Below are 67,860 nucleotides of genomic sequence, written 5' to 3' on the forward strand. Positions count from 1 at the left end.
TGTCTGGAGCTTACTGAAATTCTTCACAGCCTTTTTCCAGGAGACCAGAAAAGGCCCTTGCCTTGTGCTGCATGTGTAAGTCCCTCATTGTGAAGAGCACCTGGCTTCTGGCTTGAGTCATGCTCCATGTGTCCTTACTCCTTAGGTGGGTGTGTTGGTTGGGTAGGTCCCGGAGCCATAGTGACTCAAAGTAGTGTCTCCTTCATGGCTTCTAGGTGAAAAGCAAACAGCCCTTCTTGGTGTGAAGACTTTGAGTCTCCAAGGCTAGAATGCCTCAGAGCAACAGCAGCCCAGGGAAGGGGTGCCTTGTCACTGTACCCCTTTTATCACTGGGTGTGTCTATGTTACGATGGCCTGGACTTTCTCAGCTGTTAGGGGAGTCAAAGCAGCTGCCAGCTTTCCATGCTTTGGTTGAAGGGTTTCTAGGGTTATTCTGAACATCTGTATTCTTGGTTTTGCTGGTTAATCAATGGACACAAACACTGCAGTCTGGGGCAGCATTTATCAGGCTGGCTCAGCTGGTATTGAACAGCCTTTAAGTCTATCTGATAACACTCTCCAAAATCTCCAACCCTGCATCATTTGTGGTTAAAGGCTTTTCTTTCCTTCTCACCCAATGGCCTTGCCTAACCAAGTTAGTTTTAATGCCAGTAAGGTGCCAGATCCCACAAGGTGGCTCTACACAAAGCCTTTTTGCTTCTGTATGAATGACAAGCTTGCATTGTCTATCTCTGGTCATGCAAGAGCTTCGATTAGATACAGAACTTTTTTTCTAGGGTCTCCACTATAGCTCTGCTGGGATGTTGACCCTTCTCATGGCTTCTGCCAGTGGGGAAGTCTTGGCGGGGGGTGGGGGAAGCCAAACAAAACCCACTTGTATTTGATAAAACCAAGCCCAAATCAGCTGCTTCCCAAAGGAGCATGTTTTCACATTGTGTTACTTGATAGCTTAACCATAATTCCCAGAGACAGATCACTAGACATTCTTCTTGAGGAAGCATAACCTCTTTCTCTGAAAATCCCAAGCTGAAGAGGTGTGTGGAGATCTCAGGAAGAATAGACCTGTGCCCTTCTTGTTTTGCCCATGCGGCTGTGTTAGAACAGGCTAAGTGACTTGTAATGTTCTTGGTGAGCAGTTTGTTATGAAAATATTTTCAAATTGGCAAAATTATACTCTGGAACCATCTCTAAATGCTGCCCTGAAAAAGCTTGTATACTGAGACATCCTCCTTGCTGCCGTGTTCTGAGTCAGATTCTCTGGAGCTGACAGCTGCAGGGGAGATGATTTGCAACTAGCAATGCAATTTTTCTATATCTGCTGATGTTTACCTTTAAAATTATATATAAATATATATAAAACAGTGTCTCTGATTTTTTTCTTTAATTTTTGTTCTTCTGTGTGGTGTAAAATGGAGGTCATTGCAAAACAAAATGTAATTTTGTTATCTTTGATTCAGTGGGATTTCTTTATTTAAAAATAAAGGACTTGTTGAAGTCAGTGCTACATGTAGTGACTGTGTGCAATGTTATTGGGTGGTGAAGTCCAGCTATCATTCTTGACAGGCAAAGCAATGATGTCTTACTCGCTTCCTCTGTGATGGGGAGGGAATCATCTGATGTGGGAATAAGGTAATATTGATTAAAATGCAGCTGTATGTATCTGAGTATGTTCCCTTAATTATGAGATTTGGATTAGCTAAAGGAAGAACAAGATGAATCCTTTTAGCCCCAACCCTTACATGTGAATTGGTATTAGATGTTTCTTCTGTTCACTAGAATCATAGAATTGTCTAGGGTGGAAGGGATCTTTAAGATCATCTAGTCCAACTGTCAACCTAACTGATTAAAAAAAAAAAAACCAGCCCCAGCTCCCTCAGCCTCTCCTCATAAGACTTATTCTCCAGACCCCTCACCAGCTTCATTGCCCTTCTCTGGACCTGCTCCAGCACCTCTATCTTATTTTAGACAGCACTAGTGCTGTCTAAAACAAGACTGTCTTGGGGAAGGGCTATCCTTACACCCCTCTGGTATTTTTACACCAAGGCAGGAGTTGGCTTGCTGCTAACTCACTTCCAGGCAGGACAACTTCTGTCAGTAACTCCTATTTCATGAGCTCTGGGCTTGCCTCTATGTTTTGGTCCGCGCATTGGCTATTCTCATGGTAAATGCAAGGGCTGTAATTGTTCTAGGAACTGTGGATGAACCCCTCCTTTGGGGCAGAAACGTCAAGCTTGCACTCCTTCCATACTTCTGGGGTGGAGAGGACAAAAGGGGTGGAAGTGTTGGGGGTGACTTCTCCACCTTTCACGTGTTGCAGCCCATCTCTTAAAGACGGGCTCTGCTGCCCACTGAAAGCTGAAGTGAGTGTCAAGGAGACAAATGGAAAAACTGCACAGGGGCTATATGTAACACAGATGGTGTGCCAGCCCCTGCCACCACTGTCTCTGGAGCTGCCTTTTGCCTCTGTGTTCCAAAGAGCAGAACAAGGACAGAGCTCTACAGAAAACCTTGAGGGAGAAGTTAGTCTTAGCGATTCCTGCTCTGTCTATATATACCTGAGCATCCAACAATTGCCCTGGCTCTTATGGCTGCTGGGGTTGGGCTTGGTGGCTAAGCATGGGGTGTCTAACGGGCTCTTGAGTAAAGGAGCATGTGGCTTTCTTGGCAGTTGACAGAAGCTGGCAGCTCGGCCTTCCCTGAGGCCTGACTTGGGAAGGTAGCTGGGAGGTGATTTTATCTTCTCCCCTGTCTCCTTTGCAGCATGTGACACAAGCACTAGTGGTGCTCAAGCCTTTCCTAATTTTTGTCTTCTGGTCAAGAGAGGTCCTTGATGTCGCTCTGGTGGAGAATGGAAATAGCATCAGCTTAAAAATCTGAATGTCTGCCCTGAAAATACTGAAAGAGGGGTATCTTTGCCAGTAGTTGTGGGCACGTTGTGACAGTCCTGTATCAGCCCCCAGGTTCTCCTAGGATCACTAGGTTGCTGCTCTGAGGAATCCTCCAGAGCCAGACCTGCAGCTGTGCCAGGACCAAGAGCAGAAGCAGGGTGCATGGCTTAGCTGTGGCCCATCTTGTAGTATACAAAAGGACTCTCCTCTGGGATGATAGCTTCCCTGGAGCGCATGGCAAAGATTTTGGCTCATGCGTTTCTGCAGAAATCATCTTCTGTTATTTTTCCCTACTTGACAGTGAGTGGATTTCCCAATCTTTCAGCTGCTGGCACAAGAAACACCCAACAGCATCTCTGGCCAGGACACTGACATCTTTGAGCCCAGGGCATAGAAAACCCCTGCCAAAAGTACTACTCAACTGACACTAAGAGCTCACTGGTGTGTGTTTCTTTTTTACCTACAGACTGAGACAGATGTGGAGGGTAACTGGGACTGGTGATCCATTGGGGCAGCTGGGCTGGGCCAGGACCATCGCTGCTCTACCCCTGTAATGAGAATTGCTCTGTGGGAGGCAGCGTTTTGGGCTCCATCTCTAGTTTATTGGCCATTGCGATTTAGCTGTTAGATCTACTACAAACTCCTTCCTGGGTTGGTCAGAGTCACTCCGGGGGGAAGCTGAGGGCAGCCTGGGTCACTCTGCCTGCTCTGTTTGCTGTGCTGTTCTCTGTCTCCCCATCCAAGCAAGCTACTGACTGACAATTTCTCCCAGCAGTGGTGAGCAGCCACAGGGACCTCCCGAGAGCTGTGACAGTCCCAATCCTAGAGGCAGCAATGTGGTGCTCCCATCTGCGTATGGGGGGTTTTCTGTCTTTTTCTGTTTTGGCGAGTGAGCTGCAATTGATCTGTCTCCCAAGGAAGCTGTGCTGTTGTGTTAGCACTGGCCTGATGGTGGTAGGGTTGTCACACGCGGTTTCCTTGGGACGGTTCCAGATGCTTCCCGGCCCCATGGAGGGCACTGCACAGTAAGGAACCAAACGCAGCAGAAAAGTAGGTGCCTTTCGCTCTCCCTCTGGCACAAGGCTGGCACAGCCTCAGGCCGGGACTCTCCATGCGTGGACCAGCCAGTGCTGCTGAGCCTGGAGAAAACCGATTTAACCCCAGTCGCCTCTGCCCAGACAGGCCCCATCCTCCCTGCGGCTTCGGAGCCGGCGTCCTGTTTGGTTTGAGCCTGAGCCAGTGCCCTGATGAATGCAACTCTTGTCAGCACCCTCCACCTCAGCTGGCTTCGGGTTGGGGTCTGGTCTTCTGGCTGATGAAAGGTGCCCGTGTGTTGCTGCAGAGCTGAGAGGGAGTGAGGGGGGACAGGACACGCTGCAGGACCAGGTTGACAGAGAAGGTGGTAACCTGGGCAGAGACCAGCAACTTGCTCCTCTCCAAGCCCTACCGCTGGCCAAGGGAGGAGAAGATGGTCTAGAAACGAGTATCCGATCAGCTCCTTGGAGGAGATGGCTGGTTGGTGAACCAGAAGAGACTGCCTTGTCTGGGACACAGCTGCTTCTGCCCCTCACCTCCCCACCCCGGTCCTGCTGACTCCGCATTAGCAAGGGCTAATTGGTATTAGCATCAGGCACAGCTCTGTTTGCTGTGGTAGCTTTTGGTGGGGCTTCTCTGACTGAGCTCCCTCTCACAGTGCAGTTCTAGGAAAAACAGCTGTGCTGAGGCTTTTGAAGGATTTAGGAGGGTATGTTCTGCTTGTCTTTCACTGTGCTGTGGTTAAAATCCATCTCCTAGTCTCCGTTGCTGCTGCAGCCTCTGTTCCTGCTCCCTGCCTGCCTGGCTGAGCAGGAATTAGGCAGAGCCAGCTCCACCTGGGCCTCTGGTTGGGTTCTTGTTTGCCTCTTTTGGGCTGTTTTATCTTTCCTGGTTAAAGCAGATGACTGAGAATCGGCACTCCTTGCCCGGCCAGGGAAAACTCGTTCTGGGGTGCAGGGAGGATGGGAGGTGGCCAGTTCCTTAGCCCCTGTGTCAAAGGACAGTCAATGATGGGGGGGACAGCGCTGACACTCCTGGTCTCCTTAGAACCAGCAACACACCTAACCCCTGTGCCCCAAAATCTGCACCCCTGTTCCTTGCCACACGCCACAAGGGACCCCGGAGCTCTGTTGTTGAACACTTTATTTCTCCCTCGCTGTAGCCCTCCCTTCCCGGAGCAGACGCTTTCCTTGTCTTCCCGCTGCAGCTCCAGGGCATGCTGCGGGAGAGGGCTGGTGACCCGCTTTCTCTGCTGGCTCCCAAGGGAAGGATGTTCTGCCCAGGAGGGACAGGGCTGCCAGGCAGCCCGCTGCCAGGTTTGGGGAGGGAAGGGACAGGCGTGGAGCAATGCGCCCAGAGCGCCTCATCGTGAGCAGTCATTCAACCAATGCTACGGTAAGGAGGTGGTTGGGGTTAGAGGGCCACCTCTGATCCTATTATACAGCGGAGGGGGAGCAGACCCCGGTTTAGAGAGCTGTGTCTTCAGCCTCGATGCGGGGCCCAAAGAGCTTCTCTGCAGTTGCTTTCCCGTCGTACTTGGGCAGGTTGCCACCAAAGTCTGCTGGCAAGATGTCAGCGTCGATCTCCTGGTAGAAGGACTCCAGCTCCTCCCCGTGCACAAAGACCTGGCGGGAAACAGGGGAGACCCTCAGCAGAGGACCTGGGCAACTTTTCCTGGTTGTTCTGTTTCACCCAGGGATGTGCCTCTGCCTCCAGTCCCTTTCCCACACTCACCCTCTCCAGCAGTTTGCTTTTCAGGAATGGTTTGACCACGTTGTAGGTGGTGGTGAAGTACCAAGGCTGATGGATGAAGTGGACGGCCTTGAATCGCGCTGGGAAGGAGTCCTAGGATCCCAAACCCAGACACAGATGGTTACACACAGAGCTGGGCAGGCAGCAATGGACACCCCAGCACTGCCATGGCTCCCCACCCAATCTCCCTTTCTCTCTTTGATGACCCTTTTTTATTCTAACCCAGAGGATCAGCCATTCCAGCCCCGGGAGCACAAGGGAAGCTGAAGAGCCTCCCAGGTGGTTCATTGCTCCCACTCCATGAGAAGGACCACATCTCTGCTGTCCTCCTTCCCTGGAGAGAGCCAAGTGTCTTTGGCCTCTGGTCCAAGGGCAGAAATCCTGGAGTGCCTGTGAGTCTCCATCTAGCCTTAACCAGGCTGGGCTGAAAGAGTGGTGAAGAAAGGCCTTCAGGCCATGCTGTAGGATGCTGCAAGGAGTGGTAGATACTGCTGCTGGTTGGCCTTTTGAGAGGGCAGGGATCTAGGGCTGGAAAAATAGGATCCGTCTTGTGGGATTTAGCCAATTAGCTGGCAAGGGAAGGAGTGTGTGGTGGAGAACAGCCTTTCCATGATGCTTTCTCGTGGTGCCACTGTAGTGGCAATCCCAAACCCTGTTAGCCCTGCCTTCACCCTTCCCTAATCTCTCTGATCCCCCACGACCCACTCTGCCTCTGCTGGACACAGACAGACTTTTCCACCTCACCTGCAGCATGTCCACCATCTTCTTGAGCTCAGAGGGTTTGATCCCTGATGCCTGCTGCATGGTGAAGCCCTTGAAGTTCTCAATGATGCAGAACCCGTTGATCTGGGTCTCTTCGTTTTCCAGCAGCTTCTCCAAGATAACGCAATAGGCACGAAGGATCTGATGGAGAGGAGAGACAACAGGTCTGGTATTAGACCCCAGGAGGTTCCCAGGAAGGGCCCCATGGAGAGTTAGCCAGGATGTGTGTAAGGGATGCTGCGCTCAGACGTGCTGAGCGGGACAAGCCCGAGAGTGGGACCACTCTGCTCCAGGGAACACGGCTGGGCTGGGCTGACCTCATCGAAGGTGATCTCCTCGTAATCCCAGTTCTCGATGTTGAAGAGCATCACCACCCGGCCATACTTGTCTCTGCTGGCCAGGATGCCGGGGTAGCCAGCTTCAATGGTGCTGCGCACGGCCTCGGGGGTCAGGTTGTCGAAGAGCTCGGGGTACTGCTGGCGGAAGTTCACGTAGCCTGGAGAGAAGCACACTCGGTGTTATTCTCCCTGTGCCAGGGGCTTCCCACGCCTGCCTTCTCTCCAACACCTCAGTGAGCAGATAAAGTCATTTTCCTGCTCGTTTTCCTTCTTCCCTTCCTCCCCATTTGGGTGATATCCCCCAGCTCCCCTCCCTTGGCACCCTGCGGGCACAAAATAAGGAATCTCATCCTGGGAAAGTGCGGGCGAACAAAACAGCTGTCTGGGAGCCAGCGCTGATAATTGCAACTCATTATCCCCCAAGCTGACACAAAGAAGAGTGGAGCCGGAGCCAGGCAGGTCCCTGCCGGCAGCCACCCCCTGGGCTGCCCTCACGCTCCCCCTCCATCCCTACAGGTCACCCCCAATGCGGGGAGGGGGTGCCACAAGCCCCCCAACCTTCTCCTAGCCCTCGAGGTGTCACAGGGGTGCTGAGCCCACCAGGTAGTGTGCACAGAAGCATCAGGGTGGGTGCAGGACCAGGTCCTTACAAGGATACATGGGGGTGTGTATAGGGCACGGAGGTCTGGAGGGGATGCAGCCCAAACCAGCTGGGTTTGCCGGTCAGCCTGCCACCGCCAAACACATTTTTTTTTCCATTTTGTCTGGTAAATCAGCAAAGAATGGGACTGTCCTGGCATTGCAGGATGCCTGCAACCATCCTCATTTATTTTCTTCCCCATCCCAACTCTGTCCCCTGGATCCGAGGCCTCCAGCCCTGCCTTTTTCTATTTACCCTCTCTCCTCATCCCCTTTCCGTGCCAGGGTCCTGCTCGGCCGGCACCACCCAAACCAGGAGGCTGGGAGGAACCAGCGCAGGACAGGGAGCTGCTGGTGGATGTGTACCCCTGCCCACCCTGCATCACACCCCGGGCCCCCTCCCCACCTTTCAGCAGGTCGTAGGCCCTATGGACGTCGAACTTGCGGGCGCGGATGAAGCGGAGGAAGAAGGCGTCGTCCTTCCCCTGCACCTTCTCGGCCACCGCCTTGCACACCTCCTCGCCGCCCGCCCGCTCCTGCACCAGCTCCCGCAACGCCTTCACTGCCACCTCCCTCTGCTCCTCCGTCTCGTTCAGCTCATCCTTCGCCTGGTGGGGAACAGAGAGGGGACCCGGCTCAGCGATGACCACCACCCCCCCAGCCCCGCGCACCCCAAAGCACTCCAGGGGTCATTTAGGCACCCAAAAGCTGGAGAGGTGCAGTGATGCCCCTTGGAGGGGGCAGGGAGGGCAGGGTCACCCAGGTGCCCTACTTGGAGACCCTTTGGGGTAAGTGTATCCCACCCCCCAAGGCAAGAGCCCAGCGAGGGTCTCCTCTGGTCTCCCAGAAGGAGCAGGAGCCCCGGTCTCTGCCTGCCCCCCACTTCCCATGGCCACCCTCACCTTCTGCATGGTGTGGGGGGGGATCTTCTCGCACCTCCCGAAGACGGGGCCGTGGTCCTTGGTGGTGAGGCGCTCCAGCTTGGTGCGCAGGGCCTGCTCCTCCTCCGAGACGATGCGGAAGGTGCCCGTCTGGGGGTGAGGAGAGGATGTGGGGTCTCCCCAGCCAGCCCCCCAACTCTCTGCCCCACTGCGGGTCCCACAGGCTGTGGGGGGCTATGAGGAAGGGCAGGGCCTCCATGCAGGCACCCGAGGGGGTGCAATGGGGTGGGGAAGGGCTGAGTGCCACCCAGGCTCCCCACCATGGGCTGAGAGCAGCTGGGGGGAGTGAGGGGTGCATGGAGTGTGCCCCATCCCGGCGCTGCAGGGAGGGGGTACTCAGAGCCCAGGGGACGGGATGGCACGGGGGCAGTACTCACAACCGCAGACATGTTGTCCTCTGTCCTCCGTCAGCCACAATACACTGGGAGAGGGAAGAAGGAATCAGTGAGGATCCCAATGGCCTCTGCGCCCCCCCCTCCATGCCCCATCCCATGCCCCTCTTGCTCAGGCAGCGGCACCCCAACCCTCCTTTACTCCATCAGATATTCCCTGCATCCCTGCCTGCCTGCCAGAGGCTGAGAAGCTGAGAAACACCAGGAATGTTTGCAAAAGCAGCTTGAAAATGTGGGTATTGATCATCTGACACCTTTGTCCTTTTTTTCCCGGTCTGCTTTTCCATTGGGGGTTGGGGGCATCTCATGAGGACCCCAACCCCATGAGCTCACCCAGTGCTATTTCATCTCAGACCACCTTCATGCAGGCAGAGGTGAGATCCCAGCTTCAACCAGGTGTGCAGCAGCTCATGCTTTTACTGCCTTTTATTTCTACTACCCTGTTAACCTCAAGGTGTTTCCCAAACCCTCCAGCCGTGAGCCCATCACCGGCTGCGCGGTTGGACTGTGAGCCTCTCGGCATCTTTCTGACACCATCTGGGTGAAACACCTTGCTCCCCTCCACGAGGAGGAGAAAGTCTGCCTTCATCCTCCTTCCAGTGCCCGACCCTGCCCCTGCCCAGCCATAGCACCAGCTCTGAGCCCAGGCTGTGTGAGGGACATTTGCCTCCAGCTCAACCACTTCCCAGGGGCATCCTTTTCCCCATCAGCTCTTGGGAAGGGATAGGCATCTCCTTTTCCCAGATACTAAATTAATCCCAGCCTCGGCAGTGCCAGGTTAAGGTAGGGCTGGATGACATCTTATGATGCAGTTATTTTGAGTGGAAAAATTCTCGGATACTCACCAGGGAGAGGAAAAGGTGAACCGTCCGCAGAGGGTCAGTGAACAGGACCGAGAGGGATGCACGGATGGCGAGGCCGGAGTGGAGCAGCAAGAAAGCCGGACGAAAGCTTTGTAGAGTCACCGGGTTGGGATTAGACCGTCACAAGGCATCAACTCACTGCAGCTTTGTAATTAAGTCAGCACAACCCAGGCAAGAAACCCCATTAAAACATTACAAAAGGCAGCTGAGGAGAGGGAAGGAGGGAGCCGGGGCTCCACCGGCCAGCCAGAGTGTGCGTGGAGGGGCGGGCTGGGATGCCGGACCCGATTAACAAAGTATAAAAGCTTCTCGTTGTGTAACTCGCTCATTAGCACAGAGCAGGGGCAGAGGCAGGCGGTGGGCAGCCTGCCATCCCAGCCTGCTCCCCCAGGGTGAGTGGGCCAGGTCTCTTCCCTGGCTTCTGCCCCGAAAAGCCTAGCAAGGTCCTGTTGTGAATTTGGACACATGGGCAGGGTCTGGCTGTGGGGACAGGTCCGTGGCAGAGGATGCTCCTGGGACTGGTCCCACCTGGGACTCTCCAACTCCTCCCCAATGAGGCCACCCAAACCAGCATTCATACAGGGCACTTTTCAGCCTCTAAAATACAAATACAGAAAAAAAAAAAAAAAAAAAAAAAGGGCAGGTATTTTTTTTTTACAAGTGATGGTTGCCTCCTTGGAGCTTTGGGAACTGGAACCTAGTCCATCCCCGGGGTGATGCTGCGGATCCACCAGGGACGGAAGCCCTGGGATGCCGCAGGGACAGTGCTGAGCCCACATGTAGGTGCAGCAGGATGGCAAAATGAGGGGTTTTGGGACATCCACATCTCAGCACGCTGAAGCCGCATGGAACGGGGGAGCCCCTGCAGCCTTAACTGGTTTTGGAGCCAGGGTTGCAGGAGCTGGGTGAGGATGTAGCGAGGATGGGGCTGTGCACGGCTTCTTCCCCAAGCGCAGGAGAGGAGCTCGTCCAGGCTCTTACCACGATGGGGATTTTGGGGAGGTGGCAGGACCTGGCTAAGCACGAGAGCTGGACTGAAGGGGCTTACACAAGGCATGTTTTGTAATGCCACCGGGATTTACGGATTTCATTTCCACGGGGCTGCCCTGCAAATAGAGCCGAGACCCTGCTGTGAGGGAGGGAGGAGGAGGAAGGCACGAGACTCCAGATGAAGGGCAGGGGGGAGTAGGGAGGGAAAACCCAGACCTGTGCCAAGACCCTGAGCGATGCCACCGTGGCCAGGGACACTGGGCACTGCTCTCCACTGGAGACCTCCCTTCCCATGCCAGCCCTGGCACAAGGCTCTGCTCCCTCCTAGAGCTCATTGGACCTTTGTCTGCAGCCCTGAGAGTAAGATGGTGTGTGACAGGGGGACACCATCAGCCTGGGGGCTCCCGAACAGACCTGATGGCCCTGCGCTGGGGTGGCAGAAAGGACCTGCACTCCCCTGGCCAGCTGGGCATCCTGGCCATCATGTTCATCGCAGATGAAATTGTTTTGCAGACTCACGCACAACCCCTGGCATCATCGAGTGGGTGCATTGTCCCAGGAAAAGGGGTGTTGGGAAGGGTGGTAGCCTCAAAAGGGACCCACCCCAAGAGGGACCCACCCTAAGGCTGTTGTGGCTGGAACCCTTAGGGATCTCTCGTCCAGATCCTGTTATCCCCCTCCTCACGGGCCCTGGCCCCATGTGAACCTGCTCCCCCTTGCTTGGCAGTGCTGGCCCCCACTTCCCATGAGCACGGGGCTTGCAAAAGCTCCCACGCTGTGCTGGCACCGGATCCCTCGGCTAAATCCCGCTGCTTAAAGGCGGGCTAAACCTCCTCGTGCGCCCAAGGCCACCCCTCGTGCCCGTGGGAATTAAGGGGTTTACTCGAAGGTATCCGCACCCCACGTGGGTGGCACTCACAGGGGTTGGGCACTGCTGCTGTGGGGTGGCCCTGAATGGGCCACTTTGTGTGCCAGTCCCCCCCTGGCTGCCTGCCCCACGTGCCTGCACCCCATGCTGCCCGTACTATACATCGCCCTGCACCCCATGCTGTCCTGCACCCCCCTTGCTGGCACCCCACACTGCCTGTACTCCACACTGGCCTGCACCCAACACCGTCCTGCACCCCACACTGCACATCAAATGCGTGCACCCCACACCGTCCTGCACCCCACGCGTGTGCTCCCCACACTGCCCTGCACCCCGTGTGTGAGCATGCCACTCTGCCCTGCATCCCACGTGTGCATTCCATATGTGTGCACCCCACACTGTTCTGCACCCCACGTGTGTGCACCCCACATTACCCTGCATCCCACGCCGCCCTGCACCCCACACTGCCCAGCACCCCACTCTCCCGGCACCCCACGGGTCTCGAACCGGCGTCTACCGGCCGGGCTGTGCAGGCGACAGCAGCCGCTGGCGGGGAAGGGAAGCGAGCGTGGGAGGGGGCGGGAGCTGTTGCCCGGGTGACGGGCGGCCACTTCCGGGCGGGAATTTCGGGGCGGCGGAGCGGAGACCGGGCCCGGCTGGGCGTCATCCCGGCCCCATGGCTCAGAGCATCCTGGCGCTGGCGGCCGAGGAGGGCCCCGAGCGGCTCCGGGAGGCCCTGCAGAGCCTGGGGGAGAGCGAGGTGCGCGGGGGTCCCGCGGGCTGGGCTCCGGGAGCGGGGGAGGCGCCGCCGGGCCCTGTCAGGCGGGGCGAGGCGGCTTCTCCTGGGGTGAAGTGCAGCTCACAGCGTCCCCTTCTCCTTGCAGCTGGGCGATATGGTGACGAGGCAGGCCCTGAAGGGAAGGGAGACGGCAGCTTTGCTGAGGGGGATCTTCAAAGGTAGGTGGTCAGTGGGCTGCTCTCTGGGGGGGGCGGTGGGGAGAGGGGGCTGTGGCCCCAGCCCCGACAGTCGCCGATGGGGCGGTAGCTTACAGGCTGGCTGCATGGCCAGCAGCACAAGGAAATTCTCACTTTTGGTAAAAACGAGCCAGTCAGGGTTGTCACAAGGAAACATGACGTCCGAAAATAGATATGGGAAAGCGGGAAACTGGACTAATGTATTTTTAATGAACCTGCTGTCAGTGGGCTTTACTTTGGGGAGGCCTTAGGTACCTTGGAGTAGAACTGAGCTGGCCAGTTTGACTTCATTGCCAAGCTGATTCTTCTCAACATTTTGACGCTTCCTGATCTCTGGCAGCAGGTTGAGTGAAACACAGGTTTTGATAACAGGGTTGAGTGCTTCAGCTGCTTTATCCAAGAGATTCTCATTTCCTGGGCTCTGTTTTTTTTTTCATCTGTTTTGTCAGATAGGTAAAATAGAGAGTTTCAGTCAGGTGACAGTTTAGCCATGCTGATTTCCTGTTGTTTAGCAACGTGTTACTTGTGTAACTTCTTTTCCATTCTTTCTTTTCTTTATTTCCTCATTATAAGGCTCCCCCTGTTCTCAGCAAAGCGGTGTTCTCAGGAGGCTTCAGGTTTACAAGCACTGCATCCCACTAGTGGAGTCGGGGGACCTGCATTTGGGCAAGGCGTCTGAAATCATAGGACTGCTGATGCTGGAGGTAGACACTCCTTTGGGCTGGCTTTCCTGGGGACTGCTGGGTATCGTTTCATATGTCAATTGAGATACTTCACTTGGTCACTGAGGAAGATGAGTTGTGTTCTTTCCATGGATCTGCCCTGGACTGTGGTGCTGTTGGAATTTGCTCTGTGTGTAAATGTTATTATCTTTATATATTTAGACCTAGACTTGAAACTCCAAACCTGCTTTAGAGATTTACTGCTCTGTTCAATAAAGGACAGTACAAAATAGATATCTTGGGTCTGAATTCCCCTTTTAGGGGAATATTTCACTGTAAGAAATGTTGTCCTTTGCTGTGTTTTGGTGACGGTTTGGACGTACACGTGGAGTTCTCCTGTGCACTGCCTCAGGTTCTTTCATGTTGTATCTCCTCCCAGGCTCGCCAGCTGCCAGGCCATGCGTTGGCTGAGCTTGCTACCCTGTTTGTTGATGTTATTAAAGGCGGCAGCCTGTCTAATGGGAAATCCTTGGAGTTGTTTTCCACTGTTCTCACTGCACTGGCTGGTTCGAAGGAGAGCCTGGCTTATGGGCAAGGTAACCCCTCTCAGTTCCTTCACTCCACACTGGTCTCCCTTCCTCGGGAGTCAGCTCCTAAAAGACTCTTGCTTTTTCAGGTGAACTGAATGGGGAAGAGTTTAAGAAACAGCTGATAAATACCCTCTGCTCCAGCAAGTACGTACATCTCCGCCAGCTCTTAGTTACGTGGCAAAACAGTGTGCTTCGTGTTGTGCCTTGAAAAAAGACATCACGATGAGCTGGACGTCACCGTCTGTGTTCTGTTCCACCATCTTTGAATCTGTGCCCTCTGTGGCAGTGTCTTCTCTGGCTGGGAAGGCAAGGGAACACCTTGTTCCCAGATCTTGTAATAGTGTTACATGAACTGGTCTTGGGAAGTGCTTTTTTTTATTCCTTTCTTGGTATTTGTTATTGTGGGGACTGGGGCAGTTCAGAACCATTATAAGTCTGGCTGGTCAGGGTGGTGGTGATGAATTCTGGGTGGAAATCTGTCTTCTAATCTTAATATCAGAATGTAAGAGGGAAATGGTGACATTGAATAACTGTGTACAAGGAGGGAAGGGATAAGCAATAATTCTGCTTGCTCTCAATTTTCTGACATATTTTTGTTTTACCAGGTGGGATCCTCGGAGTGTAATACATCTTGCCAACATGTTCAGGTAATTCTTTTTCCCTTCAATATCAACACTTTCTTGTGCTGTGGTCATTATTCACCTCCTGTTTCACATGTAGTCTGGGGCAATTATGAATAGAAGGTCTGAGTGTACCAGGCACAGCCCCAAGGACGGCTGAGTCGATGAACATCCACATTGGATCCATTTGAATAAAAACAGAGCTGGGCAGGCATGTCCCAAAGACTTGGCATGGCGTCATGGTTTTTATTCCATGTGTGAGGATTTAACAATACATTAATGAACAAGCATAATGTGGAGAAGATCTAAGCAGGGGAGGCTGAAGAGTATATTGGGACAATGGAAAGGTGTTGAAGGATCTGTGGCAACTGCTTCTGGTGAGGACTTTGGGAGCACTCACTGCCTGTCTGTACATTAGGACCCTTTATCTAGTTATGGGCTGAATCTGAAGGAAATCAGTGAAAATGATTAGGCTGCATCTTTGATTCAACAGGGATACTCCACTGTCGGGAGAGGAGCTGCAGTTTGTGGTGGAAAAGGTTCTTAGGATGTTCTCCAAATTAGACCTGCAGGAAATTCCCCCTCTGGTCTATCAGCTGCTGCTGCTTTCTGCAAAGGTAAAAGCTCACGGGAGCTGGCCTCCCCCTAAGTATATACTGTGAGAAAAAAAAAAAGATGTACAGACTGAGCTTCAGGCTGGATTTTGGCAGGGATTCTGATTATTCCCAGACTGCTGTAGGGAGCAGGACACAGCAGGATATCAGTAGGGTTTTTTTTCCATCTAACTTCCTGTAGCCTGAAGAAGCTGACTGCTCTGAGAAAGATATAATCTTGATCTTCCTTGTGGGGAAAGAAGGAAACGTTTGGGAAATAAGGGATGAGCACAGACCTAGCAGACAGCAGAGAGGAGTGGTTTTTTTCAGTGTTTTTAAGTGTGGTTTTGCTCACTCTCCGTGGTCTGCACGCTATAATAATAGTTCATGCAGTATGCCTCTTCTGGGTTGTAGTCTGATTTGTACTGGAAATGTCTCATCTCTTGTGCTCTTCCTGCAAGGCTGGAAGAGGCTGCCAGTGACATCTCTGCCCTTTCACAGGGGAATTTGGCTCTTTTGCTTGCTTCATTTGTGACTTGAGTCAATGCCAAAATGATCCAGTCAAAGACAAATTATATATGTGTCATAGGAGGTCATTTGGGTCCACTGGCCGAAATGTATTGTTAGAATTAAGGTTAGGAGTTTGAAAGCCTTCCCAATTGATTATAACAGAAAGGATCCTTTCTAATTAAAGAAAAAAAAACCAGACAACAACAACAACAGAACATCTGGGAGCTTCAGCTTCTTCCAGCTTTTCCATAAGTGCAATCAAAAGAAATATGCAAACTAAACCTGAGTTGCTTCATCTGGAAATGAGCTGCACAGGAGCCCTCCCCCACCTCAGTGATTTATGAAGGGAAATGAAGGATGCCATGACATTTGTAATAGAGTATAGTTCTCTGGGATACTGCAGGCCCTGCAGTGGCTTAATGTGATGTCCTGCCTTGCAGGGCAGTAAGAAGACTGTTTTAGATGGAATCATCAGTTTTTTCAATCAGTTGGATAAGAGACAAAAGGAAGAACAGAAGGTTCCACAGTAAGTTCTTTCTCTGTCATTCCCCTTATTTACTACCTGGGTATTTGCAGTCACCCTGGTCATGCCCAGGGCTCCTTGAATTTGAATTGTTAAACCTTCTGCAAGTACATCCTCCTTGATCCATGAGAAATGATTTATGGCTTTGGATGGCTTGTTTTTTCTGATGAAACTTACAGATCAGTGGACCTTGAGGTAGCCACAATGCCCCTAGACCAACTCCGCCATGTGGAAGGCACCGTTATTCTCCATATTGTTTCTGTTATCAACCTGGATCAGGACCTTGGCGAGGAACTAATCAGACATCTAAAGGTACGACAAAGATAGAGCAGGCACTGTTCTTGAAGATGTTGAAGCAGGGTTTTAAAAACTTAATTGGTTACCTGTAGAAGGGATTTAATAATTTTTATGATCACAGTCATGTTCACTTTAAGAAGTGCGATGGTATGTTTGAAGAGACGTGCCTGATGGCTTCCCTGAACTTGTGGGATGCTGCAGTTGAAGATAACAAGCTTTCTGACTGTTGCTTGCTGTTTTCTAGACTGAGCAACAGAAGGATCCTGCTAGAGCCCTGTGTCCTTTCAGTGTGGCTCTTTTGCTGTCGGTTGCAGTAAAACACAGACTTCAAGAGCAGGTACGTGTGTGATAAGCTTGCAGAGAACTTCCACGGCGATGTACACTATACTCTTTGTAAAGGAAAGGAAACGTGGCTAGGTCATAGTCCCATCAGAATTAGGCTTAAAATGGTTTCAGGATGCTCATGGGGAGGCAGTTAGGTCATTGGTACGCTGTAGTTTACTGAACACTATAAAAGACGCCAGAGCAATATCAGAATTTTCCAGAGTTGCGATTCCTGTGGGTTGGTACTGTAGCATGAGAAGAAAAGCAATGTCTTCTTTTTCTAATGTTTTGGCTCTGTGGTGGCCACCTGTAGAGCATCTGGCAGCAAGTTACCCTCCTTGAGGGACTTAATGAGGTTGGTGTATTTGTCCTGAGAAAGAAGTGAGTTAAGATTTTTGGCAGGCTGTATTGGAACTTGTGCTCTGGCTGGTGCTCTTACTGGAACAAACCCAAGACTATAGAGGTCCCATTTCAAAGATCATTTCCTCACACTCAATGATTTTATATTCCAGATATTTGATTTCTTGAAAACATCAATCACAAGAAGCTGCAAGGACCTGCAGTTCCTTCAGGCCTCCAAGTTCCTGCAGGATTTGTTTCCTCAAAAATATGATGTAAGCGCTGTAATTCTGGAAGTGGTGAAAAATAGGTGAGTTCTTGCCATGTGCTGCAGAACACTCAGTGGGCTTTGGGAGGGGGAGAGTTTCAGCCTCGCTAGAATGCTCACCCCAGAGCATTCATTCAGAGCGAAATGCTGTTGACCAGGTGCTGGCAGGGAACAGTGTTAAAATCCAGAATTTTTTTCCCAGTTTTATATTGGTGAATTAAAAAAGTGAACAAATGCAGCTGTATAAATTTGCCCCCTCTACTTCAAATCTCGGCATCTGGTGGTACGAAGGACTAAACTGATCAGGACCCTGTCTGTTTCTTGCTGGTAAAGCATCTGATGGTGTGAGTCATGCTGCTGGCTGTAGTTGGTGTTCTGATCAAGGGATGAGCGATAGATCCACGCTTTTCTTCCCCCACACAGTTAGTCCTTCAAACATGCTGTGGAATAGCTCTCTGATCTGTCACCAGTTGTCCTTTAGATTGATGTGAGGGATTCCTCTTCTGTCTTCCTCTCTGACTTGAAGATCTCGGGATCTGTAGGATATTTGTGCATCCTGACTGTAGCCTACTGTCACCTTCAGATCGGATCTGACTGTACATCATTCTCCATAGTGAGAAAACCTTTGGGCTGGAAAGGAAGTCTGATGGTTGGAGAATCAGGACTGCAAGACGTGTTTGCTGAGCATTTCAGCATAAAGACAGTCATGGGGCTGCGAGAGATGTCATCTTCTCTGGAGTGGTGAAACATCTGTCACTGCTGTTTTGGACTCTAGGATGACTGCAGAAGATTTTACTTTAGACGGCTCTAATCTAAACTTTTCCTGTGACTAAGTTGTTTCTTCCCTGGTCTGTTTAATGTTTTTCTCAGTGCGTTTGGCTGGGACCATGTTACTCAGGGCCTGGTGGATCTTGGCTTCAGCCTGATGGAATCATATGAACCCAGAAAGCCCTTTGGAGGAAGAGCTGCTGATACCAGTTACGGTCTTTCCAAAATGCCAGCCCAGCAGGCTTGCAGACTGGGAGCAAGTATCCTGCTGGAAACATTTAAGGTAGTTGCATGTTTTGGAGAGGGTTTTTATGGGGGGAGAACTCTGTTCTTATTCTCTCTTGGTAAATGATGTCAAAGCCTTGTCTGCTGTATCCATCATGAGTGTTTTACAAACAATACTAGATTTAGTCTCCTGTTTGCCCCTGTTCAGCCAGAAGAGGCCATCCTCATAAAGGCCTAATCTGTTCCAGCTACCATCATACTTGTGTAATCCCTATTACAGTTTCCAAGAAACTGCAGAGAAGGTAGAGAAATTCAAAGGTACAAAGAAAATCTGTCAGAGGTGGGATTGAAACCAGCATCTTCACTGAAGTGGTAAATTTGCATCCCACAGATGATTTGACCTGTTAAGTTTGAGGGTGCTGTGTTTGCCTCTGATGTGCTGGTTCTCATTGGCCTGGGATGAAATCTGAATCGATCTGTGTGAATTTAGCTGAAAGGGGACTTCTGGTAACCAGCCCCAGCTTACCTGTCAGATCTGGATTTGCTTTGCAGTGCACAATGCCTGTGCTGTGAAGTACAGGAATATCTTAAATTTATGTAGGTATTGATTTTTATTTATTGTTCTTTCTCGTTTCAGGTTCATGAGCCCATCAGAAGTGATATTCTTGAGCAGGTCCTGAACAGAGTCCTCACAAAAGCAGCGTCTCCTGTCAGCCACTTCATAGGTAACAGGAAAGAGAGAGAAATGTGTCCTGCTCTGTGGATACTCAGAACAGCTTCTTGGAACAAGTTATAGAATCATAGAACAGTTTGGGTTGGAAGGGACCTTTAAAGGTTATCTAGTCCACCCCCTCTGCAATGAGAAGGGACATCTTCAACTAGATCAGGTAGCTCAGAGCCTCATCCAACCCGACTTTGAATGTTTCCTGGGATGAACAACCCCAACTCTCTCAGCCTGTCCTCATAGGAGAGGGGTTACCTCCCTGTGATCATTTTTTTGGCCCTCCTTTGGACCTGCTGTAACAGGTTCATGTCTTTCCTGTGCTGGGAGCTCCAGAGCTGGATGCAGAGTCCAGGTGGGGTCTCACCAGAGTGGAGCAGAGGGGCAGAATCACCTCCCTCGACCTGCTGGCCACGCTGCTTTTGATGCAGCCCAGGATGCTGTTGCCTTTTGGAAGTTCCTGCTGAAGTGACCTGAAGCCAAGAAAATCAGTTGTTCCTTCCCCTCATACTGAGGTGTCAGCTGCACCGGATTACCTTGTGTTCATCCCAGGTCAAAAATGTGCTTGCAGGCAGTTGCCATGGAACAGCTGACGCACAGAAAGTTGGTATCAGTCAGTAACTAGTCCTTGGGCAGGTGCTTGGGAGTCGCTGGGGCTGCCCAGATACCTTTGCTGCTGCCTCTTCTCTTGTACCTCAGTGCCCTCTGGTGGGATGAAGCCCTTCAGCCGAGTTGTCAGCGTTTTACATGTTGTGCCTGCAGCAGAGCTCAGATTTTCGATGCTCATCCTATCACAGCCTCTCTGTGTTATGGAAGGGCTTTGATTATTCTGTAATTGTTAGCTCTATAGACATCTTTTGCTCAGACTTTCCCGGCCCCTTGGCAGCAGCTGCTCTTTTTGTCCTTTTTTTTTCTTTTTTTTTTTTTTCAGACTTGCTGTCCAATATTGTTGTGTCTGCTCCTCTTGTGCTTCAGACTTCATCCTCCAAAGTCACAGAGACCTTTGACAATTTGTCCTTTCTGCCCATCGACACTGTGCAAGGGCTCCTCCGGGCAGTACAGGTAGAGCTTTGCATTTCCTCATGAGTATCCTTGCTACTTTAGTTCCAGTGACAGCTTTAGGGCACAATTATATGCACGATCTAATAACCCTTCTCGTGAAATAAGCCTTCGTACTCTGCTGTGGGTTGTTCAGTGTAGCATGCAACTGCTCTTCAAGCATGGATTTGCATGTCCCTTCTAGCAAAAAGCATATGGTGTGATCTGGCGTAGTACTGAAACTGCTCTTTGCTGACCTTTCATCTGGAAGATGCCCAGATGCTGCACAGTGAAGAAAACTAAGTATACAGTGTTTAGCTGAACAGCTGTAGCTGTCAGGTTGATTTTTCTCCTTCCAAGCTCCATGACAGCATTTCTCTTTGCCTGGCCCTGGCGTTAAACTTTTACCTGCTTCATCCAATCTGGGGATAACAGTTCTTTTCCCAAACCTTTGCACTGTGTCCTCACTAACCTGCTAAGGTGTCTCACTGCTACAGCTCTCTGGGTTTAAATTTATATTGGTGTAAAATGTTTTGGTTCTCCTACTGTACTGATGACAGTATTGGAAATGCAGGGCCAGATGGGCCCGAGGAAGATGAGCTCATATGCCTCAAGGGCTTGGCATGCCCTAGTGCTTTTCTCTCCAAAGTATATGTTCCTTTCCAGCCTCTGCTCAAAGTCAGCATGTCGGTGAGGGACTCCCTGATACTTGTTCTCCAGAAAGCTATCTTTTCCAGGTAAGCTGGGAAGGGGATTTTTTTTTAAAGATTTCTACAATTCATTTATGTTTTTGGAGCAGAAGTAGTTTTTGTTGGTTTTGGCTACATGTATTCTTACTATGTTCTTCCCATAACTAGGTGGTGACACCTCCTACCCTTTTAGCCTAGGACTGTAATACTGGCACAGCTCTACCCACTGTCCCCAGATTAATGGGTTTTGGAAATTCGGAAAGCTGTTGGGAACTCCAAATAAGCAGGCAAAATTAAAATCAATTCCAACGTGTCTACGCAGCTGAGTACATCCAGATGCTAGGGAGAGTCTGGAAGGAACCACTGATCAGAATGCTGAGCTGCCGCCTTTCCTCTGATCCCTTGCAAGGTGGCAGAGAAGCAGGCTTGTTGTCTTGGTAATGCTTTGAGCAAACCATCCCGCTGTCTTCATAGTTCTGTGATTGTAGACTGGATTTTATTGGGCAATGGCTGCCTGGTTATGAGTACAGAATTCATAATTTAGGATTATTATTCAAGGTAAGGGACTCGATCTTGAGTAGGACACGGGGTTCTGGTCAGCAAAGCGAAACACTAGCTTTTTGTGAGGAATTTTCCAAGTCTGAGAGAAGCTCTGTGAGACTCTCCCATTCCGGTTTTCGGGGGACATTTAATGCTTGGGTTTTGGCCTGGGGCTCTCCCTCAGTGTGAGCATTGCGAGGACAGAAAGGAAATTGAATGTTTTGAGGGTTTAGAGCAAAATAGTTCCCAGAAAACTGCCAAGCTCTTCACTGTTTGGGACTGTGCTGATTTTTTGGGAAGTACAATTCCACTGGGCCCAGTCACTCTGGATTTGTGGACCTTTTTCATTGCTGAGTTGATCTTGTATTTACATCTGAGCTTCTTGCTTCCATTTTTCCTTATGCCTCTATTTTCTCCCCCTGACTCACAGGCAGCTCGATGCTCGTAAAGCTGCGGTTGCTGGCTTTTTGCTTCTGTTAAGAAATTTTAAGGTTCTGGGCAGCTTGTCCTCTTCTCAGTGCAGCCAGGCCATTGGTGCCACTCAGGTAAGTGCTGTTCTGCAGTCCCGGATGTGGACATATGAGACAGTCTCATGTCTAATATGCACTATTTGAAACAACTCAAGAGCAGAGTATTTCCCCAAAATGGAAATAAAACTTCAGTAAGGATTAGTCCTAGAAGGAAACCTTTGGGAAGTGCAAAGAGAAGCTGGCCTAGAGATGTTGCTTCTCAGTCATTCTCTCTTACAGCCCCAGTATTTTGGGGAGCATTCCATTGCTCCATGATGATGATAAAGAGCCTGGCAGCACACTGAGGACTATTTCAGAGATTGTTTAGGGGCCAGGACCCCTATCACCTTGCTTCTGCGTTGAGATATTTGAGAACTGTAACCAGTATAACGTGACTAATATTCCCTCTCAGGTCCAGGCAGATGTTCATGCCTGCTATAACTCTGCAGCTAATGAGGCCTTCTGCCTTGAAATCCTGGGCAGCCTGAGGCGATGCTTGAGCCAGCAAGCGGATGTTCGACTCATGTTATATGAGGTAAACGTGATTTCTTCAATCTTGTTTTAAGCAATCTTCTGTAGTCTGGTTCTACTGTAGGCCCAGGTAAATAGTGATCACATTATTGTAGAAAACAACCTATCATCTCAACTATGTTCTTCGTGGCACACGTGTACCAAGTACTACTTTTTTTTTTTTTTCCAAACCTGCTACTTCTGATTTTGGACCACTATAAGCCCAAAGACACAGTGATTTATCTTCCTCGTCTCATGCATTGCTTAAGAGCAAAAATGTGTCAGTCTTTCTTCTTGTGATGTGGCCTAGGAAAGGGGAAACATGTTTGATGCCCAGTGAGGAGTAGTGTTATAACAGGCATTGGATAGAGGCAGAGTTGCTGGGAGTTAACGATGGGCTCCAAAGAAAACCCTGACTGGAGAGTATGGGGAAACTTCCTCAGAGACTGCATCAGGGATCTATCTTTTCTCCTCTTCCTTTTGCAAGTTTCAATAAAGGCTTGTCTATCCCTTAGATTTCTTGTGACAAATGGCCTAATACAAAGAGCCATTTTTGGGTGCATATCTTAGCTCCTGAGGTAACTGTGGGGTACCACCTTGAGAAAAAAACCTGTTCAGGTCAGAGAGATTTTGTTTCCTTCCTGACTTGGTTGGACTGACCTTTGGTGAGCTGCAAGTTTTGGGTGTGTTCATCACTGTTGTTATAAGACTTGCGTTTGCTTCATCCATCCACTGAGTTTTTCTCAGTCTGAAGGATTTTTTGCCTCCTACAGTTTCCACACTGGCTTGTTTTGCCTTTGAAGCAGAATTTCACAGTTTGAAGTTGGATCTAGTGCTAGTGTTAAATAGCAGTGAAAGTCACTCTGGGCTTGATGCCACTGCTGCTAGGGAGATACAGCTTGTGAGAGGGCCCCTGTGAAGAAATTCATACTCTTTCTGATTCATACCTTATTTCTGTGATGCCTTTGCTTTGCCAGGTATGGGGTTTTACACTGAGCACATTGTTACTTCCTCATGGTTCCTTGTGGTGCCAAAGGGTCATTGCTGTCGTATGACACCAACTTGTTATGCACCTGGTTCATTTTCTTTGCTGTGTAAGCCAACTTGTCTGTCTTTCCTTCCTGTCTTCAGGGGTTTTATGATGTCCTTCGCAGGAACTCCCAGCTGGCCAGCTCTATAATGGAAACGCTCTTGTCCCAGGTAAAGTTCTGCTCTGTGGCATGGCTGCAGAGATTCTAAGAATTCCGCACTGCAACCAGTATAGCAAGCAATTCAGGTTAAATATTGGGAAAATACTTCTCCCTTACGCTGGAAACGTTTAAGTGCTGTAGCACTTCTCTGAGGAGTTGTTCAAATCCCTGCTATGTTGAGAGAGCAGACTAGGTAAACGTCTGGAGACTGGTTCATATCCTGTCACAGGCTGGAATAGAAGGGATCTCTTGGAGCCCTTTCCAACCCTTCAGTTCTGAGACGCTGAGAGAAGTGTGAGCCCAGGGAAGTGCTTTGTGCACTCCCTGTTCCCTAGCAGTGCACAACAGTTACCCTCCTGTACTTCCCCAAGGATGTGTGCTGACACAGTAATTATTATTGCTGTCCTCCCATTGGGAGAATACCCAAGTCCATGTAGGATCTGGAAGGATTAACTCATCCCCCAACAGTGTTGCTCATGGCAACAAGGCAATCACATTTCCTCAATCCATTGGACAGGCTGTGCTTTCTTTGAGACAAGTAATTTTCTTCCCTTTAATCATCCATGGAGTTCATGCTGACTAATTCCAGCTTTCCCATGACAGTATAGGGTCTGAGAAAGGATTGTGGGTAGCAGAGGGCACTTAATGGGAACTTAGTGTAAATGTATAAAATTTTATAGCATCAGTACACGTATATATATGTGTATGTATGTATATACATATATATAACTTTCCCTATTCGTCTCTGATCCTATATGAGTACTTGAGCACGTTTCCTTCCTGTGGTGTGCCAAACAGCCGGGAGCTGGTGCAAGGATGCTTTCTCGTGGATTTGTTTTAGTGCCAAGTGTAGCCTCCATAAGCGTCTGCACCCTTGGGCCAGGAAGTTGGGTGCCGTAACAGGGCCCAGCGGTCACCATGAGTGACGGGCAGCAGGAAGAGTTACTTCTGCTGGCTGTTTGAAGGACAGGTAGCACCGCAGGGGAAGTGCAAGTGACGTTGCATGTTGGGGCAACACAACAGCAAGTGGTCAGATGAACTTTTTCTAGGGCAGCAACGTGTCCTGGCTGAGAAGTACATAAGCAACTCAAGAGGGGATTTTAATTACTAATAGAACAGATGACATGGCTCACGTACATGTACAATCCCATTATTATAGTGCCAGTTTTCACTCTGTAGAATGGAGTACAAAGATTATTGTATTCTGTTTTCAAACAACCTAAGAGGCTCAGTTACCAAGTAACTGGTTATTTTTATTTCGTGTTTTCTGTGACAGATAAAGCAGTATTACTTGCCCCAGCCCGACCTCCTGCCTCCACTGAAACTTGAGGGATGTATTATGGCTCAAGGAGATCAAATCTTTCTGCAAGAACCACTGGTAAGAGCCATACTGGCTGGCCACAGCTGCAAGCTCTTCTGTTCCATAGCATTTTAGTTGTGCTGCTACATGAGCTGAATACCTTGTGTTTCTTCAGCCTCTTCTAGCCTGGAGCACTCCTTTTAATGACAATAGAGCTGGGCATCTCACCCCTTCCTCAGGCTCTCTATTAGAGCTCCGTTAGCAAAGTGGTTTGGGGAACTCGTGTGAAAAATGCTCTCAGAACAGCATAGTTCTGTAATTCTCTATTGAGCTCACTCTGGGTTTTTTCCTCCAACTTAATTCTGCATAAAATAGTCGTTCAGTGTGTGTGTAGCAGGGGGAGAAAACTTCCCTTTGGTTCTGCTCCTTTGATATTGTTGGAGATGAGATCTGGCCTGTGTCCATTTCTGCCAGTGACCTCCGGCGAGAAGGCTGAGTGTGACTGTGTGGCTGCTTCCTTCAGGCCCATCTGCTCTGCTGTATCCAACACTGTCTCGCCTGGTATAAGAGCACTGTGCATCTATGCCAAGGAGCTGAAGATGATGAGGAGGAGGAGGAGGATGTGGGATTCGAGCAAAGCTTTGAAGAAATGCTAGAATCTGTCACAAGACGAATGATCAAGAGCGAGTTGGAAGACTTTGAACTGGTAAATCAGATTTTCAGTTTGACTCAGTCGAAGAAGATGCTGAGTTCTCATCAGGTTTTGAAGAGATTTTTCACTTGTTTCCTTTACCTCTTAGGATAAATCAGCAGATTTTTCTCTGTCTTCTGGTGTCGGTGTAAAGAATAACATCTATGCCATTCAGGTGATGGGAATTTGTGAGGTCCTGATTGAGTACAACTTCAACATCGGGAATTTCAGGTAAAACATCAAATTTTACCCTGCAGCACTAGCTGTGCTATACTGTGCCTAGCTCTTTGGAGTACAGCCTCATTGCGAGCACAGAACCTCGGAGAATGTCTTCCTTTTGAACGTTGTGTGTTGTGGGAGATGGGATGTGACATCTTGTAGAAGAGCAGGCCAAGGAGGAATGGGTGAGGTATATGCTGTTAGGGAGGCAGGGAGATGTCATATGTCATGGTTTTATCATTTAGAAAGTGTCATTATGTCATTTGGCAACTGAAGCTTCCAATTGGAAACTGTAAGACTAGATTTTCTTTACTAATGCCTTCTACTATTTTATTGCAGTAAGAGCAAGTTTGAGGATGTCCTGGGCCTGTTTATGTGTTACAACAAACTCTCTGAAATCCTGAAGGAGAAAGCTGGAAAGAACAAATCTACCTCGGGCAACAAAACTGCACGGAGCTTCCTCTCCATGGGTTTTGTGTCTACTCTACTCACAGCTCTGTTCAGGTGAGAAGCTGTCACACCTGGAGTAGTTTTAAGGCCTGTTCACAAGCTGCTTTCGTGGTGTCTGCATGCTGACTGTCTTGTGCACTGTGTACACACTACAGGCATTATTATTTCTGTACAAAGCATGTGTGGTAACAGCATTTGTTGTGTGGAGGGCATCATAGTCCAGGCAGGAACCACAGCTGTGCAACTCCTGGTACTGACCAACCAGCTTCCCTGGAGCTTGCTTATGACTTGTAAGACCTCGGAGAGTCTTTGCCTCTCCAGTCCTGGGCCATCCCCCAAACAACAAACTCCAGTGTTTGAGCTCCCATCCTCTATGGAACAGAGCCAGACATCGATTCAAACCATGTTCTGTTACTTGGAAAGACTGGTGGAACTCTATCCTCCGAGTGTTCACTACAAGCTACAAAAACAAAGGGTCTTTTCCACCCTGAATTCAGCTAGTGGTTTTATTTGTAAATGCATATTTAGATTTTGAATCTCGTAGGCCATCGCTGTACTTTTTCAGTGCAATCCTCAGTTCTCTGACAGCGCTCTTGGTTCTTCAGGGACAATGCCCAAAGCCATGAGGAGAGCCTGGCGGTCCTGCGCTCCAGCACAGAGTTCCTGCGCTATGCTGTCAGCGTAGCTCTGCAGAAGGTGCAGCAGCTGGAGGAGACGGGACAAACTGATGGGCCAGATGGACAAAATCCTGAGAAAATGTTTCAGAACCTCTGCAAAATCACGCGGTGAGTCACTGTGACACATGAAGACATCAGCCCCAAAAAGCAGCAATGCATTTTGGGGATTTTTGATTCTCAGGTAGGTTTTTGAAAGAATAATGCAGTCTATAACTGTTTCAAACAGTTATTATTACTGGGTTGAGATCATTGCATTTCTTTGCTCCTGAGAAATCAAGTGGAGGCACTACAGTTTCTGTGCCAGAGTGAGTGATACAGCTCTAATAACAGTAATTGGCCTGGAAGAACCAAACGCCATCAAACTCTCATTTTCAGCCTCTTTCTGACTTTTGGTTCATCGCTCATTGTCACAGAGGAGGTAGGATGGTTACAGGCAGGAGTCTTGAGGCTTCTGGGATGCAAGAAAGTTAAAATTCACTTCTTGCTACAGTATAAAACAGATGTAAGAGGGACACAAGCTTTAGAAAACATTTGTTTAGGACCTTTGCAAGATGCTTGAAGACATTCATGCATCTAATCCTTTGGAAATCCAAGAATGTTAAGCATCTGAATGTCTTTTGGGATCTAGGTCATATCTGCATGGGGTCTTTTCAGATCCCAGTCAGCAGAGAGCACAAAATGCAAATTACCTCTGCCATGAATAATGCCCGTTTTGTGTCTGGCCCCAAATAATGGAGGCTATTTTTGCTGCAGTCATTAGGACTACATGTGAGCTACATGTTTTGCGTGATTGGACATTGAAATAGAATAAGATCATCTGTGCAGGCGACAGAACTAATGAGAACAAATAGAGGGAACAAAAAAAGGGAAGAAGTGGGCTTAGGGGAGCAGGAAAAAGATGTTTGCCTACAAATAAAAAAGTCTCCTTTGGGCCAAACAATTTTGCTTTCTTCAAAGCTTTTCACTTTGCTTCGCCTGCTTTTACCTTTCAGATTTTATTTATATAGAGCCCTATAGAGATACTCGACATTTCACAGATTCAAACTGCCAAGAGAAAAGCTCTTTTTGTCACTGACAAATTTGACACCAGTGGTCAATGTTTGGGTAGCAGAAGGAAAGCCAGGTGGAAGAAATGAGTGTGTAAAGATGGACTTGAAATGGGATTGGAAGGTCCCTTGGCACCTGGAAAGAATTAAATTATTCAGCTGTGCAAGAAGAATACAGTAGCTGTTTTGCTGACATTGAAACAAAATCTTCTTAAAAATGGACCTCTTCTCCCTCCGCTTTCCTGTAGGAAAAATACTTTCCAATTTAGTTATATTAAAAATAAGATCCTAAGAGCAGAATCTCTGATTAGCCCTGCTCTCGTTCTTGGGCTGTGCAGCCAGTTTCACTGCAGCACGTGATGTTAACTTGTCTCCCATCCCCTAGGGTTTTGCTTTGGAGGTACACTTCAATTCCCACTGTTGTGGAAGAGTCGGGAAAGAAGAAGGGAAAAAGCATTTCACTTCTGTGCTTGGAAGGTTTGCTGCGGATCTTCAACACGGTGCAGCATCTGTACACAGCCAGGATCCCCCAGTTTCTACAAGCCCTGGGTAGGCAGACGGTACAATTCTGCTCTGTTTTCCAGCCTTTGTGGTCCAGTGTGGGCAGTTGGGGACCCAGTGCCCTTTATCCATAAGTAGAGAGAGGGGTTTGGTCCTTGTCTTGGTAACAAGGTGGGCTTAGTAGCACTGATTTTCATGCCAGAGGCAAGTCCCAGAGATGACTTTACCTGCTTTTATAGAGCTCTCAGTCTGTCAGCAGAGGATAGTTGGGGTCTGATACAGCATTCATCTGGTTGAAGTTTGCCTTTAACATATTTTCGGGCTCACCACAGTGTTGCAGTCTGTATTGCTCCTCTAGCTGTGAGCCAGTTGCAGTCTTTCCTGGTTTTGGAAATAAATCCTGTATTCTGCTCTTGGCATTTAGCTTTTTTCTGCACCTCTCTGTCTCTGCCAGATATTACTGATGGTGACGCAGAAGAAACGGATATTAATGTCACGGAGAAAGCTGCCTTCCAGATCCGACAGTTTCAGGTAAGTACCACTGTGTGCTGCAAGTGTTCCAAAGCACTGGTAATTCTGGCAGAAAACGCCGCTTGCTCCCTGTTGCTTGACCACAGGATTGAGTATGTGATAGCAATGGTGATACTGATTCACCGGCAGTTCAGAAGTTTCTGATCCCTAAGGGAAGTTGCTTCAGGGTGCTGTGCAGAGCTGAATTGAAGTGCATGTGTATTTACAGAGCTATAGGGTCCTTCAGTGCAGCATAAACGTACCTGAGTATTGTAAAAGTCACACTGAATCATATGCAGGCCTCTATGTGAGCACTCATAACAAAAAATAGCACTCACTCTTCTAAAGAGTCCTCTTTTTATATTCTTTGTCATTCTCCTTGTTGCTGATTCCTTTATCTGCTGCAGCTTCTGGTTATTTGCTTCTTAATATGGCTCTGCAACAAGCATCCACACTCAGGGACTCTGTCTTTCCTTCCCATGAGCAGAGGTCCCTGGTGAACCAGTTCAGCAGTGCTGAAGATGACTTCAACTCCAAGGAAACGCAGTCACTCATCGTAGTTCTCTCCACTTTGTCCAAACTCTTGGATCCAGCCTCTCAGCAGGTACTTCACAACCTTCCTGGCGTGGCAGAGATGGGTGTCGTAGCCATAGGTGTGGGAAGATGATTATCAGGGTTGACATCTGAGGGTTCTGACACGTGTGCGTGTTCTGCCTTCTCCTGCAGACCGCACCATGTCAAAGTGACAGTTTTGTTACACTGTCAAGCATTTTCCTGTCTCACACCTGCAAGGACAGTTAAGAACAAGTTGTCTTCCCACCCCAGTCCTGTGCGTTCTGATGCTGCCTTTGGGCCCCTGGAGTCTGACTGACTTGTTTGCCTGAGCAGGGACTCCCAACAGAGCCTGATTGTGGCATGGCTTCCATGTGGGAATAGAGCCAAAAAAGGCCAGCAGACTTGTGACTAGTCCAAACTGGCTGAGTGTCTAATTCCTTCCATGCAAGGAGGCATTTTCTAAAGTGCCCCAATTTTGCAAGCTAGGGACTGCAATAAAAGTGTGCCAGAAGTCTGGAGTCATCGTTTACCTTAAATTAAATGGAGCTGTTACTCTGTCCAAGGGAATGTGTAACCATTCCCCTGTCCTGGATCTCAGCTTTTCACTTGTTTAGTAGGTTAAGTGTCCCTTGTGGAACTTCACGGAGCATGGCTGGGTGCCTTCTGCCAGAAGGGGACTCTGCAGCTCTGCTGGTCTCCCTTTGCTGGTTATTTTGGGGTTCTCGTTCCGTGTTTTTTTTTTTTTTTTTTTTTTTTTGAGTTTTGTGCTTTGAATTCTGTTTCAAAGCCATAATATCTTTTCTCCCCTTATGCAGTTCCTTCAATTCCTGACTTGGACAGTCAAAATTTGCAAAGAAAATGCTCTGGGTAAGTAAGCTTTGGGGAGCGTGTTTAGATGTGATATGTCAGGTCTGATATTAAACCCTTAGATGCTCTGCTGTTGTCTGTCCTGTTTTTACCTCTCTCACAGATATAATCAGGTCCCATTCTGTGGCAGATTGCCATGATATTGTGGTTATAAGCACAAGTATTAGGGAAGAAACTCCATCTCTATAAATATTGGCGTTGCTGAAGAAAGAGAAGCCACTTACTTGATTTCTCTCTGTTGTTATTTAGCACATCTGTTGCTCAAATCTGGATTTATACTCCGGAAAGATATTACTCTCACCAGGGTTTGTATTGCGCTTCCTCAGTGCTTCTGGTCATCATTTTTCTATGAGCTGAGGGCTCCAGTGTGCCATACTTCTCCTTGCAGTAGTATACGTGATGCCGGATGTTGTAAAACTCCGCTTTTGTAACTGCAGTATTTTGATAGGTTTTTCACCTACTGTGTGTCGTTTCTGGGAATGCGGACTGTTAAACCCATACTGAATCTGAGGCATTCCCTCACTGAATGTCTGATAGCCCTAAATAGCCAGGGGAGCTCTGCACCTGGCAATGTGTTGTTTTCTTTTCCCTTCCCCGCAGAGGATATCGCTTGCTGCAAGGGTTTGCTCTCTCTGCTCTTCAGTCTCCATGTTCTGTACAAGAGTCCTGTCGGTCTGCTGCGGGAACTGGCACAGGACATCCATGCGTGCCTGGGAGACATAGATCAGGTATGAAGCAGAATCAGCCTAACTCTTCATCACATAGTGCTGTCAGAGCAGAACTGAGAGCATCTCTGGCACAAACTGTTTTACTCACCAGAATTTGTTTTCTCTCCTCTGACCAGGACATAGAAGTGGAGAGTCGGTCCCATTTCGCCATAGTGAATGCCAAGACTGCAGCCCCTACTGTCTGTGTGAGTCAAAATCGTGTGCGTGGAATGACCTGTAGTGTCCAGGGCTACTCTGCTGTAAGCGGCTCATAGATTCCTGTTGTGCCAAACTCCTCCAAGAACCTGTTTTGTTATTGGTGTTTCTCTCTCAGGTGCTGGTTCTGGGACAGGCGGATAAAGTCCTTGAAGAGGTGGATTGGCTTATCAAGAAACTCACCAGTCTGGGATCAGACACATCAGGTAATAAAAGCGATTCATTTCTTACTGTTACACCTTTGTCAAAAACGGATGAAGACAGAGAGCAAAAAGATACTTGGGGGTTTTGAGGTAGCATCATCTGAGAGCAGGTTAAACTCTCCCTTGAGCTGGTTCGACATGAACAATGTAAGGTAGAAAGTGTTGTCACAGAATCCCTCCAGCAATTATTGTCCCTGTACCACACTGGTGCTTTGTGCACCAGGCACAAAGATCATCTTTTGTGCCTCCCCCCTGCATAATTGGATTCGTTAGACACACGTTTACCAGGTACTCATCTCTTTCTTCTAGAAGACTCTTCTCAGGCTTCAAACCAAACCCAGGCTCTGGAGAAAGGTGTAATTCTGCAGCTGGGAACTCTGCTGACAGTTTATCATGAGCTGGTACAGACAGCACTCCCTGCGGGGAGCTGTGTGGACACGCTGCTGAGAAGCCTCAGCAAGACATACGCAATTCTCACCTCCCTTGTCAAACATGTGAGTGCTGCTCTGCTGGCGGTGGGCTGCCTGGGATCTAAAAACTTTCTCCCCATCTGCTGCAGCGAGCTCACAGTGACCCCTGGCAGCAGCCGCGCTCAGGACTGGGCTGTTGATCTCTTGCAGGGGTTGAGTCCTTATTCTGTTGGCTTTCACACCCTCAGTTTCATGACCTTTCTGCAGCAGCAATAGTTTTACCAGTGGAGATAAAGGAAAGCTTCCCTCCAGCTGAATTTGTGTGGCTCGGAGTGTCTCTTTCCAGTGTATCTTGTAGGTTCCTCTGTACGCAGCTGTGTGCCACCATGAACGACACTAGAGATGTTCTCGGAGTCCTCCGCAATCCTGCTCTTGTTATGCATTCCCTTCTAAGGCTTGAAGCATCAGACCTTAGGGAACTGGGCCATGAAAACAGGCCCGTGGAGCTAGTTTGAGACAAGATGGTGAATTCCCTTAGCTCTCTCACAGCTCTGGGATGAAGATATGGCATTTGGGATATAGCAAGCCACTGGGGGAGGATAGTTCTTGCAAATCCTGCCCTCCCCACGGTGCTTTGAGCCCTGCCTGGAAACAGCATGCCTAGAAGAAACGCTCTTGTGTTTTCCTTGCAGTATATCCAGGCTTGCCGCAGCACCTCGAATGCAATTCCAGCTAGGCTAGAAAAGCTGGTGAGTGTGAGCAAATTGTGGGAGGAGGAAATGGCTCATTGCCTCCAGCTGGGGGTAACACCAACCTCTCTGCTTCTTTGCAGGTGAAACTCTCAGGTTCTCATTTGACCCCACAGTGTTATTCATTCATTACTTATGTACAGGTAAGGCCTAAATTAACTGTGGCAAAATCACAGTTGGTCTTTCCCACGCTGAGTGGTGTTTCGGCTGCAATACATGGGCACCTATAGGGATTATTAATCTTCTTGACATGATTTGAGTTTCTTATATTTCAAGCTTTGCTATGTCAAATAATGTTGTAAGGCATTTCAGCACTATTGGGACCGAACATGCTGATTTCTGCTTGAGCAGGGAAGGAAGAGTGTTTGGGGAGCTGCTTCTTAGCTTTTATTTTCTCTCCTCCGTTCATGTCATTATTATATTATTTTTTTTTGGATGAGATTAATACTGCTGTTAACCACAATGGCAAATAAAGGTCAACAACACTGCAGTCATCACAGTTTAAAGTAATGTGGGTGCCAAAGACTGCAGTGCCAAAGATGGGATTTAGCTGTTTGGAGAGGAATTGGATGCTGGAGTGAGGCACTGCAGAGCAGACGTGGCATAGTGGGGAAGCGTGGTGGTGTACAGAGCTACCACTCCTGGGGACTCCGCATGCATACATACATATTTCTCAATGTATAAATGATGAAATTAGGTTTTCCTGCCTTCTTTTTTTGAGATTGCCCCCCATTCCATCCTTCTTGTATCACTTCCTTTCCATCATCTAGCTGGTAATGCTGTTAGTTGGGCAGAGCAAAGACTTCTCTGGCCTTGCTTGGCTGGCCTTTCTCTAATTACCCTCTAATGCCATGTCTCTTGGCATCCTCCTTCAGAACATCCACAGCGAGAGCTTAAGCTTTGCAGAAGAGAAGAAAAAGAAGAAGAAAGAGGATGAAGCTGCTGCAATCTCCACAGTCATGGTAAGACTGACCCAACTCTCTATCAGCACATGGAACATGGGCTGCATTTGAACTTGGGATTGTACCTCAGGGTTTGGGTTACCTGTTGGCTTCACCAATGATAAATTGACACTTGGGCCTTTAAGTAAAAACCTAAATTATTCTACCTTGACTTCAGAGAAAAGTTTAAAAAACAAAATCCAAAAAAACTCCTTCACTAAATGCAGCCTAAAAGCTGACAGACAAGAAACAAAGGTAAAGTCTGGATAGTCTGTCTTGCCTGATACGGTATCATTGGGGGTAAACTATGAAATTACAGAAACAGGCTAATTTGTTGCAACCAATACTGCACTCTGTTAAAGCATTTCTTAATTTTATTGGTACATGTAAAGATAAAGTAATGTATTCCACTAAAGCAAGGCAGTTGAGAATGACTGGATGATTTGGTTGGGAGCAAGTGAACTGTTATGGGAGTCAATTTAAAACCAGTAACAAACTGGCAAGGCTTGCTGGGACAGGACTGGTATGGAGCAAGTGAAGACACTTTTCTAAACTGGAGTAGTTGTGGTCTTCATGTCACGCTACAGCATCATTGTCCTTTGGCGGAGTCTAAGCTGCTGATACGAATACGGGTGCCCCATTAGCGCTGCCGCAGGTGCGCCTGTTCACTGTGACAGTTCCAGGGTATCTTCAGGCCGTTCGCTTCCAGATCTGACCTTCCACCCTCCTTTTGCATTTCAGGCGAAGGTGCTTCGGGAGACCAAGCCCATCCCAAATCTGATTTTTGCAATAGAGCAATATGAGAAGTTCCTTATCCATCTCTCCAAGAAATCAAAGGTAACGCAAAGCAGAGCTCGTCTGTGACTTGAATTCAGTGGAACAGTGGTATCGTGATGTGGTGGAGGGCTACTGCCCTTTCACCTTTTAAAGCCTCCACTGCTACTCCAATTAGGAAGGTGTAAGGACCTTACCCCGCTTTCAGCCTTTGCCCAAGCTCCTGGCCCAACACTACTGAATTGCTGTTACACTGGTACCAGCGGGTGTCAATGGCACTGCCTCTGACCCAAGATTGTGGGGGGGTTCTGGTGGAGCAGATACTTACACACCTAACGCCAGCTTTCCTCACCCCACTCCCCCCAGCCTGTTTTGTAAGCAGGAGAGAGGAGAACCACAATGAAATACTGTGTGAGAGTGAGAATAACTGGTACTCACTTGGCTCTTACAAAAACACGGCCCTTTTGCTTCAATCCTGCATTATTACCGTGATGGACCCTGTCTCAGTGCTGTGCAAAGGACTAGGCAGGGTAGAAAACTAAACTAAAATGCTAATGGCATAATGTCCTCTCCCCCTGGTTTCGCTGCAGGTGAACTTGATGCAGTATATGAAGCTCAGCACCTCCCGGGACTTCCGCATCAACGCGTCCATGCTCGACAGCGCCTTGCAGGAGCACAACGCAGAGGATGCTGAAAACGAGCCAGACAACGACCAGGTCAGAACGCGTTTATCTGCTGTTACTGATGGGTTCCCCCTCCCTTGAGGCCAGCTGCATTCGTGACCTGGTCAGGTACATGTGAAACCAGGAGAGTCTGACTTCCCTGGGCTGGCTCTCATTTTAATACTACGCTGATGCAGAGGGAACAGTGAGTCTGGCTGATGTCCCCTACACTCCTGCCCTCTGCCTTGAGTGACCTTCGCTTCTGTGCACCAGTTGGCTGTACCTCTGGTCTTAGGGAAGTAAAACTGCTCTGAAGGCCTCCTTGTTTGCCCCAGCAAGCGGTGAGGTTTACCAGCACTGCCTCTGAGGGCCTACTGGCTGGCCAGGATCAGACCTTTCCATCCAGGTTAACTTTTACAGATAAAGAGCTGGCAGGGCAAGCTCTGCCCGGCATCATTCTCCTCACACCCATCTCCTCTGCTAGATACTGCTGGTGAAGGCAGCGCAACCTGTGCTGGATAGAAAGATAAACAATTTACTTTGCTGATTGTCCAGGTTTTTATTGGTGCTTCTGTCCATAATTTCCTGAGTGTTTCAACAACCCAAACCCAGCACAAACAGTCCCTGTCCTGTGCCATTCATAACCCCTGCCCTAAGTTCCAGCACAAACTGGGGGGGGTCCATGGGGAAAGTCTCAGTGGGTGAGAGGAGTCCCATGTTCAGGTCATTTTGTTTGGGAGGAAAAAAGAGCTAAATCCTGTTCTTCACATCTGGTTTCTTGCTTTAAGTAAACATTCATTAGACTAATCCCACAAACCCAATCACACACTGTACTGCTGCTCTCTTTCCCCCTCCAGAGCAGCGCCGCAGAGCAGACAGACGAGAACCAGGAACCCAAAAAGAAGAGACGGCGGAAAAAATAAAGCTGGGGTTGCTGCTGCCTCCTCCCACAGTGCCTTGGCCTTGGAGAACTGCATGTGTGGAGATGATGGTTTCTTGTTTCTCTTGCTAAATACTCAGGACTTCTTCCTTTGTGCTCATGGGCGTGCAAGCAGCCACTCGGGCCACCATTTCAGGTTTTACAGCTGGCTGCTGCCCTCAGAAGCACCTCTGCTGTTCCAATGTGCTGCTATCAAAATCTTCCCCAGGAACATCCCTTCTTACAGAAAAAAGGAAACAGAGTGACCAGGATCAGGCTCTGCCAAAAGATCTCCTCCTGAAAGGACAGCCAGGCTCTGGCGTGCTCTCTGGACAACTGTCATTCTTGCACTCTAGCGTCATCACTTCTTCTCCAGCGAGCCTTTGGTTATTTCAATTAGCTGATATATATCCAGTGCTTCTCCTGGAAGACAACGGGACAATCAGTTCCCTTCATTCTGCAATACACTCAGAGACCGTGTAACATGAGAGAGTGACGGTCGTGATTTGCTTCAATTCAGAGCGTGTAGCACAAAAAACCCTAAATTTATTCAGACTTCTGTTTTGGGTGGTGGTGTGAAGGTGGGAACCAGCACCAGTAGGAAGCTGGAAAGAGAAGTTCTGCCTCAGAGCTGACACTTGCTGCTGGGTGCAGAGAGGTGACAGCTTCCTCAGGGAGACTGGTTGTGCTGTTACCTTTTTGCTGACCCTGACGTGATGCACTTGTTTAATTTGCCTTGGTTTTGGTGAGACCTGAAGTACCCTTTTTTGCCCACGCAACGCAAATCCCGTTACTAAAAGCACCTTTTCCTGTAAGATTCCTAATAAAGGTTACTTAAGGGTGGAGCATCTGATGTGTTCAGTGACTGAGAACAAATCTCAGGGCAGGTTCTTCTCCTTATCTGAGAAAACACCGCCGCAGAAGGAGGAGGAGCTGTTTAAAGCAGCTCCTGGACAAAAGTTAAAAATGTTTGTTGGCAGCAATTAGAGGGTTATAGCGAGTGCAGACAGGGACGACTGCAGACCTTGGGATTGTTGGGCAAGAAGACAGCCATGCCAAGGTCTCTGAACAGAGATATGCTGGGAGGGTGTCAAGAGGATGGGGCTGCTCTTTTTCAGTGGTGCCCAGTGACAGGAGAAGAGGAAATGGGCACAAACCTGAATATAAGAAGTTCTACCTAAACACGAGGAGGAACTTCTTTACTTGGAGGGTGGCAGAGCACTGGAAGAGGCTGCCCAGAGGTGGTGGAGTCTGTCTCTGGAGACATTCAAAGCCCGCCTGGACATGTTCCTGTGCAACCTGCTCTAGGTGGACCTGCTTTGGCAGGGGGGTTGGACTAGATGATCTCCAGAGGTCCCTTCCAACCCCATATCATTCTGTGATTCTGTAAAGGGGAGGGGGGAAGGAGAGGAAGCACCGAAGGCTGGAGACGTTTGGGTCTGGAGGGTAAAATATACACGGTTGTTCCTTCTCATTTCAGAGAAGGAGCAATTTAACCTTGGGCTGTGTTAAAAGCGCACAGGAGGGCACAAAGCAAACGTGGGCGTGCGATAACAGAGCCAAACCTGGCTCACCCCTGTCAGAAATATTTGGAAGCAGCAGCACAAACTTCTCAGGGACTGAGAAAGGAAAGCGGGGGGGAGAGGGACTGGCACCAGGGCGGTGGCTGCGCTGCAGGGTGGCCAGGGGGCTCACGAATGGAGAACCCCACAGGGAAGGGTTGCTTAGGCCCAGTGTCTACGCCAGAGGGTTTGTGCAGAAGGGATTACGGGGTGGCTCAGCTCGCACAGACACCACTCACCTTGAGGGATGCCGTATTTCTTCTCCATGCCCGTTGGGTTGGATGGCGTCATGCAGTTCATGGTCACCTCTTTCCTTAAGCACTGGTCAACATCCACCGCGCTGAAGAAAGCCACCGACTGTGGCAGATCCTGCAGGCCCAGTTTGTAGGCAAACATGCACCTGGAAGAATGAGAGACCCAGGTGGGACAGTGCTAGATGGCACCCTTAGCCTTGTCACACCTGGCTCTGACCGGCCACAAAATACTGGCCGGCTGTCGCTAACGGGTTACTGTGCACCCATGTCACCCGGCGGATGGAGGACAAGGTGCTCTGTAAGTCCTAGGTGGCAGGAGGGTCACGTATTAACTGAAGCTGTATGTGGGAGGAACAGATAACAGCACGTTGAGCCTCCTCAAAGAAAGGAAGGACCCGGCTAATCCTCCCAGGCAGAGCCGACGCCGGATTTTCCCAGCAGGAATCCCTGTGCTCGCAGGAGCCGGCACAAAGGCACGACCGTCAGGGCGCCCGCCCCCGCTGCCCCCCCACGGGACGGCTGGTTGCTGTATCCGAAAAAACAACTCGACTCCGGACGGCCCCTGTACAACCAAACACCCCACAGCGCCAGGATTTGCCAGATTTGGCAAAGCCGGCCGTGCCGGAGCCATATCGAGGGGAGCCCTCCAAGGTCAAGAGCTTTCCAGGCTGAGCTTAACTTGGCACGTGGGGCAGGGAGGCAGCAGGAACGCCCCACGCTGTGGAAGGGGCAACAGCGCTGGTGCTCACAGCACAGACAGCAAGCCGTGTCCCTCGCTGTCCCCTGACGGTGGGGGGAGACAGGGACGGGGACAGTTTCAGGTTCCCAGCTGCTGCCACATGACGGCTGCAGACCTGAAGGGAATGGGACACGACGCACTTGCATCCCAGTGAAGCAGAATCACAGAATGATATGGGGTTGGAAGGGACCCCTGAAGATCATCTAGTCCAACCCCCCTGCCAAAGCAGGTCCACCCAGAGTAGGTTGCACAGGAACTTGTCCAGGCAGGTTTTGAATATCTCCAGAGAAGGAGACTCCACCACCTCTGGGCAGCCTGTTCCAGTGCTCTGCCACCCTCAGAGTAAAGAAGTTTCCCCTCATGTTTAGGTGGAACTTCTTATGTTCAAGTTTGTGCCCATTTCCTCTTCTCCTGTCACTGGGCACCACTGAAAAAAGACCGGCCCCATCCTCTTGACACCCTCCCTTTAAGTATTTATAAGTGTTGATCAGATGCCCCCCCCAGTCTTCTCTTCTCCAGAAAAAAAAGTCCCAAGTCCCTCAGCCTCTCCTCATAAGAGAGATGCTCCAGGCCCCTCATCATCTTTGAAGTCCTCTGCTGTACCCTCTCCAGCAGTTCCCTATCTTTCTTGAACTGGGGAGCCCAGAACTGGACACAGTACTCCAGATGGGGCCTCACCAGGGTGGAGTAGAGGGGCAGAATGACCTCCTTCGACCTGCTGGCCACTCTTCCTGATGCACCTCAGGATGCCATTGGCCTTCTTGGCCACAAGGCCACATTGCTAGCTCATGGACATCCTGTTGTCCACCAGGGCTCCACGGTCTTTTCCCTCAAAGCTGCTCTCCAGCAGGTCAGCCCCCAACCTGTACTGGTGCATGGGGTTATTCCCACCCAGGTGTGGCACCCTACACTTGCCCATGTTGAACTTGACAACTGGCAGAAGCCAAAAGCTGACAATATTCCCCTCTTGCCAGCACGTCATCCCTGGAAATCAAAGCCAAGCTCCATTTATAGCCACCCACGAAGAAACCGACACCTCCAGCGCTGCCAACTTTGCTTGAGCAGAAGAAAACTCCTCTGCAGCAGCTTGGTGCGGGTGAAGCTAAACCCTCTGCTGCCACCCCAGTCCCTTGTCCCACCCCAGAGGCGCTGGTGCCTGTCCCCAGGAGACACCACAGCTGTCCCCATCTCACCTTGTGAGGAGGTTGGTGATCTGCAGGGCCAGGGCTGCCCGGTAACGATCCTGCTCCTGGACCAGGTAGCGCACCTCATCGTGGATGCTGATGCAGAAGCGCCCGTTTATGTCGAACTCCTCGAAGAGCCACTTCATGGCAACCAGCATGAGGTGCAGGTAGTCAACGGCTGAGCTCTGCACCACCCAGTTGACTCTGCTGGTCAGAAACTGGTGGAAGGAAACACAGATGGATGCTAGAGGAGCATCGGGGTCCAGGGCCTGGTACTGATACAAGAGAGCTCCTGGGAGAAGCCCATTGTATTCAGGGTTGTTGGGTTTTCTTGATGGCACACAGATAAAGAATAGGGGCAATGGGTTTCCTCATGGCTTCAAGAGCCTACTGCGTCTCCAACATCTAAGAAGGGCTGAACTTAGGGTTGCCATTTTGGAGAAGAGAAGCCAAGCTGCGAGCTCAGCAGCAGAGAGCCCCATCCTTACCTCCCCCTTGGCCACAGCGGGCTCCAGGGCCCTGCTGATGTGACAGCCCAGCACTGGGGTCTGCGGGGATGGGGATAAGGCGATGCTCTCCAGCTTGTTGAACATTTCGGACTCAGTGCCACCAGCCCACACTCGGTGCAGCACCACATCCCATTTCTTCTTCCGGGACCTGGTGGGGCAGAGGGGAGGTTTGCTGGAAGCAAGGGATGAGGCTGCGAGCCCTGTTTGAGAACCTCAAGTGCTTTGGGGTGGCCAGATGAGCCCCTGCAACCTCCTGCTGCTAATTGCTCACTGGGAGCCCCCAGATCAAACAGACTTAGCCCTCGGACAGCAGGGAGAAAGGATCAGGACCATCCAACCCGTCTCCTTCTCTGCCCGTGGGGCTCCAGCTCCATCTGTCTCACATCCCAGTGCCACCACAGCCACGCAGGGTCAGAGCATCTCACCTTTTCATGGCTTCTCTCTGGAGCCGCTGGACATCCTGGACCGACACCGATCCATCCTCTGCCCTGTCCACAGCCAGGTCCAGCTTCTTCACCAGCCACTCCCCATCCTCAGAGAGATGAAACCTGGAGGAGAGAGTGACCCACACACCCAGGCCCACATGTCCCATGGGACACAGCCACCATCCCCATCCCCACTCCCCCCTCCGCCTCCCCAGGCAGCACCCACCTCCGGACGCCCTTGGTGACGGCGTACATCTGCTGAGCCTTCTCACGGGCCTGCTGCTGTGTCAGCCGATGGTTGAACTGCATCAGCAGCCGCTCGGCGAAGGGCTGCCCGGCCCCATAGATGCGCCCGTAGTTGAAGACCTTGGCGTGCTCCCGGCTGATGCCCACCGTGGCGGCCGTCTTGCTGTGCAGGTCTGTGGCGTTGCTCTTCTTGCCCTGCAGCGTCATCCAGCCGAAGGCGGTGCAACCTGACGGGGGGACAGCAGGGGTTGGACACCAAGCAGGACCGGGCTCGGGGGGATCACCCCGCTACCCGGCAAGCCCACCCCCTGCAGTGCAGCCCCGGCTCACCGTGCATGCCGGCGAAGTGCGCCTCGCCGAGGACAGCGGCTATCCAGAGCTCCTGGGAATCCACATCCGCGCCCACCAGCGAGTAGCCAGGCGGCACCTGGACCATGGCTTTCAGCTCGCTGCCCACCCGGTCGGCCTGCGGGACATGATGCCCAGCTCAGCACAAGCCCTGCACCTCCCACTCCTCCACGGTGCTTCCCATGCCCTAAACTCTGGTCTGAAAGTCAAAATTGGGTTTAACGCACACGTGGGACATGGATCACTTGGTTACTCCCCCTGGGCTCCTCCAGCATGGAAGAAGGGGAGCTTGGGGAAGGACAGAAACCAGTGCTTCACTGTTTTTTTTTTTCTCCTTTCACCAAGTTTTGAAGCTCAGGAGCTTTCCCTCTCCCAAAGCCAAAGCACATCAGCAAAAGAAGGGCCCCAGTACCAGCCCTTCTACCTCAAACCCCAGCATCCAACTCCAATTTCCAACCCAGGCTGCTCTCACCAGTCCAAAACACACAGAGGGCTCCCCAAAACACCCCCTCAAGGACCCAACCGCAGCCGTACCCGGGCATTGCTGGCCGTCAGCCACGTGGGCTCCACCGCCCGGCGGGTGATGGTGCCCGCGGTCACCACCTGCGGCAGGATGGCTCCATAATCATCCTCCTCGTTATAGTTGGGGTGCCTGGGACAGAGGTGAGGGTGAACATCATCCCACAAGAGCCCTCCCGAAGCAGCATGGAAGGGATCGTGGTCCCAGCTGGGGCCGTTCCTCCCCGTACCTGGTCACCACGCGAGGCAGCTCCCCTTTCTTCAGCCACACCACCATCTGGGAACTGGAAGGACACACAGCAGGCGAGATGCTGAGCCCCCTCGTATCCACACAACCTCCCCCGGCCGCAACGCAGCCTCCACCCACAGGGATGTCGCAATTCAGCTGAAGGCAGCTGCTCACCTGATCCGCTTGTGAGCGTTCCTCCAAAACGAGATCATTTTGTTAATCTCAAGGGCTCTGGTCCCGTGGGTGCGGCCCACGGCAGCCCGCAGTGTGCCATCCTCCATCTGGGGCAGGAAATCCTTGGCAAAAGGGCTTCCCACGTTGTTATCGTTCCCATCCTTTAGCAGCAAAAGAAGTGCCAGGGCTCAGCGCACCACCGCTCTTGTGCATCCTCCTGCCCCAGCTAGACATGCCTTTCCACCACCCTACCCCACAGGACAAGATCTCAGGGGTCCCAGGAGTCCTGCAGCACTGGGGTGACAAGGAAGGCAACGTGGCTGTGCCACAGGACAGGGAAGCTGGGATGGGGGGTGGTCAGGAAGGCCCCAGGAGGAGCCCCAGGAGCACCCAACTTGCCTTGTGAGGCAGCTTGAAGAACCAGCACCCGGGGATGTTGACATCATTGTAGGGACCATTGCCATGGTGGTACGAAGGCCGGCTCCGCACCTCCCCCAGCTCATACAGCTCATCCATCCCCTCCTGCAAACAGCAATGCAAGGTGATGCCAGGAAACCCCCTGGCACAGCAGGAGGCAGAAATTGAGGAAAGAGGGACCAATCCACCACCCCATTCTGCTGGAAACTTCCTTCACCTGCACCAGGCTTTGGTCTGCTCTGCTCATTTTCTCTTCCACATCCACCTCCAGCTGGCTCAGCTCCTCCACCTGCAGCAGAGGGACCATGGGGGGAGCTGGATCAAACACCCCTTCTCCAGTGATTTAACACTTATTAAAGGAAAATTTCTTACGTCCAGCCCCCAGAGCCATACACAGGGCTGGTTTTCGCATGCACATGGGAATAAACCCAGCCCCACATCTCCCTCCCACCAAGGGATCCTCCATCCCTTCCTTCACCTTCTGCCATATCGTGCTGCCGTCCATCACCAGCAGCTCATCCTCCATGGCAGCGTCCAGCCCCGGGGGCTGCTCCTTGCCCTTCTCCAGGCAGTGCTGCCTGTACAGGTACTCGATCACCCTGGCAGGGGAGAGGGCAGGGCTCAGGCACCCACGACGAGGACCGAGGCTCTGGGGCAGCACCTGGGCAGGGGCCTGGGAAGCTCCCAAACCCCACCATGGGGCAATCCCCAGCTCAGAACTCCACTACATCCCCCTCACCTGTGTGGGCAGGGAGGACCTTCCACATCCAAGGGGATTGCTGGCAAATTGTCCTGCCGCCCCGGCACCAGATAGCCCCAGCCATGCTTCTCCGAGTAATGGAGTGGGAAGCCATCCCAGGCCAGGCGCATCAGCTTCGGGGTCACCCTCATCTGCAGGCTGATGAGGCTGGGTCCTGGCACCCACCCGGCATCCTCCAGGCGTGGGCACAGCTTGCGGTACCAGCTGGGGAGCAGCAGGGATGGGTTAGAGAGCACAGAGCAACCCCTGGGGACACCCAGGGTCCCCAACTCACCCCGGGTGGCCCGGCAGGTGCTGGAGTCTCTTGGGTTGCAGCACGACTGTCTCCTTCAGACGCTCCAGGCAAACCTGGCTCGCAGGGGCTTTCAGCTCCTCATCCTCACCAGGGGGGCCAGGGTCTGGTGGGGCAAGGAGGACTGGCTGGCAAAGAGCCCTCTGTGCCACCCCACTAGGGATGGGGATGTCAAGCCAGCCCCCCACCACACACCCCAGCATGAGGGCACAGGCCAGCGATGCCTCACCCTGCCAGTGCCAATGAGCCACATCCCTTTGTTTGTGTGCCCACAGGAAGGCGTCCCTTGAGCATCCCTCGTCGCCAGGGACCACCCATGCTCACCTTCCTGCCACTCCTGTGCAGACTCGTCTGTGCCTGCCGCCGCCACAGAGGCTTTGCTGACCTCTGTGTCCTGACCTTTCTTCTTCTTCTTCCCTGGATTCTTCTTCTGCTTAAACTCCTGTGTGTCCCACTCAAGATCCCAGAGCCAGGGGTCATCCTTGTACCTGCCGACACACTGCTGTCACACCGCAGCTTTGCCCCCACCCCCAACACCCGCCTGCAGCCCCCCAGGCACCACCCAGGAGCTGGCCTCCATCCTGCAAACAGCAGGACCTGCTCCCCCAGCCCAGGGATACCTCTCCTCGTGCAGCAGCTGGCAGGCCTCATTAGCCAGGTTCATCAGGGACTTCTTCATCTCCTTCTGCAGCTCCTCGTAGATGCCTTGAGCATCATCCAAGTACCTCTTCCAGTTCCCGTTGACAGGCAGGTAGGACACCCCCATCTCCAGCATCCCTGCAAACGTCACAGGGTGGGGGCACCTGGAGCCCGAAGCAGCGAGGAATTAGGTATCTGCTGGAGGGGATTTGCCCTGGAAGCACCAGATTATGACAGACACAAATGTGTCTTTACCTAGAGTTTCCCAGCCCCATACAGTCCTTGATGCTCTTTCTCTAAACCTGTATGGATCCCTGTGTCTTCTGCCTGCCCTGCACATAAATTGCTTCCCTAAAAACAAGCCCGTGCACTAACCCCAAAGCTGTATCACTCTGATCTGCCTCATTCTCTGCTTGTCTCCTTCTCCAGTCACACTGTGCTGCCATTTATTCCTTCTTGTCTGCAAAGAGGGGGTCTGAGGTCCCACCTGAAATGAAGTTCAGGGCCCCCCAATCTCATGCTGCCCCCCCAAGGACAAAAGGAGCCACATCCCCATCCCTAGAGGGACCAAAATCCTCCTCACTGCTGGCCAAGACCACTGCCAACACCGGGCAAAACTTGGCAGCTCTCACCTCTCCATGAAGAGTGGCAGCTGCTCCTGAAACACCTCATGGGTGGCCTGGACATCACGGGCACAGTAGGACATCAGATCCTGGGGGCAGAGGTAGGTGAGAGCAGGCAAAGCAGCCACCCTTCTGCCAGCACAGGGCAAGGCACCGGGGCTGCGGGAGGATGGGGGACATCACAGCCCCACACACACCCAAAGCCTTCGCAAGAAAGGGCAGCAAAACAGAAACTACCCCAGCAGCTGCTCCCGCCCCACTCCCATTGGAACGTTGGGATGGCTGCCCGCACCTGGAAGTTGCTCCTGATGTCGGCCATGGTCCCCTTCACAAACAGCTCCCGTGCCTCCTTCTCCAGCGGCTCCCCTCCGACGTACAGAGTGTGCACGTCCGTCAGGTTGTTGATGCTGCTGACGTGCACCCAGTCCCACGAAGTGATCTGCGAACGAGGCAGTGGGGTCAGACAGTGCAGGATGAGGACCAGCCTCAGCCGAGACCAGGAGGGGTAAAGGATGCCACTGCTCCATTTTAAACCAAGGGCAGGTCATCTGGAAGATGCTGGGAGAGAGTCACCCAGCAGAGCTGCTCCAACAGGTCCTACTCTGCTGGAACAGCAGCAGATAGTCCCAGTAACGGGGTAAACAGTCCCATTTGCAGGATCAAACGGTCCCCTGCCACCCGGGCCACAGGTCCCTTACTCACAGCTGGCCCCTCCGTTTTGCTGCGCGTTTTCTTCATGTGCTCCTTGACCTGCTGCAGTCCCTTCTTCTTGCCGTGCTTGGCAGCCATCCAGAGGCTGCGCTGGAAGCCCGTCAGCCCCGAGATGGCCATGTGCATGCTCATGGTGTCCAAGAAACGCACCCGGGAGCCCTGGAACACATTGAGGGAGAGAGGAGAGGCGGTTTGGGATATGCTGGAGTAGAAACATGCTGCCAAATGTCATGCAGCTGCCAGCAAGCACTGCCCTGTGTTACAGAGCTGCAAGTCTTCTGCTGGGGCTGTTTTTGTCAAGGCAAAGCTTTGCTTCCTGGCACCCCTCTTCTGAAAGCCAAGAGCATCCCCAGCGCAGGCTGTCGGCTGCTCAAAGGCTCCTGGCATGTCCCCAGCTGCAACCCTGAAGCCTCCAGCAACCTTACGGGGTACAAAAATATAGAACCACAGAACCATAAAATCATTTGGCTTGGAAGGCATCTTTAAAGGTCATCTAGTTCAATCCCCCTGCAATGAGCAGGGACACCTTCAACTAGATCAGGTTCCTCAGAGCCCTGTCCAACCTGTCCTTGAATGTTTCCTGGGATGGCACACCTACCACCTCTCTGGGTCTCTTGCCTTCTTTTCCTGGTTTCTTACACCTGGAGATCTACAGGTCTTGCGCTTTAAGGAAAATGTCCTTAAAGATCTGCCAGCTCTGTCCTGCTCCCTTGTACCCAAGGGCAGTTTTCCAGGGGGTCCTGTTGACTACCTCACTGAAGAGCTGGATTTTGGCTTTCCTAAAATTCAGGGTCCTAACTTTACTCTTCCCCCGACACATGTCCCTCGGGTGATCTCCACCAATGCGTTATCACTGCAGCCCAGGCTGCCTCCAATCTTGACATCACCAATTCAGTCACTTGCGTTGGTGACCATCAGGACCAGTATCGCACCCCCTCTGGTGGGGCTGTCTATTACCTGGCTTAAGAAGTTACCCTCGATGCACTGCAGGAGTCTCCTAGATTGCCTACAGCTCACTCTGCTACTTTTCTAGCAGATGTCAGGGTGATTGAAGCCCAAAGCAGGATGAGAACCTGCGAGCCTGCCACAATAACCCTGAAAAGCCAGCGCAAACGACCGTCCCGGTAATCAATTCCAGCTGCCAGCACACAGCAACAGCACTGCCGATTACCTGGATAAGGTACTGCTCCTTGATGAACGCCCGGTCAAAGGCCACGTTGTGCCCCACCACCACTCTCTCCTGCCAGTCCTGCTTGCCAGCACAACTGGCGGCTGCCGGGCTCTCCAGGGGAATGAGGTCGGCCAGGGTGAGGTGGCTGGACCAGGAGTACCGCTGCTCCAGCAGCCGCCTGCTGCACCACGAGTACCTGCAGATGACACGCAGCACCCCACAGCCGTGAAAAATAAAGTAGGGGCTCCCGAGACCAAAAGCACCTGCTGCGACGTGGGGCGCTGAGCAGGACCCCACCCGTGGGAGGGAGGTGACAGACCCTGAGGTGCACCACGCTCGCTAACCAGGACACGTCCCACATTCCAAAGCAGGTGGGTTGCAGGAAGAGGCTCCGATCGGGACCATCCCCATCCTTCCCAAAGCTGTCCCCCACCACCACCACCAAGACCCCAAGCATCACCGCATCTCACCAGGCATGTGGCGAGACCGCCACGGCCAGTGTAGGGCAGTGGCCATCGGCCACGCACACCTCCACGTCCAACACCACCGCCCGCTCCTTGGGGAAGTCGACAGCTTCTGCTTGCCCATCAGGGCCGTAGCGGGTCCAGCCGAGCTGCCATGCCCACTGTGCGGGCACGGGGGGCAGCTCGCACCGCAGCAGCTCATTGGCCGCCTCCAGGTAGGGCAAGCTCTGTTTCTGCGCCAGGAGGCGAAAATGCTCGTCGATGTTGTCCCCGTACATGCGGGGCAGCTGCAGTTCCACGTCGGGGAGGGTGGAGGTCTCCTTGCCCCACAGGTCGTGGCGTTGCAGGTGCTCCACGCTCCTCTGGATGTCGGCCGCCGAGTAGTGTACCTGGGCCCCCCGGAAGATCTGCTCATGGAGGGTCTTGGACAGCATCTGGATGTTGAGAGGGTTCATGCGCCGCTGGCCCTTGGCCGGCTCTTGGCCCGGGCTCTCCGGCAAGGGGCGGCTGGCAGAGGAGCTGGAGGTGCATCGCTGGGGCTTGGAGCCATGGGCTGCAGCGCAGCCCCCCACCGACCTCCTCCAGGGCAGGCGCCTCATCGCCCCCCGCTCTGGGGGTGCGTCTCCTCTCCCCCTGGGCGGCTGGAGCTGCAGGGAGAGAGACAGGGTGAACCTCGGTGCTGTATCCCCCGGGGAGCCGTGCAGAGCCCCCCCCCGGGAGCCGTGCAGAGCCCCTGCAGTTGTGCAGCCCCCCCCGGGAGCCGTGCAGAGCCCCCCCCCCCCCGGGAGCCGTGCACACCCTCCCTGCAGGAATGCAACCCCTCAAGGAATGCCCACACACACCTCCCCCCGCAGCCGTGCTCAAACACACACACACACCCCCCGCAGGCACGCAAACCCCCCTCACACACCCAGTCCCCCCCCCCGTAGCCGTGCACGCCCTCCACAAGTACGCAACACCCCCTCCCCCCCCGTAGCCATGCCCTCCCCTATGCATCCGTGCTCACACCCCCCCATCCCCCGCAGCCATACCCTCCCTTACACAGCCGCGCACTCCCTCATACGGCCGCGCTCCCCCCTTTCGGCCGTTCCCCCCCCCCCCCCGCCAAGACCCCGCACTTACCTGCTCCCGACCCGCACCGCCGGGGCCTGGGCCGGAGGGCGGATCCAAACCGCGGCGCCCGGGGGAGCTTCCGGCCGCGCTGACGTCCCGTCCCGTGTGCGTGTGTTACCCCCGCCCCCCCCCAACCATGTGCATGGTACGCTCCGCCGGCGGCGGACTCACTATTGAGCGGGGGAAGGCGCTACCAGCGGCGGCCGCGTGGCCTAATGGATAAGGCGTCTGACTTCGGATCAGAAGATTGCAGGTTCGAGTCCTGCCGCGGTCGGCGGGAACGCCGCGATGACGGTGTCCATTTTTGCTCCGCCCGCCCCTATCGTGGCCGCGGGGAAGGAGCCGGCGGCGCCCCGGGGCTGCGGACCCCGTTGCCACCGCACCCGCGGCACGCGTTTTCCGCGTGTTTTTAACCGGAGAGCGGGAAAAGGCACAGGGCGGCTGCGAGCGCAGAGACCGGACTGCTCCCCCTCCCCATCACCCCGCGGCCCCCTGGCCATCCCCTTGCTCATGGTGGGTGCTGGTGATGCTCCTCAGCCCATCAGCAGAGCTCACCAGGAGCCAGGGCGCCCACCTGCACCCCAAAACCTCTGTCTTAAAGCTTCGAGGCGTCAAGGGGGGCTCGGGACCAGTGGTGGGGCCCAGGGACCCTCGCCCACCCCGGCCAGGGTGGATGGTGTGTGGGTGCAGAGGTGAGAGCTGGGCCTGGGACGCATGTGGTGACACCAGGAGACCTCGCTGCTGGGGTGTGTGACAGGGGTGGGGACAGCTCAGCGAGTGGGGATGGAGCAGCAGCTGGAAGCCAAAGATGGCCATAGGGTGCAGGGAAGGGGCTATAGGGTACAAGGGAGGGGCTGTAAGGTACAGGATGGGGGCCAGAAGGTGCAAGGAAGGGGCTATAGGGTGCAGGGAATAGGCCATAGGGTGCGAGGAAGGGGCTATAGCATGTAAGGAAGGGGCCATAGGGTGTAAGGGAGGAGCTGTAGAGTGCAGGGAAGGGGCTATAGGGTACAAGGGAGGGACTGTAAGGTACAGGATGGGGGCCAGAAGGTGCAAGGAAGGGGCTATAGGGTGCAGGGGAGGGACTGTAAGGTACAGGATGGGGGCCAGAAGGTGCAAGGAAGGGGCTATAGGGTGCAGGGAATAGGCTATAGGGTGCGAGGAAGGGGCCATAGGGTGTAAGGGAGGGGCTGTAGGGTGCAGGAGAAGGGGATAAGGAGGTGCCGGGGTCAGGGCATGTGGGTGCACGCTCCCTGACCCCGCCCTGTAGGGGCTCTTCTGGCCTCCTGGCCAAGGCCAACCTGCCCTTGGCATTGTCAGGTGCCGTGCCGCACCGAGCCGTGCCAGACCGAGCCGTGCCGTGCCGCACCGAGCCGCCAGGTGGCGCTACGGCCCCGCCGCTACCGGCCGCGCCGGGCCGGTTCCCACGGGGACCGGGGCCGTCGGGGCGCGGGTACCGCATCCCGCTTTGCCCTCTCGCTGGGGCACCGGGCAGCGGGCACCGGGCACTGTGACACTCCCACCTTGTCCCTCCCGGCCCCCGCGAAGCTCCAAACCCGACGGCAGCGCGGGGGACCCCAGGGTGCCGTTCCACTCGCTCTCCGGAGCTGTGCGGCACAGCTCCCACCCCTCGGGGGTGCAGGATGGAGGGGGGTGTCAGCTATGCTCCCTCCTGTCCAAAAAAACGGTGAAGAACACACCGTTCCCCCCCCCCCCCCACCCCCTCACCCCCCCGCCGCTCGATGCTTGGGGTGCGGAGCCGGCGAGGAGGGATGCTCCGGGGCTGGGGCGGGAGGGAAGAGCCGTGAGCTGCGCTGGGGTGAAGCGGGGAAGGGTTTGAGGACCCCCCCTGCTACGTGGTGGCTCTGGGGAAGGACCCCGGGTGCGGGACTTCTTCTCCCCTCCGATGTTAACGCCGGTTGTCATTATGTGAACGCCGGTCTCCTCTTATTTGGGCGCTTCGATCTGCTTGTTTTTAACGTGATCGCAAAGAAATACACGTTTAAAAAAATCCAGATTCGCCCCGCCAGAAAAAATCCCTTCCCCTAAGACGGAAAAAAAAAAAAAAAACCCAAATAAATTTATTTTTCCCCGAAATCATTCTCCCCGCTCGTTTCTGAAGCCCTCTCGGGCAGCAGAGCTCTGGGAAGGGTCGGTGACAACGAGCTTTGCCCGCAGGTAGGACCGGGCCGGGGCTGCCCGTACCTCACCCGGGTGCGAGCAGGGAGGTTCAGCAAGGCTATAAAAAAAAATAAATAAAATTAAAAAAAATAAATCAACACCCTAAAAAAATAACGCCGAAATAAACCCCCAAGCCTGCCTTTTCAGCAGGGCGTAAGTCGGGATGGAGCGTGTAGGTTTTGTTTGGTTTGTTTGGTTCCCCCCCCCCCCCCCCGCCCTTAGGCTCTTTGTTTGTCCCTCGGGAAAACATCCCCATCCCGGTGCGCCCCGTCGGGACCGGGTACGGGCGGTGGGAGACTCGACTTTCCCCCCGCACCTCCGCCCCGTCGCTTGAAGAACCCGCTTCCCGCCGGGAGCTCGATGCCATCGGTGGGATAATGGGGCGGTGGGACTTTGTTTAACCCCGTTGCCCCCAGGGCCAGGGGTCAAGGGCTTCCTCTTCCCCCGGAGAGGCCGCCGGTCGCACCGGGAGGGCCGCGGCGGGGAGGGGGGGGGGCGGCGGCCGCCGCCCCCCCCCTCCCCGCCGCGGCCCTCCCGGTGCGACCGGCGTCGGACCCTACATACCTCCAACACCGGAGACACCGGTTTTAACGAGGTTTTAACCCCCCTCCGCAGGCAGAGGTACCTCAGCCTCTCCCCCCGGGAGCCAAGAAACGGGAGAAACGGACAATTTTCATAGGTGACGTACGGGCTTACGTGGGAATCCGTGCCCAGCACACCGCTCTTCCAGCTTCTTCTTTTTTTTTTTTTTCTTTTTTCCCTCCTGAAATAACACTTCCCTGCAGCTCGTACACCACCCCCCCACCCCCCTTCTTACCTCCCCCCTCTTTTCCAGCTCGCACCCCCTTTTCCAAGCTGGGAGGGAGGGAGGAAAAGGGAAAAGAAAAGCAGCCCCCTACATCCTTCTCTTTTTCTTGCTCGGGAGACCAGCCCCGGAGCTGGGAAAGTAGGCGATGGAGAGGGCGAGGGGAAGCAAGCAGGAGCCGGCTCCGAAGTGGAGGGATAGCGGGTGGGATGGAGAAGGAGGGGTGGGAATGGGACCCTCCTTTTCGGGATGAAGGGAGAACCGGCGAGGGAGGGAGGCTGGCGGCACGGCGGGCATCCGAGGTAAGTCGCCCTCCTGCCCGCAGCGGTGGTACCGGTGCCCGGGAGCTGCTGGCACGGGGCAAGATGCTTTGGGGGTGCAAAGGAGCCCGATCCTGGGGGGTACCCAGGCCCGGGGTTGCCTCATCTCCACCGCCGGGCCGAGGTGCTGCGGGGCCGGGAATGCTTTTGCGGCAGCGGCGGCTTCTGGAGAAACGGGTGCCGGTTATCCCGGCCGGGGGGGCTACAGGCAGCCCTTGCCCCGCTCCCTGCCCGCTCCCTCGGGGCTGAGCCGGGGTCCCCCCGGGCGGAGCAGCCCCCGGAGCCCGCTCCCAACCCCCGGGGCTCCTCCCGTGTGTGTCTCAATTCGCTCAGGCTTGACTTGGCAATAAGCTCTCTCAATAGGGTGACAATAGAGCCCCGGTGGGACCCGAACAAAGAATTTGAAAGTAGTTAAATTGCAGGACACGTCCATCGCCTGGGTGCTTGAATTAAAAAAAAAAAAAAAAAAAAAAAGGAAAAAAAAAAAAAGGAAAAAAAATCAGAGAAAAGAAAAAAAGAAAAAGGAGAGAGACTTTTCTTTGGGCTGGTGAGAAAATGCTCAGGGTAAAAGTTGGTTTGGCGTCTTCATTTCAGCGACAATGGAGCAGAGCTAATTCAATAGGAAACGCGGGGATTTTTTAATGAAAAGACCGCCAGGGTTACACCGAAGTTAAGCTCTTGTGAATTAATTATTAGGGCAAATAAACTGGAGGGGGGGGGGAGCGCTCGGGAGGGAGTGTTGCAATTTCTTAATATTCTCCTTTTCGTGTTTAACGACAATGCCATTAGGTTTTCGACTCTGGGTGAGCGAAAGGATTTCTTACACTCCCCGGGAAGAGGAGAAGACGCTTTTTCTTTTTTCTTTTTTTTTTTTTCTTCTTTTCCTTCTTTTTTTTTTTTTTTTTTTAATGGTGTTACTTAATTGCTTTTAAAATAAAATACTACGGAATTTGGCAACGAGCTCCGGTTTCTGCTGGCGGTGGCATTTGGGGTTATATTTCCTTTCGCGGCAACTCGCAGATGCAAAAAGGAAAATAACGGGGGAATTTAAAAACACGAATGTAAAGGCGAGGCGGCGTGTTCGGCTGTTGCAGATCTCTCGGGCTCGATCGGTTTATTTTTATTTTTTTTTTTCCTACATAGAAAACCTGTCTGGGGATCCCTGTGTATTCATCGGGGCGGCGAGAGACTCCCCAGAGCCGCTCCGGGGCATCGGTGGAGGGAATCGGAGACTAAAAAATAAAATAAAATAATAAAAAAAAAAAAAAAATAGGAGCCAGGTTACACGCAGAAAGGAAGAGGAGGAAGCGGAGTAAAGGTGTGCCAGGAGGGGTTTGGTGGTGGAGGGGATTTTCGGGGGGGGGAAGCATTTTTTGCCCTTGCTGCAAAGGCTACAGGCGAAGCGATACGTGTTGTGTTAATTCTATAAAGAAAATAAGGAAGATGGAAATGGAGGGGGAGCGGAGGAGGGAAGCGCAGGAGGTACCTGCCGTGCCCGCACCCCGCTTCCAGCTCGTCTGCGGCTGTCGGGGCGAAGCGGTCCCCGGGACTCGGCCTTGGACGTTGGGGCGACGATGGCACCGGCACGGGCCGAGGGAAGGCGGCCGGGGGGCGGCCGGGGAGCTGCCCGGGGCATCAGAGGGCCGCGGTTCGCCGCGATGTGTAGGGGACGGGGACACGGGGACGACACCGAGGGGGGGGTTCCCGGACTGCAGGGCGGGGTGGGGCGGCTCTCCCCCCCCTCCACCCCCCGGAGAAGCGCTCCCCGGGGCCGGGGGAGCAGAGCGATGCGGTGCGGCGGGACGCCCAGGTGAGGGGCGGCGGCCCCGCGGGAGCGGGCGGTGGTGTCTCACGATGGGGGGGGGAGAGCGGGAAGGACGAGGGTGTTTGGGACCCCCTCCCCCGCGCAGCCCCATCCCCGGGGGGTAATTAAGGGGTGAGGCGGAGGGGCTGCGCTTTCTGCTCGGCGGAGCCTGCCAGCCACCAACCCCCGCCGCCGCCACCGCCGCCTTCCTCCCGTCCTCCCCCCCTCCCTCCCCCCGCCTCCTCCCCTTCCCCTCCCCCTCCTCCTCCTCCTCCTCCTCCTCCTCCTCCTCCTCCTCCTCCTCCTCCTCTCCGCCATGGTTGGAGTGAATAGGAGGCTGCCGGGCTGACGTCAGTGCGGGCAGAGCCTGCCGCCGGCGGCAGCTCGCGGCCAGCAACCAGAGCCGGCACCGGCAGCGGCCGGGAAGATGCGAGGAGACCGGGCAGAGCTGCCCCCACCTCCCCCGCCGGCTCGGCCCGGGGCTGGGGGCCGCCGCTCGGGCAGGGGACAGCACTGCCCTCCCCTCTGTCCACCCCCGGGGAGGATGGGGAAGGGGGGTGTGTGTGAAGGCCCCCGCCGCCCGCTTCGCCCGGGGACCGCCGTCCTGCCCTCGGCACGGCTGCAAGAGTGAGTGTCGCGGCCGGGCATCGCCGCCTCGGCGGGGCGGCCCCGGGGAGGCGGGAGGACGCGGGGGGACTTTTCCCCAGGGGGGGGTTGGGGGAGGACACACCGGCTGCCGGGGTGGAGGAGGGAGGGGGGAGACGTGTCCCGGGTGCCCTCCGGGAAGTTGGTGCAGGCACCACGCGGGACCGGGACACGGACAGCCCTGCGTCCCTCCCCGGCCCACCCGTGGCGGGGGACGAGCCGGGGACACGGGGGACCTTTTGCTGCCGGGGACGCTTTCGCTCTCGCAGCCTCTCCGCGGCTGCCCGGGACGCTGCATCTCGGCAGCGGGACAGGGGGTGGGCTGAGCCCCGACGGGGCGGCGGGGAGCCGGGGCCAAGCGCTGCCGGGGGGGCTGCCGGGTTGCCCCGAAACCTCCCCGCTCGCCAGCCGGAGAGGCGGCACCGGACAAAACGCCTGTAAGAGGCCGAGCCTCCCGGGGTACCCAGGCTTTAGGCCGCGGTAGAAATCCCGGGCTCCCGGGGAAGTTCCTCCTCCCAGGGCAGCGGGGGCTCATTTCTTGGGGGGGGCGGGGGGGGGAGGGGAGTAGGGAAGGGGGGAAAGCACCGGGGCGCCCCGATCCCCCTGCTCGGATTTACCACCGAGGAGCAGCAGCGGGTCCGCCGCTGCCCGTGCCCCGATCTATCTGGTGTTGGAGGATTTATTTTATTTGTCATTTGCTCCATCTCTTTTCTTGGCTTTTAAAAAAATATTTTTTATTTTATTTCATCATTTTTTTCTATTTTTCTTTTTTTTTGTTTGTTTGTTTCTTTTCCTTTTTTTTTTTTTCTCCCATTCATTCTTCCCTCCTGCTCCCTCCCTTCCCGCGAACGCTTATTTCCTTGGGGTTTGGGGTTTTGGGTTGTTTTTTGGGTTTTTTTTTTGTTTTGTTTTTGTTTTTGTTTTTTTTTTCTCCCCGTATCTCCCTGGAAGTGAAACGCATTTTAGGCCTCAGCCTTAAGGAAGCCCGAATCATAGCAGTGCAGGTGGCCTGAGAGCCCGCACCTGGCCGGATCCCCTCGACGTGCCTCCACCCCCGGCCCCCGGCCGGGCAGATCCTCGCCCCGCCGAGCGAGGAGGTTCCGGGACCGTCCCCGCCTGGGTCCCGGCCCCCGACGGCCGGAAAGAAAAAAGAGCAACCGGGGGGCTGGGACGCCGCTGCTTTGCCTTTTCAGCGCCGGGGCTTGCTCAGAGGCGGCTTTTAATTGTTAAACAAAGCCACGCGTTTCCTTCGCGCTCGTCGGGAGCTGCCGCTTCTGTGCGAAGCCCCGATTGTGGGAGGAAAAGGCAAAAAAAAAACCAAACAAACAAAAAAAAAGCAACACAAAAACCCAAACCCAAACCCACCTCCAAAAAAAAAAAAAAAAAAAAAATTAAGAGAAGATGCAGCTCGAGGTGGCGAGGCACGGGGGGTTACTCCAGGTTGGCTAAAAATAACTTCTCCTAATTAAAGAAAAGTGACGTCAGACGTGCAGGACGTAGAAGAGGGGAAGGCAGCGGACTCGTTACAGGGCGATCACGTTAAATAATTCAGGGCCGGCCCGGTGACCGGGCGGACGCGGGGCAGCGGGGATATTCCCCGAGGGACGGCCCGCCCTGCCCGGCGGCGGGGTCACCCCAGGAGGGAGCGGGAAGCGGGCAGGACCCGCTGCCACCCGCGGGTGGGCGCGGAAAGTCCGCGGGCCGTGCAGCACCATGGCCAGAGCCGCGCCGTCACCGCCGCCCCTCCCCGTCCCGTCGGGCCGCCCGCAGCCCCCCGGGGTGTTCTCTCTCCTGGGTGCGTGCGGGGAAAAGGGGCAGCCCCACGGCCCCCGCGTCCCCCGTGGGCGGCCCAGGTGAGGCAGGAGGCGAGCTGCCTCCGGAGCCCCGGCAGCCCCCACCGATCCCTCCCCAGGCTGCTCGCCGGTGCTCTGCGCCGTGCCAAGGAGCCATTTTGTACGTATCCTGCTAAAATTGCGCCAACCCCCCCCCCCACCACCACCAACCTCAAAACACAAAAAAATCAAAATAACAAAAAAAATCCCCCAAACCCTAAAAAAAAAAAACAAAACCGAAATACCCCAAGAGCAACGTGCAATTTTATCCCAGGTGCTGGGGCTCTGCCTGCACGAAGCAGATCGAAGCTGCAGCTCCGAGCAGAGCAAGGCATTGCCGAAAAGGAGGAGGGGAAAAAAAAAATAAATATATATATATTTATGTATATGTATTTCTGCCAAGAAAATCGCCTCCTTTGCCCAGTAGAGAGGGGGGACCCCGTCCCCAGCCCCGAGCAGTCCGGCGAGGTGCGGTGCTTCGCCCGCAGCATCCTCGCCCGAGAGACACGGCGGCCCGGGGACTCGGCACGGCGGCAGCCGGGCAGAGCCGGGGCTCGGCGGAGCTGGCTCTGCCCGTCCCCAGCCCCTTCGCCGCCGCCACAGGGACGGCGGGGCCGGAGCGGGGCCGCATCGCGGGTACCTTCCCCCGCTCCGGCCCGGGGATCATAGAGGAAGCGATCATCCTAACAGCGACCACGATAAATTAGGAGAAAATCCAGGGATGGAAAATTAAGGGGATCCGATTCCTGGCAATTTTTTTATTTCCCCTTCTCTCCGTGGCAGATTAAAATAAACCCCGGCCAAGCCCCCACCCGAGAGGCTCCGGGCCGCGGGGAAGGCACCGAGGGGCTGGGGATGGAGCAAAGATTTCTCCCCACCCTCCGCAGCCCCGTCGGGGCGGTCGGGGCACCCCCGGGCCCGTTTCTCGTTGGGCAGGAGGCAGAAGGGAACCGGCGATGACCGGGAGCCGGGCAGGGCGGCCGGGCTCGGCCGGGCGGGGAGCGCAGCACCGGCTGGCAGCGGGGCTGGCAGCGCTGAGCCTTTAGCTTTTAGCCTAATTGAGCTGGTAGATTTTATTTATTTCATTTTTATTTTTATTTTTATTTTTTTTTAAGGGAATAGCGGGGAGGGGAGAGGCGAGGAGAGGAAGAAATAAATAACCCGAGCCGAGCTCGCCGAGAGCCGGAGCCGCGGGAGCGGGAGGCTGCGCTCAGCCGCGGCTTCTCCCGCCGCGGTCGCTGCGTTTCGCGGATCCCTCCTTTTGCAGCAGGTCACGTTTTACCCTCGCCTCGGATTTAAGGGAAAGAAGCGGCGAGAGATTATAATTTTTACATTTATTTTTTTTTTTTTAAATTTTTATTTTTCATGCAGAGTAGGTTAGATAAGCACCCCAGATAATCATATTTATCTCCTGGCATTTTATTGTTATGATTGTTGTTGTTGTTATTATTATTATTATGTGTACGTGCCGGCTTCGCCGCTACACGCACATCGCCTTAAGAACCTGTGCGGGAAATAGCAAAACCTGGAGGGGAAATAATTAAAATAAAGGGGAAAGTGGAGCAGAGGGGATCGGTGCGGGATCGCGGGTGCGTCCCCAGCCCCCCGGGTGCCTCTCGGGACAGGCGGGCCCCGCGCCTGGCTGCGGGAAAAGGGGCGCTTCGGGCGGCCCCCGGGGCAGAGGCCGGACGGGGCGGGGGGCTGCTGGGGGAGCAGAAGGTGCGAGGGGGGTGCGCTGGATGGGGGGGAGGAGGGGGGCCATGGGGTGGTGGGGAGCGGGGGAAGGCAGGGGGAAAGGGATCGGGAAAAGGCAAGGAAAACGGACGGAAAGGGAAAAGGAGGGGAAAAAGGAAAGGCCGGGGAAGGGGAGAAGAGGGGAAGGGGAGAAGAGGGGAAGGGAAGAGGGGAAAGGGAGAGAGGGGACTGCCGAGGAGAGGGAAGTTAGTTGCAGGTGGGCCCCCCCCCGCGCCGGGCCGTGCAGGGCTGCTGCCCGCCTTTCCCCCCTCGCTGCTGCGGGGGCACGGCGGGGCGGGAAGAGGCGGGCGGCGGGGCGGGGGGAGCGACCCGTGGCTCTGCCCCCGCCCCAGCACAGGCCGGGGGGGGCCGAGGGACAGCGGGTGGGGGGAGGCCGGAGCGCGGCAGCGTTGGGGGGGTAGGGGGGGGGGAGGCCACGCCCGGTGCCGGTCTGTGCCCTGTGGGTCCCGCCCGGTGTCGGTCCGCCCCGTCCAGCCGCGACCCCGCCGGTCGGGCCGGGGCTGGGAAAGCGCGGGAAAGGAGGCGCTGATTTAAATGCGGGGTCGGGGATTGGCTGTGCGCGGCGTGACGTCACTTCCCAAAGGGGGCGATTACCATGCGAGGGGAGTAGAAGTTGGGCAGCGGGGCGGGAGCGCGGGTGCTGCTCGCCCGGGCCGGTACCGCGGCGGCTGGGCACGGCACGGCACGGCACGGCACGCCTCGGCACGGTACGGTGCGGTGCGGCCCCGCACAGCCCTTCCCGGCCCCGCACAGCCCTGCCCTGCCTGGCTCGGCTCGGCTCGGCTCGGTACGGCTCGGTTCGGCTCTCCCCAGCCCGCCCCGAGCCCCCCGCGGCAGCCCCGCAACCGGCTGTGCGCCCGCGGCTCTGCCCCGGCTCTCCCTCTCCGCCTCCTATTTATCTTTTTCTCTATTTCTTTTTTGTTGTTGTTGTTTTGGTTTCTTGTTTGTTTGTTTGTTTTTTGTGTTTTTTTTGTGGTTTTTTTGTTTGTTTGTTTGTTTGTTTGTTTTTTATATATATATGTGTGTGTGTGTGTGGTTCCCGGTGGCAGCTCCCGGCCGCCCTGCCCCGGCCGTGCCCGCAGCCTGAAGCGGAGGGACGGACGGACGGACGGACGGATGGCCGGCATCCCCGACGGAGGGATGTTTCTGTCTTTGGTTATCTAGCTGTATGAGTGTTGTGGAGCCATCATAAAGCTAGATAACCGAAAGTAGAAATGACTTCCAGACCTGCTCGCCCAGGGGACGCGGCCGCAAGCAGCACCGGCGGTGCGGAGCCCACCCGACCCGACCCGACCCGACGCCCTCGGGGCTTCAGGTAAGGGCTGCGGCTCCGCACCCTCCCCGTCGGGCCGCCCGGGGCTCCGCGGTAGCGGGCGGGGGGCCGGGGGGGCTGGGGAAAGGCGGGCGAACCCCGCGCGAATGCTTTCATTTGCCAAAGGAATCCGGCGTTTGACACTCGTTTAAGCGCAGTTCGGAATTTACTCCTTGGCTGCGGGGTGTCGCGGCTCGGGGAGGATGGAGAGAGCGAGCGCCCTCCCCAAATAAATCCCCGTGTGTCCCCCCCGCCGCGTTCCCCATCCCAGCCTCGAAAACCCCCGGCTTTTGGATGCGCTCCCTTTTCTCCTCTCTCTCTATTTTTTCGGCTTTGGGTTTGATCCCGGCCTCCCTTTGGAAGGTCAAGTTGGTGATAATGTGATCACTTTTCTTGTGCGGTGGCTGTTGCTTTTGTCCGTAGCTGGAGGGGAGGGGTGTCTCCGGGGAGGGGGATGCCCAGGGAAGGGGTCCTGCTGCTGAGTGCACCCCTCCGGCGTGCAGCCGCCGGCCCTGGGGCTTCTTTGGAAGCCACGGGGTTGGCAAGCACAAAGCCTCCCTCACCTCTGCTGCAAGCCCCAGAAGTTGAAACATAATATGTATTACAATGTCTGGCAAATAATAAAAAAAAAAAAAAAAAAAAAAGCAAAGAAAGAAAGAAAGAAAAAAAAAAAAAAAGCAATTGGCAAATCTGCATTCCGTTCCCATGGCGACACAAAGCACCGCGCTCTCCGCCGAGCCTCCCCGGCACGTTTTCCCAGCTGGCGTGGGGCGAGCGCCCCGGGCCGGGCCCCCCCGAACCCCCCCGGCACCCCGAGGCAGGGCGTGGGGGCACGGCCGGCAGCCCCTGGCCCGGCGCTGGCCCTTCGCATCCCGCAGCAATGATCCCCGCGCTGCCACCAAGCCCGGGCGGGCCGTGACAGCTCCGGGGAGGCTGCAGGGAAAAAGCTTCCCGTGGTTTGGGTTGCGAGTGGGCTTTTTGCCGGCTCTGTGCCCGCCCCCCCCCCCCCCCCGGGAGATGCTGCGGGAGATGGGGAGGGGTGGGAAGATGCTGCCGCTCTCCCAGCACTCGGAGAGGTGCGGCGCGGGTTACCCTCGCTCCATCCTTTGCGGCTGGACATCCCTCGCCGAGGGGGAGAGGGTAGCACTGCAGGGCTCGAGCCGCCCGCGCCCACCGGCGTGTGGGGACGGTGAGAGGTGGGAGCCCCCCGCACCTCGGAGGCAGGTTTCCACCTTCCCTTGCACGGGGTAATGGCGTCAGACGCCACGTAGGCCCGCAAAGCTAAATACGCCTGTGCACCCTTCCAGGGCCAGCAAAGCACCGCCATAACCACAGTAAGGAAAAGGATCTCAGCCTGAATTTGGCTATGCCGGGAGAAGGAAAAGTTCTGAGGAGCTGTTGTTATTATATATTCTAATGAGAAGTCATTGGAGAAATTAAAAAGGGCAGAGAAAGACGAAGACGCCAGCACTAATTCCGCAGGAAGCCTCCCAGGGAAAAGGCTGTGTGAGTGTGAACGCTGAAAAGCATGAAGGCCTGGAATTAGACTATCATTTAGAAAGCGTTACTAATCCGAAGTTACAGCAGTAATTCCATGATTTGCTGGGTCCCACACGCAGCGCCAGAATTAAAGATACGGATTTTCTAGAAATGTAACTCAACTGTGGCACCGAGTCTCGGCGAGATCCGAATGAATCATTCATTCCAAAGGCAGCGAAAGACGTGTCATTAAGAACCAACCTCCTTCTCTCCAGCCCATCTGGAATATGTATGCTCGATGCAATCCCAGAAATTGTGGAAGAGATCGGAGGTGGGGAGGAGGGAATGTAATCCTTTCCCTCCTTTATTATGTTGGCTATTTTTAAGAAATAATTTTCCAATTATGTCCATAATATTTGTGAGCGGCACTCAATTCTTCTCATATTTATATTTTATTTTATTTTTTCCCCTTCCGTACGCTAGCATCGAGTCAGGTGCAAACGGTTTCAGCGGAGATGCTTTAAAACTAGACTGAACAAAGCAGGAGGGAACTGAGCAAGGTGGTTGATGAATGCATTTATTCCGGAGTAATGATTTGATGGGGGATGGAGGAAAGAAACATTCAAATTCCTAATGAATATAATTCAGGAGGAATCAGTCGACCAGCGTGTTAGAGAAAAATCTGTTTGGTGGGAGTGTTTCTGCACTGGCAGAACCCAGGAGGTATTTCTGTCCCTGCCTTTTGTAATTGCAAAAGGTGAAAATATAAAAGAAAAAAAAAAATTAAGGAAAAAAAATTTATATATATACACACGCCTATAATAAATGTCTTTGTGTGTATATAAATACATACATATATATATATAATTTTATGAAATAAAATGGAAGTGTGGGAATCCGTGCCTACATGTGAACTCTTACAAAGGATCGATGGAAGCTTTTTCACCTTGCTGTTGGATCAGCTGGTCAGAAACCACCCTTGTCTCCTAAATTTTTTTTCTCCCTGAAATCACCTGTTCTGAGCTGATTTTTCAGGTAATTTTTCAGGCCGTGGGCTTGGTTTGCTTATCCCAGGGCAGTTCCCCCCAAAGGTGATAGAGACAGAGACTGAGCAATTTGGCCTTTAGTTTCCAGGAGAGAGAAACCGCAGTTGAATTTTTACTGGCGCTTAAATTCTTCCTTTTCGCCCTCATTGTCGGCGCGAACCCACGGGTGTTTGGGGGAGGCGTGGAGGCGGCCCCCCCCCACCCCCCATTAATGAGGGAGGTGGCAGTGAGTGATGGGGGACGGTGGTACGAACATCCCCAGCTCGTGTGTGCATGGGTGGGGGGCGAGGAGGCGGATAAAGCCCCCCGGTAAATCCCTGCTTGTGAAATACCCACTGCATTTAGAGTCCCTGGCAACTCGCCGTCAGGTCTCTGCTTTCTGGCTTTTTTTTTTATTTGGCTTTTTTTTTTTTTTTTTTTAAGTCCCATGGTGAAGGAGGGTCCCCAAAGGTCCATCTTTGGGCCAGGGATGGGTTTTGATGGCGCACGGGTCCCTTTGTGGCTTAGCCCCTCACCCTGTTTGCGTAGCTGTTGGCTTCAGATGGATCTTTTCCCCGGCGCAGCCCAACCCTGGAAGGGAAGGTGTCTTTTTCTTGGCTGTGCCAGGAGAAGAGCCCAAGTCCTGGCATTCGTGGTCCTTGCCGGTGGGTTTCTCTTCTCGTTGGGACTCTGCTGGCGGAGCGATAGGATGCAGCGTAGGCCAGATGTGGGTGAGGTTTCTGGAGCTGGGCCGTGATGTCTTTGTTCTTCAGGCAGAGCTGGGGATGGGCAGAGGGAGCCAGAAACAGAAGAATCGGCATGTGCCATTGGGGGATAAATGGAAAATATAATTTGTGGGTTTCACCCCAGGGAAATGATGCCCTGGGACATTGCGTGCTCCATTTCATTATTTCCCATCTTTTCCTAAAACTTGGCTGCCATGCAGCGGGTTTGGCTTGAGGCACAAAGCGAAGGGGCTTTGTACCAGATACCTGGGGAAGCCAAACTTGTCCAGGCTTAGGGGGTAGGTGGAGAAGGCGCTGTTCAGTCCCTGCCATTCAAAGGAGCCACCTCAAGAGCCAGGCAATGCGAGCTCTCCCGCTCGGTTATGGATGAAATCCCATCAATGGGCATTTTTGAGGAATCGCCTGGCAATGGCGGGTTCGACTGAGCTCGGCCATTTCTTTTGTCTCTCTTGGCTCCCACCCCCTCCCCACACCCTTGACGCAGGCGGACGGTGCCTCCCTTTACCTGCTGCTCTGCCCTGGCTTTGTCCATGCCGTCGGAGCAGGGGCAGAGCTCAGGGGGCTTGGAGGGTCCGTCCCACCCATGGCTGCGGGAGGGACGTGCGGCTGCGTGCTGCAAACACGCTTTCTCATGTCTCGGTGGAGAGAAGGTGCTAATGTGGCATCTGTGCAGGTGACGCGAGTTTCTCCCAGCTGCTCTTGGTGTGGGTACCCCGTGTCACCCCACCAGCCCCTCGGTCACCCAGAGCCTCCAGAAGTCCTCAAGGGCCACAAGCGTAAGATGGCTGCATGGCTGCCTGCGCTGGCTTCCCCGCCACAAGGTGTTAGGAGTCACTCTTTCCAGGTCGGGGATTTTGGTATTTCATGCTCACGAGTCCAGTCACCTGGAGGAGGCATTTGCCAAGAGCCCAGCTGCAAAAGCATCGTCTGGGGCTGCTCATCCTCCCTCCTTCCATCCCTCCGGGGTGCACGTGTTCGAGACCAGAGCTTGTGCTGGTACGAGGCTGAGCCATCACGCTGCCTGCGGCCGGGCTCCCGGCATCCGCAAAGAGTCAGGACGGGGCTCTGGCTTTCACATTTTCAGGTGCCGTCTAATATTTATTCAGGGGCTCAGGTTTGGTTAGGAGCGTTTGCCTCGAAAGCTCAGGAGTGGGGGTACAAAAAAGAAAACGGGGGGGAGCAAAAGAACACAATCTCCGGCAGTTAGCTGTCTCTTGGAAACTCGGCTTGCTGTTCCTATAGAGGCTTTCTCTTTTCCTTCACCCTGGTCTGGCCTTAAGTACCACTTTAAGTGGGCTTTGCTCATTCACATCCAGGCTCCTTAGAGCAATTGAGCCCGCGGGGGTTTGAAAAGAAGGGACAGTCCCTCAATGGCAGGACCTTGGGCCAGGCTAATTGGTTTTGGTTCAAGGGGATACTGGATTTGTGAAAAGCCCAAAGACATCTTTCCCACGCCAAATCCCGGCTCTTCAGAGGGGGAAGTGAGGGGTGCCGGGTGGGGAAGGGAGCTGAAAGAAAGATGGTTTAGTTGAGGAACCCTCGTAACAGCCTGGATGCCCACCAGCCTTGGCAGGGATGGGTGCAGCGGGGAGCTGTGCCCAGGGTGTCCCTCCTCCTCGGGACAGGTGGACGGCGATGGCTGGCTCCTGGTGGCACGCTGGCAGCGGTGGCCTGGTTTCATTGAAACCAGACTTTTTCTGGGCATGCCAGACTCCCGTGGAGATGCCGAGAGCAAAGGAAAGACGGGACCTGGGTCCAGAAACCAAATCGCTTCCGTGCGTTCGTGTGTGTGGCTGTGGGGGCAATTTGCCGAGGTCTCTTGTACCTCATTTTGATTTGGGAATTTATTTATTTTTAAACACTGACTCTCTCTGGCATGGTTCCAGCAGTCCCGCGACCTTTACTCTCCCCGATCCATAAAAATCACTTAATTATTGGGCCGAAAATGAAGGCTTGGAAACAAAGCCAGCTTATGGAACCATCACTTCTTGATATATTTCCTGAGAGCACATATTTCTGGGCACCTTCAGAGCAGTGCGCGCAGCTTGTTGGATATGAGATATCAAGGCATTATTTATTGAGGAAGTCTTCACACTCCCTCATCTGTTATAATTAACTGATGACATTTTTTCTTAGGTTCAAAATATGGTGAAAAAGTATAATTAGCACGAAGCCGAGGCACTGCATTAAAATGTCTCCTATAGTTAATGTAGGATAGTCGTGCTATTTATTATAGGAGGAGCTGGCTCTGACCTCTGTGTTGTCTAACACTTTTTATTGTAAAGATTCTTGAACTTTTTTTTCTTTTTGAGCACCTCTGACACTCCCATTGTTCGCTGCGGGCCCTTGAAATTCGGCCAGGGGAAGCTCTTCGGCTGGAGAAATGCCTGTTCTTTGTCCCTTAAATTCCTTTCAGGTTTAGCTGAATTATGAATTGTTCAGAATCATGATTTCCCTTTGGATCCCTCTTGGGGGGGGGGGAATATTAAAATTTATTGTTTCCCTGGAATAATAATAATAGACCATGAGCAGGGTGAAGCCCTGGGCTCCCACCACTGTGCTGCAGAGCTCTGGGCCAGCCTGGGTAGGTGGGAGGACAGCCACGGCCAACTCCACCACCCCCTTCCACCTCTAGCTCATATTCTTCCAGCACGGCCCCATCTCCTGGAAACAAACTCCTCCAGGTCCTGGCGCCGGGAGGAAAAAACGTAGGGGGGTGTGGGTGCATTGGCCTGGGCACTGCCAGCCCCAGCGGTCCCCCTTCCCCGCCAGCCCCAGGAGAGCAGCCTTCTGCCGCTGCCAGATAACATTAGTCCTGTATTTCATAGTGGCAGAAATCTGTGCCGAGGCTCGGGGCTGGAAACCGCTCTGGCCGCGCAGGACCAAGGCAGGGACGGGTGGGTGCGGGGTGGAGGGAGGGGAATTTGTTACACTTGCCTACAATTGTTTTTCTTTTTGCTTATATAAACAATCTATTATTTATTAGCTATAAATAATGCATTTTTCTGTATGTTTAGAATGCACGTGATTTCTGTATATTAAAAATGTACACGGTTGAAGGCACCAAAGCAAGCGCTGGCAAGGCAGGGGGGTACCCGATTTCAGTTTGACCATGAGACGTTAATTCAGCCTCCTCCTGCCCCTGCCCTTACGAGACTGTAATGACACGGTCACAGCCTATTTTTAGCTCGATCCCTCTTTCCCTGACCAGGGTTGCTGCACAGCGAGGTGGAATTAAGGTTGCAGGGACAGCCATAAATTGGACACTTCCTAACTTTGAAGTGCTTGACCATGCAATCTAAACGAGGGCTCTTCAGGGCAGCATTTCTGCATGTGGCATTAACTGCATTGGTCGGGGACGGCAAATACAGGGGTAGAGAAGCCGTAGAGCAGAAAAGACCTATCAGACTATTGAAAGCGCTCATTTGAATAGATGGGAGAGTCAACAGAGCCTACACTTGATCTGAGCTAAATGGCCAAGAAGATGTCTCCAAGCTGAGAAGGGGGAAGCCTTTGTTCCTCCAGCCCCAGCCGTGATGTTTTCTTTGCCTTTGGTTTTACCTCCTTCGCTTCTAGGGAGGTTTGGACTCCCACTCTTGCTCTTGAGGAACCTTTGGCTTGCATAGTGAATTTGTGTGCTTGTGAAAGTGGGGGTGTCCCGAGGAGTGTGCACGTGCATGCACACTCCCGTCACCGCACCAGCAGACGTGTGCTACCAGCTTGCAGATACTCGCTGCTTGGCGTCCTTGCCTTGCACATTCCCTCTTTCCAGGGTCCCTAACAGGAGCCGTTGCACGTGTTGGAGGGAATGGAGAGGCCTTTGTGTATCACACAGGAGATCTAATATCTTTTTTTAACTGCTGGAAGAATTACTTCAGAGGTGGTTACATGCAATACAGATTTATCTTTGCTTGAAATGGCGCTTTTTTTCCTTTTTTCTTTGTTTACTGGGGGGTTTCTCCATTCTGGCTTGCAATAAGACATTTGGCTGTCTCTGGTTTCTATCAGAGTGGAGTCTGGTTCAGCAAATTTGGGGAAGCAAGCAGTCTTTTGTTTTACTTTCCCGGGTGTAATGTAGTCATGGCCCCTTGCACATACCTTGTGCTGATACGGGAGCATTTTCCCCTGGCCAGCAGTGTATCTACTCTGGATTATAATATATGACGTTGTGGTTTTGCCTTGTGGACTCCTGGATCCCGAAACCTCTTTGCGGCTGTTCCCACGTCGGCACAGGTATCCAAGTGTCCTAGATTTGGGTTTCCATCATGTCGATATGGGCTTGTGTTTCATGAGCATCTTCTTCGTAACTTTCCCCCTCTCTCCTGCATCTCAGTTCAGCAAAGGGCCTGTCTATCTGGGTGCAGGCAATAAACGTCTGTTCTCACCCTGACTTCTGTTAATGAGATAGAGACAGGTAAGCATCACACATACCAACTTTCCTGCTCTCAGCAACATCAAGGAAACGGTGACAAGCTATTAATGGAAAGTGATGGTCTGGGTGCTAATTAGTGCTTCCTTTTCAACTTTTACCTACATGTCTGCTGAGATGCCCATCCCAGCCTTTCCTCTCTCCTTGCATCCCTTTGTTTCCTTGCACGTTCCTTGTTCTCTCTGCACATCCCATGTCGAAGAAGCTTCTCTGTTTTTTTTTTTCTCTCTACCAATTGCTTTCTGCATCTTCTTATTCCCTTTTTGTGCCCTTTTCCCCTGGGTAATTGCCACCTGCACCCTCATTCTCCTGTGGTTGCTCCCAGCCAAGAATAAGCAGGATATTGTAGTGGGATCTGAAAGCTCGCGGATGGGGCACACGAAGTCGGTCAGGAGTTTCTCGTCTTCATCACTGGGTAGCAATATTCGCTTGTGACACCAGTGCACGGGGTCAAATTTCCCTGAGGACGTGAGGTCAGAGATCTGTCCCCTCTTCCCGCAGGTAATGCTGTAGGGAGGCTCCCAGAAGCTCACAGGTCTTGGTCATGGAACAATTAGTATTTAAAGCAGATCCAGTGGTAGTAGGATGGGCCTCTGTGGTGTGAGCCTGGAGGAGGTGACAGGTCCTGCCCCAGAGAGCTTGTGGTTTAAACCCTAAATGCTTTTGCTCTCCATGAAACCCTGCTAATGGCTGGTTTTCCAGGTCCACCCCAATTTATGCTGCTGCAGCAACACGATGCCTGGTCTCAGGTCAGTGCCTGGACTCTCCCACTTCTCTTTCTCCTGGCCCCTGGGCTCTGCCCCTTCCCCAAGGACCCTAATTGTCCCCTCCTCACTTTTTTTGCACGGGCTGTGGGTTTCTGGCTGCCAGGCTTATATCCCAAGGAGCTGCCTAATCTGCCCCTGTCATTCCCAGTCACAGGCTCCGCGCACACCGTAGCTTTATGGGGAATGCTTGCAGGGCAGTGGGAAGAGGCAGCCATGGTTTGCACATTAGCTAATTAATTTTCATGACTGAACGATGCTGCCTGGTCTCTTGTTTATACTCCTCGCCGCTCCCCTTCTCCCCCCTCCTCGCTGACACACACACAAGACGACACATCTCGCATGAACGTCAGCATCCTTCCACAGCCTTGAGACGCGAGCGGTTATTCTGTTGGCTTGTCAAACGCGGGTTTCCCTGCTTCATGGTACACAGGGGCCCCCTGTTTCACATTTGCTGATTCTTATTAGACCCAGCGCGCCAGGGCCCTGTCTCTCCCCGCAAAGCAACACGCCGCATCCCATCCATAAATCCAACCCTGGAACAAAGCCTCCTCTACCCTGCCCCATATTTCTACCCAGCCTGCCCGCTTTCCCCTCTCCCTCTCTCTCCCCCTCTCCCATGCTGAAG

At 53.2% G+C, this 67,860-nt stretch overlaps 3 protein-coding genes and 1 non-coding gene across 5 annotated transcripts; 2 read left to right on the forward strand and 2 right to left on the reverse strand.

The window, feature by feature from the left end:
- Positions 1–5,389: 5,389 nt before the first annotated feature.
- On the reverse strand, positions 5,390–8,744 carry RLBP1 (retinaldehyde binding protein 1). Its single transcript, XM_074156437.1, has 7 exons — positions 8,733–8,744; positions 8,317–8,445; positions 7,821–8,022; positions 6,755–6,933; positions 6,420–6,578; positions 5,658–5,768; positions 5,390–5,548 (listed from the first exon to the last, which is right to left on the reverse strand). Exons 1-7 carry the CDS (start codon positions 8,742–8,744, stop codon positions 5,390–5,392), a joined length of 951 nt encoding a protein of 316 aa, XP_074012538.1.
- Positions 8,745–12,144: 3,400 nt separating this feature from the next.
- Positions 12,145–36,603, forward strand: FANCI (FA complementation group I). Its single transcript, XM_074156568.1, has 37 exons — positions 12,145–12,228; positions 12,353–12,425; positions 13,017–13,147; positions 13,545–13,701; positions 13,782–13,839; positions 14,301–14,342; positions 14,809–14,932; positions 15,859–15,944; positions 16,121–16,253; positions 16,483–16,575; positions 17,075–17,211; positions 18,040–18,220; positions 18,800–18,887; positions 19,815–19,945; positions 20,588–20,658; positions 21,581–21,695; positions 22,072–22,194; positions 23,301–23,369; positions 24,636–24,737; positions 25,183–25,365; positions 25,460–25,581; positions 25,909–26,073; positions 26,625–26,804; positions 28,128–28,291; positions 28,698–28,774; positions 29,241–29,357; positions 30,124–30,175; positions 30,776–30,903; positions 31,020–31,088; positions 31,217–31,304; positions 31,611–31,795; positions 32,404–32,460; positions 32,544–32,603; positions 33,336–33,422; positions 34,143–34,238; positions 34,766–34,891; positions 35,695–36,603. Exons 1-37 carry the CDS (start codon positions 12,145–12,147, stop codon positions 35,758–35,760), a joined length of 4,020 nt encoding a protein of 1,339 aa, XP_074012669.1. The 3' UTR covers positions 35,761–36,603.
- On the reverse strand, positions 35,380–47,663 carry POLG (DNA polymerase gamma, catalytic subunit). Of its 2 annotated transcripts, none has more exons than XM_074156570.1 (22): positions 47,029–47,663; positions 46,559–46,754; positions 45,379–45,546; positions 44,969–45,115; positions 44,686–44,765; positions 44,035–44,217; positions 43,739–43,902; positions 43,397–43,520; positions 43,102–43,326; positions 42,841–42,961; positions 42,580–42,651; positions 42,345–42,464; positions 41,946–42,106; positions 41,773–41,826; positions 41,558–41,675; positions 41,006–41,141; positions 40,656–40,902; positions 40,430–40,552; positions 39,984–40,152; positions 39,505–39,713; positions 37,558–37,718; positions 35,380–36,179 (listed from the first exon to the last, which is right to left on the reverse strand). In XM_074156570.1, the coding sequence occupies exons 1-22, from the start codon at positions 47,619–47,621 to the stop codon at positions 36,118–36,120; spliced, it is 3,633 nt and encodes a 1,210-aa protein (XP_074012671.1). In that variant the 5' UTR covers positions 47,622–47,663; the 3' UTR covers positions 35,380–36,117. The 2 variants fall into 2 exon arrangements, with proteins under 2 accessions (XP_074012671.1, XP_074012670.1); XM_074156569.1 differs by having other exon boundaries at positions 42,345–42,467.
- Positions 47,664–48,336: 673 nt separating this feature from the next.
- TRNAR-UCG (transfer RNA arginine (anticodon UCG)) lies at positions 48,337–48,409 on the forward strand. Its single transcript has one exon. It is a non-coding gene; the product is annotated as a tRNA-Arg (tRNA).
- Positions 48,410–67,860: the final 19,451 nt, after the last annotated feature.

Source organism: Numenius arquata, chromosome 11, assembly GCF_964106895.1.
Source record: "Numenius arquata chromosome 11, bNumArq3.hap1.1, whole genome shotgun sequence".
In the NCBI taxonomy this organism is placed as follows: domain Eukaryota; kingdom Metazoa; phylum Chordata; class Aves; order Charadriiformes; family Scolopacidae; genus Numenius; species Numenius arquata.

Excerpts from the sequence above, each read along its gene's own strand:
- POLG (XM_074156569.1), bottom strand. The coding sequence starts at position 47,621 with ATGAGGCGCCTGCCCTGGAGGAGGTCGGTGGGGGGCTGCGCTGCAGCC. Across the intron at positions 44,218-44,685 it reads CTGCCACTCTTCATGGAGAG|GTGCCCCCACCCTGTGACGT; the intron begins GTGAGAGCTGCC and ends TTCGGGCTCCAG. Across the intron at positions 36,180-37,557 it reads GAAATACGGCATCCCTCAAG|GAGAAGCACTGGATATATAT; the intron begins GTGAGTGGTGTC and ends GTTGTCTTCCAG.
- FANCI (XM_074156568.1), top strand. The coding sequence starts at position 12,145 with ATGGCTCAGAGCATCCTGGCGCTGGCGGCCGAGGAGGGCCCCGAGCGG. Across the intron at positions 16,576-17,074 it reads AACACAGACTTCAAGAGCAG|ATATTTGATTTCTTGAAAAC; the intron begins GTACGTGTGTGA and ends TTTATATTCCAG. Across the intron at positions 24,738-25,182 it reads TCTTTCTGCAAGAACCACTG|GCCCATCTGCTCTGCTGTAT; the intron begins GTAAGAGCCATA and ends TGCTTCCTTCAG.
- RLBP1 (XM_074156437.1), bottom strand. Across the intron at positions 6,934-7,820 it reads GGCCTACGACCTGCTGAAAG|GCTACGTGAACTTCCGCCAG; the intron begins GTGGGGAGGGGG and ends GCTTCTCTCCAG. Across the intron at positions 5,549-5,657 it reads AAAGCAAACTGCTGGAGAGG|GTCTTTGTGCACGGGGAGGA; the intron begins GTGAGTGTGGGA and ends GTTTCCCGCCAG.